This window comes from Asparagus officinalis, chromosome 2 (assembly GCF_001876935.1).
Source record: "Asparagus officinalis chromosome 2, Aspof.V1, whole genome shotgun sequence".
In the NCBI taxonomy this organism is placed as follows: Eukaryota; Viridiplantae; Streptophyta; class Magnoliopsida; order Asparagales; family Asparagaceae; genus Asparagus; species Asparagus officinalis.
The window spans coordinates 28,147,214-28,209,243 of NC_033795.1; the positions used below are offsets into that span (position 1 = coordinate 28,147,214).

Here is a 62,030-nt window from a genome sequence, read left to right on the forward strand (position 1 = left end):
GAAAAAGAAAAAGGGCGATTTTAATATTTACACAAAGTTATGACATAGTACTTTTTATTTTAACTTCCATGAAGAATGTTCCTTTGATTAGAACAAAGTTGTTCAATATATTCTTCAAGGGGTATTCATTCGGTATTTCTTTGATAAATATAACTTATGTTAGTGTTAATTAAAGTAATTCATGGACGTTACGAATTTCATTTGAAATGAAAACCGCTCTGATTCTTTTGAAGGATATCTCTAAATTTTCTAATAGTTCTCCATATATAAATCTTTATAATTTTTTACCCTATAAATATTATTTAAATTTTCTAATAGTTCTCCATATATAAATCTTTATAATTTTTTACCCTATAAATATTATTACCATTAGAGATTAATATTTATAAATTATAATCAAATATTATTACCATTAGAGATTAATATTTATAAATTATAATCAATTAATGTTAAGCTATTATATTATAATATTTTATTAGTTTTTTGCGATTTTGTCGCCTATCAATTAATGATACTTACATATTTTTGTTGCTCTAACATATTGGTAAAATTATATACAGTTACTTTAATTTATACAATAACATATAATTTTTAATCTATCATATATTTTTAAAATTTTTATTCTTTAACTAGATATTTGTAATCTGTTATTATTATTAATTTTTTACTAGTATCAACTTGACTATTTTTAGATTTTGAAAATGAAAAGTAAACCTTAAATTATACGTTACATTTATATATCTTAATGAAAGAATATCACACAATTACTCTTTTCTTTACCAAGTTCTAAATTTTCAGGTTTTTTGTGTAATTTTAAACTTTTGAGAGTATTTTGTCTAATTTTTAAAACTTTTTGCTTTTTATGTAATACTTCATGTAATAAACTGATACTACGAAGCTGTTTCATATATTTTATTAATCTTATTTAAATTGTTGAGCTATAAATAGTTCATGGGATATTAGGATAAGATATAAGTATGATTATGATAGATTATAATTTAAATTACATATTTAAAATAGTACAGGGTAATTTTGACTATGGAAATCATTTCCTGAACTCGTGCTTTTAAAGGAGTATAATTTTTATTTTCCTTAATTTTTTTATAATTTTGAGAACGACTTTTATCTTTTTAATTTGTTTGGTGGATTTTTTAAATATCTCATCCACGTTATGTATATTTGTAGGTCTACGTTGTTCCCGGGATGGACCTTTGGGGTAGATATTATTTATCTCATTAATTTATTTAGTTTTTGCATATACGCCCTTCATTTTGTAGATATTTATAAATTTGGCATTTAATAATTTTATTTAGATTTACATTTTAATTTAAAATGTATTATTATCTTCATACTATGTATATCCAATTAAGATTCATCAATTTATCAACTTACTCTTATTTAATGGAATAATATTTGAATTTCATGGGTATTTTTGTTTACCGAAAGTTTTTTTCAAACTCATGCTTTTAAAGGGAGTATGATTTTTTTTGTAATACTTCATGTAATAAACTAATACTACGGAGCTATTTCATATATTTTAGTAATATTATCTTAATTGTTGAATTATAGATAGTTAATGGGGTATTAGGATAGGATATAAGTATGATTAGGATAGATTATAATTTAAATTAGATATTTAAAATAGTACAAAGTAATTTTGACTATGTAAATCTTTTCCCGAATTCGTGCTTTTAAAGGGAGTATGGTTTTTGTTTTCCTTAAATTTTTTATAAATTTGAGAATGATTTTTATCTCTTTAATTTTTGGTGGATTTTGTAAATATCTCATACACATTATGTACATTTGTAGGTCTACGTTATTCCCGGGTTCGACCTTTGGGGTAGACATTATTTGTCTCATTAATTTATTTGATTTTTACATATACGCCCTTCATTTTATAGACATCTGTAAATTTAGCATTTAATAGTTTTATTTAGATTTACATTTTAATTTAAAATGTATCTTTATCTTCATACTATGTATATCCAATAAAGATTTATCAATTTATCAACTTACTTTTACTTAATGGAATAATATTTGAATTCCAATGATATTTTTTTTACCGAAAGATTTTTCCGAACTCGTGCTTTTAAAGGAAGTCTGGTTTTTTAAAATTTTTGCTTGTTTTTTTTGTAATACTTCATGTAATAAACTGATACTACGGAGCTATTTCATATATTTTATTAATCTTATTTAAATTGTTGAGCTATTAATAGTTCATGAGGTATTAGGATATGATACAAGTATGATTAGGATAGATTATAATTTAAATTAAATATTTAAAATAGTACATGGTAATTTTGACCATGGAAATCTTTTTCCGAATTCGTGCTTTTAAAGTATGATTTTTGTTTTCCTTAAATTTTTTTTATAATTTTGAGAATGACTTTTGTCTCTTTAATTTGTTTGGTGGATTTTGTAAATATCACATCCACATTATGCACATTTGTAGATCTACGTTGTTCTCGGGTTTGACCTTTGGGGTAGACATTATTTGTCTATTAATTTATTTGGTTTTTGCATATACACCCTTTATTTTATAGACATTTGTAAATTTGACATTTAATAATTTTATTTAGATTTATATTTTAATTTAAACTGTATCATTATCTTCATACTATGTATATCCAATAAGGATTCATTAATATATTAACTTACTATTACATAATAGAATAATATTTGAATTCTAAGGGTATTTTTATCTACCGAAAGATTTTCTCGAACTCGTGCTTTTAAAGAGAGTACTAGATTTTATGCACGTGCAATGCACGTGGTTAAATACTGTGATTAGGTATTTTGGTTTATTTTCTTACTACAATTTATTCATCGGTTAATATTTGATAATAATTTTTGCTCACTTTGATTAAGTATTTCTGGTTTATTTTTTACTAAAATTTATTCTTCGATTATACTTTGATTATTTATTTATTTTATGTTTGTTTGAATAGACTATATCCAGTTTAAATTTTTATGTTGATCAGGAGATAAATATAATCTAAAACCAATTTAAAATTTTATTTCATTTGGATCGGCATGACACCGAGCTTGACCTGAGGAAGTATAGTGTTATGAAAGTGAAAACACTTGAAAAAAATAACATTATAAAAGGAAGATGAACAATAAAGCCAACGAGCCAAATTGATTGATTTAAAATGGGCTAAAATGACAGAAAATATTTAATGAAAAAATCATAAACTGAAGATTAATGCTAACTCTAGTACACTTTTATATGATAAAAACATTCACATATGCATATGAAAGCACTAAAATAGTTTATGAAAATCCCTTCTAAAGATTCCTAATTTTACTAAAAAAAATAAAACTATTCTATAACAATTCACAAAACATTATCTTTTGTTACTTTTATTTTATTTTTTATTGACTCGAAATCAATCATTCTTCATATTCACCTTTTTCCTAGCCAATTCTAGAGTAGTAGTGTTTTCATCGTCTACATCGATTTTGATATGATACTGGAGCATGTTATATTTCCTTGGGCTCATTCATCTTTTATCTTCTCGTCTAAATTCACAAAGAAGTTGAGTATATTTTTTATATTCAACACAAACTTCTGACAATACAGCCTTTGATTTTTTTCCTATTTCAATAAGAAAAAAATACTAATTTCATATATATAATTTTTTTTATGTTTTTAATTTATTACTTAAATAAGGTTAGGAGCTACATCTTTTTTCTCTACAATAAATTCTTCTGTTGTGCATCCAATATGAATTTATGCTGTGTCATAATGTTACATTTGCTTTGTATGTGTCATTTTCAATGAGGATCTGAACTAAATACATTAAATTTTTCATTGTCAATTTTCTTTAGATTATAATATTAATATTTAATTTTGATATATTTATTTCATGAAGAAGAGATATCACTTAACCTTGGTATTAAATCATTGGCGATTCTACAACATTTATCATCTGGATACTTATTATTAACATCTTTATCCACTTTCTTATTGTAGCCTTTGCAAACATAGAATCACTTCTCAACTCTATTATAAATGGTAGTTATCGTTGCCTTAAAGGTACGATAGCGTGTCTGTATATTGGTAAATTATTCTTAGGTATAATTCTATGAATTTTAGAGTAGGTTTTCTAAGATCATACATCTTTCAAATGTTATAATGGTTGTATATATTAGTAATTTGAATTTCTGTTGCATTTATAAAGAGCATTAATGAAGATGCTTTTGTCTTGGCAGCTTACTCTAAAAGAGCGCTGCATATTAGTTATAAAATGTAATATATTTTTTATGGTGTTATATGGATGTTTGCTTGGTTTACTTACTATTCTCTTATATCTTCAGTAAGTTGTATCTTTAGATTGATATATATTATTGACGCAATTTACGATGACATGCATATCTCCTTTATAAATTTAAGACAAATATAATGTGAATTTTATATTTAGTGGCATTTAATAAGAATTTTACTAATAAAATATACTACATTCATACTTAGAGATCATGAATTCTAATAGTGCTATTACATCATTATCTTTGAAGAATTGATCCTTCGTTAGTAGTCAAACCCCTAAATAAAGTCACACATAATGGAATAATATTTGAATTCCAACAGTATTTTTGTCTACAGAAAGATTTTTTCGAACTCGTAATTTTAAAGAGAGTATATATATATATATATATATATATATATATATATATATATATATATATGAAATTAATGGGTATCCTTGTCATAGGAGGAGATTTCCCTACTTGTCGCCTATGTAGCATAATACTCATCATACTCATAAAGTATGCACAAATTCCCACCAACTCACACACTCTCCCCTACTTTATGAGGATGGTGGGGATTGTATCACATAGGCGTCAAGGAGGAAATCCCTTCCTATGATAAGTATACTCATTAATCTATCTATATATTTGTGTGTGTGTGAGAGAGAGAGAGAGAGATATTTGCAGTACTATTAACTTTTTATTTGACGAATCTATCTACGAACATTATTGATGAAAGTAGTTTTTAGTCATAAAGAGGATTAAGGCAATTCCCGAATACCTAACCACCCCATAACTTTTCACCGGTCTTTTCATGCTTTATTATTGATGTCGTAGTGATCGACATAAGAATTAATCCCCCAACTTTTTTGCCCCTCGCCCTTATCCCGAAGAGGACAATAGCTCTTAGCGAGTTACAATGTAGCAAAGATTCAAATGAATTTTGGGTTAGCTGCATCCGTAGCCCTTAAATCATGGGTACCGGCAAAAATGCACTCTAAATATCAATATTTGTAAAACTACCTCCCGAAATTATTAATTTTTGAAAAACTGCCCTTAATGTAATTAATCATCAACTTTGATAAGCTAATTATTTGTAATAGGAATGTAAAATTATCAAGAAAATAGTTAAAAATTTGGAGCTCAAAATTGACTAACCACGACCAATTCGGTAAGCAAAAAATTGTCGAGATTGCCAAACGGACAAAGCCTAAAAATTGGCTAACCACGACCAATTGCGGCTATTACATACTTGGCCCCATTCTATATGTCTATGTGTACTTGTTTGGCATATTCCGACCCTTCGGCTCAATAACAAGCGAGCAAAGCCCAAAAATATAGTATTTTACTTCCATCGGTGGGGGGAAAAGGGATCTTACTTTCGACTATAATAAAACATATAAATATCTCAGCTTTTAACAGCTAAAACTTCTCACGAAGAAGAACGAAAGTATAAAAAGACCCTTTTGTTATAACGACACGTCAAAAGAATGTTACACTCGGATATGTTTAAAAACATTATCATGCTGATCTAAGAAAACTCGTTAATTAGCTGGAGACATGGAGTTCTGCACTTTATTAAAGTCATAATTTTTAATTCAGTGCCGTGAAATCTTAATCGAGGCTGTGCAAGAAGGAATCCCGAATTCGACCCCTCGTCTCAGCCACTTACGGAGACCACGTGGGCTCACGTGTAATACTAACAACCTCAAACTCTGAAATCAGGGCCCGTTTGGTTGGTTTCCTAAAAATCAAGAAAAGGAAATCGGTACAAGGAAATCAATAAAATAATATTTTTACCCATTTCCATCCCTAAAACTCACCCACAACATCTAATAAAATATTATTTTTATCTTCCAACTCATCTCATTTCATCTCCTTTCTTACATTTAAAAATAAACCAAACACAAGAAATGTGTCACATCATCCAACTCATCACAACTCATCTTATCCCATTTTTAAAAATCACACACATCATCCAATAATATTGTGACAACTCATCTCATCTCATTAAACATTCCTTTCCATCCATTTCCTCAAAAAAAAAACAAGAAATTGGTTTCCTTAAGTACGTGTCACATCATCCAATAATATACCTCCAACTCATCTCATCTCATCTATTTTCCTATTTTTAAAAACGAACCAAACACAAACAACCTCAAAACATCATCCAATAATATACCTCCAATTCATTTCCTTATTTTTTTAACCAACCAAACAACCTCAAAACAATTTTTTTTTTTAAAATCACTCACATCATCCAATAATAAGTTGACAACTCATCTCATCTTATCTCCTATTCTACAATTTCTTTCTTTTTTAAACCAACCAAACAACCTCAAAACAAATATTATAGGAAATAGGTTTCCTATTCTTTGATTTCCCAAAAAAAAATGGCCAAACGAACAGCCCCTCAGTCGCCTATGGCTACACGAGAGCTTCGGAGGAAGGGATTAGAATTTATTCCAAGTTTTTGATACCACTGGCTGAGTAACCTTAGGGCTTGTTTGGATTGAGGGGAATGAGGGTGAAGGGAAGTTAGGGGAACCATTCATCTCCATTCATCTTGTTTGGGAACACCTAGGAGGTGAAGTTAATTCATCCTAGTTCCCCTTGGTTCACGCCCTAATAGTATAAAATTTGTTACCCCCCAAATTGAGGTGTAACCAAGGGGAAGGGAACTCCCTTCCCTTCCCTTTCCTTCCCTTCTCTCAGTTTCCCTTAACTTCCCTTCACCCCCTACAAATCCAAACATGCCCTTAGAGTTTACGGCCTCCTCCGTCCTAAGCCAGATAGAACCAACCTATGGAGGGCAAAATGGACCCAAAACCAATTGCCCATCCATACCCAACCGCCAAATGAACCATCCAAACCCACTCATTTAGTTAAATTGATCATAAATAGGCGGGTATAGTTTTTATTAAAGATAAATAGGTCATTAATGAGCGAGTTATTACCCACTCATTTACCCGTTTAGATGGATATTATTTTAAAAACACCATCAACGCTTCAACAATTACAAAACTTATTTTTAAAAGTTAAAAATTATAGAAAACACTTAAAATGACTAAAATCCCTTAAAATTTTGAGATTTGCAAAAAACACCCTTAAAGTTTAAAATATTATAAACGCCCTCAAGAGTTAAAAATTATAAAAAAAACTATTAAAATTTTTTAATCTCACAAATGACACATGAAATTTAAAAATTACCAACACCCCCCTGAAATTTTATAATTTGCAAAAAGTACCCTTAAAAGTTGTAGAAAATGAGAAAAACACCCTCAAGACTTCAAAATTACCAAATAATCTTAGAGTTTTCTAAACTTGCAAATGACATATGAAATCTAAAAAATTTAAATAGTCCCCTATAAATTTAAAATTTGTAATTAACACCCTCAAAGTTTTAAATTTTTAGAAAAACACCCTCCATAGTTTAGAATTACAAAACTATCCTAAAATTTCAAAACCTACAAATGACACATGAAATCAAAAAATTACTAGCAGCCCGCTATAAATTTATAATTTATAAAAAACACCCTCAAATTTTAAAAATTGCAAAAAGCAACCTCAAGAGTTCAAGAATGTGGGACTACTTAATTAAGCCAGAAGTCTTATTTGCAAAGTTAAAGGGGGTTATCTGCAACACCCTCAAATTGAGGGGTGTTTTCTGAGACAAAGGTGAGGAGGGGTTTCCGTCCATTGATTAATGTGGGGAATGATTTCAAAAGGATAGAGTTCATGGGAGTTTATCAACAGAACCTTAGAGCTCGTGGGCATTTTGTGAAATTTCTTTCGTCAATGAAAGTAGCTTTATTCATTCACTGTGAAGATTTTAGCACAAACACAAGTACATGCAATACCCGAGGCGGTGCAGGATCATCAGATTTAACAAGGGCTGGATATCCTGAGACTGGCCCGCTATGCTCAAGATTTGATGAAAACCATCCCGACCCATCTGTTCTTCTCTTATGTTTTATACATAGTATATTAGTATATATTATTCTTTGCACAGACCACTTAATTTAGTCCCACATTCTTTGCACAGACTACTTATTTTAGTTTGCAAAAACCCCCCTGAAAATTTGCAGAAAACCCCCTGAAAGTTTACAAAACCCCCCCTGAAAGTTTGCAGAAACCCCCCAGAAAGTTTATAGAAACCCCCCAGAAAGTTTATAGAAAACCCCCTGAAAGTTTACAAAACACCCCCTGAAAGTTTGCATGAAAGTTTGTAAAAAACCCCCTGAAAGTTTACAGAAAACCCCCTAAAAGTTTACAAAACCCCCCCTAAAAGTTTGCAAAACCCCCCCTAAAAGTTTGCCAAAGTCCCTTGAAAGTTTACAAGTAGATCACTAAAACTTACATATATATATAGAAGCATCATAATCATAACTAAATGGGTTATTGGGTCACCCATGAACCACCCATTTAGTAAATGGGTGGTTGAGAACTGACCCATTTAGCAAATACTAAATGGGTCATAAATGGTCAAGTGGTCATAAATGTGCCCACCCATTTATGACCCAACCAAAACCACTCATTTGACATCCCTACACTAACCATAGTGCACGCGCAAATACACCGACGACCAAATCTGCTAACGTGAATAGCCCTAGTTATGTAATATATTCAATAATTGAAAATTGTGATTAAACACTGTGTAGAGGGTTCTTCCTCATAAAATTTAGGCTGCGTTTGGGAACTAAGATTTAGATTTGGAATGTTGATTTAAAATCAAAGGATTTTAAATCTAGGATTTGAAATCCATGATTTGATAGAATCTTTTGTTTGGATGTCTTTACAAAATGCAATGATTTGAAATCAAAGATTTGAAATATAGTGTTTGGATACATTTTATTATACATGAACCTGCATTTCAGAGTTAATGAGGACCATCCCGTGAACAATTTATGACATATACACATAGTTAACACATCTGAGTACCATGCTACTTAGCCCAAGCCTTTTTAAAAGGAAGAAATACATTTCATGCACAAATAAAACTTTAAGAAGCGATTCAAAACCAAAATTGATCACATCGAAAGCAATTATAAATACTCATGCAAACATCTCAGCCTTCATGAGTCGATACAAGAGAATACAAACAATAGTAATAACGTCCAAAATATTCATTAATATAATAGCATTTTTTCATGGTTTTATCCACTACCACTTTGACCTTCAATCTCCAAAATAACAAGAGTACTACTTTAAAAATTAGCCATGATAAAAGACTTGACAACACAAAAGAGTATAGTGAACAATCCACATAAGAATCTCTAGGCTACACAATAAGTCTTCATTTAAAACACAATGTACTATAGGTGGTAGATAACCATGATTTTCTACAACAAGTTAAATTAGCACATCATAAACTACTAAAAGAAACCATAACAAGAATTGTCTATTTATCCTTCAAAGTCTTCTCCTCCTTTTTCTCCTATGCTTCCAACTCATGTCACGGAGAATTTATTGGATCCTACATTAATTTTTTTAGCATCAATTAGTTTATGAAACAAAATACACTCTAAAATAAAAATAATATCTACTACAAAGGCAAATCACAACTATAAGTGTGCATCCTAACATAAATGACAAAATAATGGGAGTTAATTATGCCTAAAAAAGAAAAAGAAATCTAAAAGAGAACTTACTCGAATGGGTTCAAAGATTTGGGGGTTCTTGTCCTCCAACTAGAAACTACTCCTTAAGAATAAAGAGAACAAAATCTCTTTTTTCATCATCAGGAAGTGACTTCAACAAATAAAACTTTTCCAGGTATCCATTATCTTCTCAAATGCATTGAACACTTGAATGTGACTTAAGTTGTGTATTTTTGAGACCATTTGATGAATCACCTCTCCGGTTGGTGGCTTTATTACTACTTCCTTCTTTCTCTTATTAAAATACTCACTCACAGAAGCTGCCATCACTGCAAGTGAATTTTATCCCCCTTCTTTTGTTTCTTTGCACTTGTCTCACCACTAGTTGATGCTCTAGGAAGATGTTTCCTTGAAGAGCTTCCACCTTCGTTTGTTTCTGATTGTGCCTCACATTCCTCATGTTGTTTGTCCTATTTTTTACTTATAGCTAAAATATACAAAATCATAGTGATAATTTCTTTAATCGTGACAATTTCTTTAATCGTGACATTTCTTAATGCTACTAATCCCCCTCTAGTACATAGAACATCACATAACGTCTTAAACGCTTGAGGATTCAGTCTTAGCTGTTCAACACAGTTATTTGCATTGCAAATAAGAGTTTGAATCCAAGACTTTCTAAGGTATGTCCTTTCATCCTCTCCTTCGTGTGTTCTTGAACTCTCCTTTAACATGTGCTTTGTATAGTACTAAGCACCAATAACAGCAACTATAAAACTGACCACTACTATAATAATTTCTTCCTCCTCCTCACTCCTCTCAAATTCTTCCCTTGTACGTTTATGTTGGATCCTTGAATCCCTTCCATCATTTATCATTTTTACTTGTACGTTTATGTTGGATCCTTGAATCCCTTCCATCATTTATCATTTTTAACCTATCACATTAAAAGTTGAACATGCAAGCAGATTACAATCCCTTCCATCATTTATCATTTTTAACCTATCACATTAAAAGTTGAACATGCAAGCAGATTACACATACATCCTGAATGTATATTTAGCAGGATGCAAAGTTATGGAGTTCTAAGAAAAAAAACTCAAGACATAGAAATGAGAGGTTAGCTCCCATATCTAAGAGCAAAACTTTTATTATTTGCGAAATAATGTAGTTGTTATATATAAGTTTTCATTCAATAAGCAGAAACAAACCCAAGTTAGACTATCAATGAAAAGGTTCTACTATAGGCCTCAATTTCATCACTGCTTATAGACAAATATTTTTTTAGGTACTTAGGAATCAAATGATCGCCTGAAATATAACAATGTAAGCCTAACTTAAGTACTTAATCCCCAACCCTACTAGAACACAATGAACATAGACATAAATTTTAGTTACAAATGAATTTGTTTATCCCACAACATATGGCTAAGTGGCTTTGTGTTATAATCCTATGAACATGAAATGAAGATAAACTGCAAGGCATGCTTTGTATAACTACGTGTACGAATCCATAAACAAGGAAAAAAATATTCTATGAAAGTAGATTCAGAATCTGAAAAAAATCCTTGATCGAACCATTAGAGACAAAAAACTAAAAAGATGTATATATTGGTGTTATGGTGATGTTTGTAACTATGTATAAAAGTTAGAACATGCTTCAAAGGTCAAAACTCCAATATCATACTCATTGTAGATTAAATTAATAAAATAATATGGTAGTGTACAATATAATTACTACCAAACAATCCAAGTATAAACTCATGACATCCCTCATGCCATGAAGAGGTAAACACCAAAGAGCCTTGTCAGGGGATTGACAAATACCAAAGACAATTCTGAAACTTCCGCAATAAGACTAAGGACTGATATAGTAAGAACTACTTTCTCTGGCTCTAATATCACAAAATGCAGCAGCTAGTAGTCGGTAATATAGTTTAACTAGAGAAGAGGATACATAAAACTAGAGGTCTTATATCATTAGCCAAGAGGAGAAGTTACTTGCGATGAAATATCATTTAATTATACAACCACAATAACTAAAGGATGACCAACCAATAGAACAGATAAATAGATGTACTTTATGACATATGTAAATGCAGTAAGAGACCATGATAAGTTATGCATGTACTTTGTTAATTCATCTAAAAGTAAATTAAAATCACAATAAAATAAAAAGAAAAAAATTCTAAATAAAATAAAAAAATTTGTACCTTTGAGATTAGACAAGCACTCTTTGCTCGAATTAGCTAAGAATCCATCAAAATCACCAAACCCTAATGCATTCATAATAAAATCATTAAAAAAATTAGAAATAATCAGTTAAAAATATTGTTAAAAGAACATAAATGACCATGAACGATCTAAACCCTAGATCAGATCTAGGGTTTCGACAAGGCCGGCCCTGATATTCTTAATTTTTCACGGGGCCCTAATCAAGCTTTCAAATAAGGGGCCTCTATATACAATATTTCATATACAAAAAATTTTATAAGATAGCAAAATATTTTTTATTAAAATGAGACAATAAGCACATAATCGTATTAATATTAAAATAAAAAAACTTCTTGATGTTTTATAAATAACACAATTCATACTACATTAAATAGGATCGCATTGCATTTTGAGCTGCAAAATTATCAATTAAAATGTTCCAATCAAGCTTCTCCAATAAATTTTTTTCGATAGATATCATAGCCAATCCATTCAATCTCTCTTGTGACATTGTTGAGCATAGATAAGATTTGATGAGCTTCAACTTTGAAAAGCTTCTCTTGGCCGATGCAACTGTAACTGGTATTGTCAATAATACTCTATAAGCAATCCAAGCATTTGAAAAACAACAATTTAGCCTTTCCATAAAACTCAATACTTCAATTGCTTTTTTTTGTTCCTCTTGGTAATGCTTCTCTTAAGATTTGGAGTTCTGAAAATAATTCTGTCCCATTAATATCAAAATTTTTGTCATGCTTTACGAGATCTTCAAGGTTAAGACATGAACACTTCAAACTATCATTATCTGCAGACTTCAACCTCTCCAAATTAAAGAAGAAATCAAAAGATTCATCATACTGTTAAAACCGTTCAAATCTACTCTTGAGTGAAGAAAGAGCTTGATCAACGATATATATTAAGTAATTGACTCTAAAAGATTCTTCAGCTGTCATTGCCATCTCTTTATTAGCATTTTCATCAAAATGTTTCTTTCTACAAATGATGCGACGTTCACGAAAAATGGGTTCAACTTTCATTCTAACTGCAATTTATCTAGCCTCAATCATAGCTGCTTCAAATCCATTTTCTCTGTAGCTTTCAAAAAAAGAAATGAGCCCTCTTAAAAGGTCTATAGCAACATCAATCTGCATATCCTCTGATTGCATGATTTTACTTATTTTGTTAATAGCATTCAAAATATCAAACCAAATAACCATACCAAGTAAGAACTCAAAATCCTCAATTTCATATGTTGCTAAGCACTCAGCATCACTTTTTGTCTTGGGATCTTCACTAGAACTTGCTAAGTAAGTCAAAGCATCTCTTATATCTAGAGCTTGGAATCTTATTGCTTTAACACTTTCAACTTGACCTTCCCAACGAGTTTGTGATGGTGGCTTAAGTGTAAAACCTTTAACATTATCTGTAAGAACTTTCCACCGCTTTGTAGAAGATGCAAACAATGAATATATGCGCTGCACCACTCCGAAAAAAGATGAAGCTTGCGAACAAGAGTTTACCATATCACAAAGTGCAAGGTTAAGACTATGACAACCACAAGGTGTGTAGAATGCTTTATGATTTATCTCTAATAATCTTCTTTGTACACCTTTATGTTTTTCTTTCATATTAGAACCATTATCATACCCTTGTCCTCTTACATCACCAATATCAAGTTTAAGCTCTTGCAAAATATTTATAAGTTCTTCAAAAAGTTCTCGTCCTGATGTATCATCCATCTTTAAAAATCCTAAAAAGAACTCCTCCATCTTTATTGGGCTTGTTGAAATATTCACGCATCTTCATATAAGTGACATTTGCTCTTCATGGCTTGCATCCGGAGTACAATCAAGAATAACAGAAAAGTACTTTGCTTCTTTAATCTTTTAGATGATTAAACTTTTGATCTCATCTGCTATTCGAAGAATAAATTAATTTTGAATTTTATGACTAAGATAATGATAATGACTTTCTTTCTCCTGAACTCAACGAACATGCTCTTTCATCATTGGATCAAATTCGGCAATCATTTCTATTATACTTAAAAAATTTCCATTATTTTCTCCATAAAGCTTCTCATTATCTCCACGAAATGCCAAACTATTTTTAGCAAGTGTTTTCACAACAACAACTACTCTCAATAGTACTTTTCTCCAATGTTCTCATTCTTTGTTGATTTGTTCTTCAACACTTTTATCGATTGTCGCATTTTGTCGTAATCTGATCTCTAATTCAATCCAACTCTTTATGTTAACAATGTGTTCACTACTTGTTTCATGACTTTTAAGTCCGGCACTGAGATTTCTCCAGTCTCTAACTCTATCATTTGCCAATTGAATTTTGTTTGCATCATATTTGAACAACTTACAACAAAAACAAAAAATCTTATCCAAAGAATTTGAATAGATTAGCCATTTTCTATCATGATGTTCACCGTTGGATAAGTTACGAATATAATGTGTTGAGGAGAAATGTCTGCCTTTCGAATCTTTCGAAAAATCAAGATTATCATTTCTTTTGGGACCTCTTTCAACTAGTAAGTCTCTCAATCTTTGATCAATATTTTTCCAATTTCCTGGGTCATTTATGTTTGAAGGCCTTCTTTCAAGGTTTTCTTCTTGTACCAAATCTTCATGTTCATTTACATTTCCTTCATGTTCTTTTACATTGCTAGGTTCTTCACATTCTTCAATGGAATTTCTATTCTCATTCAAATTTTCATTAACCAAATCCTCGCTTTCTTGATTTTCAGGTTGCTCATTTTTAACATTCACCGAATCTTGAACTAAATTAGAATATGTATTTCTACTACCAGTAATAAAATTTTCAAGTGCTCACGCTTGTGATCGATTGAATTCTTTAATTTTTTGTTTCTTTATCCGCTTATCATGTCCAGACATATACTTTCGAGGAGTCATGATATCCAAATTTAATTCTGAATCTACTACAATCTAATAAATATCGAGAAAAATAAATTAATCAAGAATTCCTATCAAAAAGCATGTTAGGGACTAAAAATATATCATTTTTAAATTGAAATTTAAAATTAAACAATAAAATCTGTATAGGTAAAAGATCTTACAATTTCTTCCAAGTTTGAACTTTGAAGATGATTTCTTTCTTGACAATCCGCCAAATCCCGTTTGATTCTGCCCTAATTCACAAAACCCTAATCAGATTCACAAAGCCCTAATTCCTAAACCCTAATTCCACAAAGTCATAATTCCTAAACCCTAGTGAGAACTGAGAAATTACAGAGAAAGTGAGAAACCCTAACCTTGGTCAATGGCGGTGGCCGGCGGGCGAGAGGGAGGAGGACAAGCCGGCGTGCGATTGGAAGAAGAGAGGTCAGAGAGAGAGAGACCTAGGGTTTTCTCTTTTTTTGTGAGAGTAGTTGATACGGGTGTATCTTCTCTTCGAAACTTAGCGATCCTTATGGGAACTTGAGGATAGATGATTCTCATAATAGCATGAGAATAGGGGTGTAAAACAGTACAGTGGAACGCAGGTGGAAGCGTGGAACAAGACAACGAGCAGCAGATTCGAAGAATCTAGTTTTCAGCTCGTAAGTCGACTTATACATGTACATGAGTCGACTCATCAGGTTGAGTCGACTCATGACTGTCATAAGTCGACTCACGAAATCAAGCCCTATTAGCAAAAGTCTCTGACCAGTCGACTCATCAGTTATGAGTCGACTCATATGAGGTCATGAGTCGACTCATCTCAGTCATGAGTCGACTCATCGACAGTTTCCTGGTTCGTTTGGGTTTCTGTTTACACGAATTCCTGTTGGGGTTTGGTCTGGTTATTTACCAAATTGTCATCCACGTTTGTACACCTATACAAAGGGTTGTTTAGGGTTTCTAAACATCATCTTAGAGCAGAGAAAAATTCTAATAATTATATTAGGATTTAGAGAGGATTGAGAGGTTGTTCTCGATTCTAGTAAGATTGTGAGGGAGAGATTTGTAACAATTGATTCTTCATAATCAATAGAAGATATTTTCCTTTGCCATACTGAATTGTTCTTGTGTTTTAGTTGTCTTCTTCTTAACCCACATTTTGGTAATTCCGCGACCAAAGGGTGCTCGCACGACAACTCGTATCAAGTTGGTATCAAATCGATCAGATCCTGAGGAGGGGGCATCCTGTGTATGGTCCTTACTCGATCCCAATACAAGAAGCTTGACGATGTCTTTATTTCATTGGAAGAGGTCCAGAAGATAAGGAGGGAGAAGATGTCTGAAGCAGATAACTCAGCAAGACTTGACGCTATGGAGAAGCAGATAGAGACGATCGGGACTACTCTTACTCAGCTCGTGGGTCTGATCAATGGAGGGGACAAAAAGGAGGAGTTTTTTTCGAAGGGTAAGAAGAAACTTGTTGAGTCCGATGAAGAACGCGAGAAATCAGATTCGGAAGAAGAGACCGAGGTTGTTAAGTCTGCTTCACATGCAGGGGGTAAGAATTCTTATCAGAACCTGAAGATTGACTTTAATGTGGAGATTCCTGTTTATGATGGGAGTGTTAACGTCGAGAGGCTTGATGACTGGATCGAGCAGATGGAGACGTATTTTACTCTTTATGGCTATTCGTCAAAAGAGAAGATTGTGTTCGCGACTTTGAAGCTTTCAGGGCATGCGTTGACGTGATGAAAATCCTACTGCAAGCATGAGAAGAAGGCGGTGTCGTGGAATAAGTTCAAGGAGTTACTGAGGAAGCAGTTATACCCAGTAGGATTCTTTGAAGAGCGTTGGTACAAGTGGTACGGCTTGCGTCAAAGGGTCAATCAAACCGTTCAAGAATACACCACGGAGTTCCAACAGCAGGCGATGGTCCTCAACATTGCGACAGAAGGATATTTCGTGTTTATGAAGTATATGGCGGGATTGAGCGATTACATCCGAAAGGAGATGAAGCTATTCACGGTGGAATCAATTGCAGAGGCGAGCATAAAGGCTATTGTCATTGAAGGCAAGCAAAAGAAGAGCAACGAGGCTAAGGGAGACTCCAAACAGACGGGTGTAGACGGTAAAAAATACCTCTATGGGTCTACAGGAAATTTGCCTACGAGAAGAGCTCGCACGCCCAGTTCTCTGGCACGGACCTAAACCGCGTAGACGTCGACTGTACTCAAGTCCAGGTTCGCCTAACGGTCGACTCGCCAGCATGAGTCAGGGTCGATCAGGATGGCGGAAATTCGCTCGTCGCTCAACTCGCCTGCCCGAGTTCGGAGTCGAATCCGCCAGCAAGCCCCAAAACCGTCAGTACAGCTGGGTATCCACTACCCCACGTGCTGAAATGGGCCTTCCCATCTCCCTCGACCCGAAGGGAGAGAGCACAGTACCCCAGGACCGTCAAACGGCCGCTCGCAGTGCGCACAGCGCGAAGGGACTGGACAGGTGTCGAGTCAACCTGAGCATTCATAAATGCGACTCACCTCGGCTGTCTGAGTCTGGAGCTGGAGCCGGCTGGCTAGACCCACTCGAGTACTGTACACCTACTTCACCGCCTCTCCTGACCGGAAAGGAGAAAGCGTCGTGCTCAAAGCACGCCGGGCGGTTACGCACAGTACAAGTGATCGGACAGACACTTCATCGATCTGCGGACTCATAAATGCGGTTCATTAATGCTGGTCAAATCCACTCGGATAGCAGTCGTTCGTTGCCTCACATACAAGAATGTGCCTTCCCATCGTAGGTGACAGGACATAAAGCACAATCCCTGGAATGACCATTCGTGGTATCGAGGAACAGCGAGACGTCTCTGAAGAGGATGTGGTCACATCCCACAATTCAAGGAGAAGTCAAGCTGTCCTTCTTTCATTTAAAAACCCCTTCCAGCACGATGGAAGAGAGGTCGCAAAACTTGGAGAAAAAAGAGTTGAGACCAAGCTGTTAGCAAATCCTTGCATTACAGCACTGCTGCCTAGTTCCGAGCTCCGATCGCCGACGAACCAAGCAGACCCGAACTCCATTGCCCCGAGCTTCTACTGCGAACTGAAGCTCTCCAGCAACCTCATTCAAACGGTCCAAGGGAAGCAGACTCGACCCGAGCATCGAGCGAAGCGTCCTATAGCCACCTAAAGTCCCCACACAAAACAAAGAGGGCCTTCCCTCTGCTTCTGTTGTAAACATTTGATTTGTTAGTTTGTAATAAGCTTTCTTATAAATACAAACGAAACTCCTTTCTTCGGAAGAATCAAATTTTCACCCTACAGAAGATGGCGACCACAGTGGGAGCAGCTGTTTCATCGAGTGAAATGGTGGTGGCTCAGTTTGATGAGGTTACTATCGGGACGACAGTAGAGTCCCTCGAAATCGAGTTCGACCAGGCCAAGTACGAAGAATACTTGTCCTCCTCCTCCTCGGGTGGCAATGCGTCCCGCAAACGCCACAGAGCTGTGCGCCGAGGCCGACCTCAGACGGTCAAAGCCTCCGCACCCGAGGGTTCCAACCGAGTCTCATCGGAGGAGCCCACTCCCTCGCGATCGATCAAGGCCAAGCCAGAGATCGAGCGCAAGAGGCAAGGGTCTGCCAGATGGATCGCCAAGCGGTCCACACAGACACCTACCTCGGAGGAAGCGCCGGTTCACTCCGGCACAAACCGCAATGCCACAACCCACGGTGACGTTCTCCCCGCTGGGAGAACTAACCAACAGCGACGGCAAACACCCGTCAGACAGGGGGTCCAAACCTCCATTTCTCATAATGGCCTGAACCATCACACAGGCCCGAGAAACACTAGACGGGAAGGCAAGCTGCCCGACCTCAGAAGGCCCTCCAAATCAGGAGCGTCAACCGAGGACAGCAGAGCCATCCGCTCAGGAGGACTTCGCTTCTCAGGTCATATCCCTGATGCGAACAAACCACACCGAGCATACGAGCTTACCCAAGTAGGCGAATCCTCGAAGGCTGGCGAGCCTCGCCATAATCATTTGGCGGATAAACGTAAAGGAAAGGAAATAGGCGGTTCCTCCCGAACCCGCTCTTCTAAACATGGGGTCGAAACTCGCCCACGTACTGGAGTTCGCTCAAACGCGAAGACTCGCCAGTCAAGGCGAGATCGCCTGACTCCAACACCAAGGCGTTCCACCCAACACGCGCCAGAGAGAGCGCCCAAAAATCTCTCGTCAGCTCACCAGAGCGACTCTTCTGAGGCCCGGGGTTGTCACCAACCACCCGTAGAAGACCTCAGAGAATTCTTGACTCGCAAACGCACTATTCACGAGGCGAATCCTCAGTGTCATTGCGAGAGACTCATCCACACGGTCCTCGCCGACTGCCAATGCGTTGGAACGGCGAAACCTTCGGTATTTGAGAGGCTTTCTCAACAGGCCTCTCGACCGAGGCCCTCCCGTCGAAGGCGCCGTCACCAGAAAAGACGCGCTGCTGACGACCTGGAACTCTCATCCGCCACAGTCAACATGACGGATAAAGGGAAGGCGGTACTCTCCGACTCGCCAGACTCGGACTCCGTCTTAAGACCTAACACCCGGTCTGCCCGACGCCGGCAGGAAGGCATATTCCAGCGAACCCGTAGTCGCCGGGGGGTAAGTATTGGGTTTGACTATTCCACCCTAATACCTCCCTCCTGCGGCGAAGATGAGGTTCATTCGGCGGCGGCCACATCCCAGACCTCGCGCTCAAGTCAAGACGCGCAGGCGAGGGCGCACATGACCGATACCAACCACGAGCAGACAATGGCTCAAAAGTTGGAGGCACAGCAGGCGACCATCGACTCTCTAAGAGAGATGATGGAGCAACTGCTGAGCAAGAAGAAGAAGAAGAGAACCCAACGTCCCTTGCCCCGGCAGACTAGGGATAAAGAATGGGTACCACCTCACCGTCCAGCGGCTGAGACGGAGGATGATCGACAATCCGATTACTCCTCCAAAACATCGATAGGAACGTCGCACACCGCGGATAGCACCCGTGACAAAAGATTCGACGAGTTCCAGGACCAACTGAACGCGCTGAAGCTTCAGCAAAACATGAACAAGCTGGGGGTGGTACGTCCCTACCCTATCGAATGGGACACGGTCCCATACCCAGTGAAGTTCAAGCCAATCAGTTTGGTGCAGTTCGATGGCAAGGGGTCACCCTCGCAACATATCTATTACTTCATGGCGCAGACCGGATTCCTCACCGGGAACGACGCCATTCTCACCCGACTATTCATAGGTACCCTCAAGGGGGTGGCCTTTGAGTGGTTCCGCAAACTGGAGCCCGGCTCCATCAAGGCATGGGCCGACGTCGAAAAGCTCTTCCTCGCCCGCTTCTTCGACGACGACACGGAAGTGTCAATGGCCACTCTCCTCGCTGAGAAGCAGCGTAAGTCGGAGTCAGTTAACGACTTCGTAAAGAGATTTCGAAATCGATCAGTCCACTGTCGGGACCAAGTTTCCGAGGCGACACTGATTGAGATGTGCCGCAACAATCTGTCAATCCACATCCTGTCCAAAATAGGGGCAGTTGAAACCCGGACTTGGAAGGAACTTGTTCGCCAAGGCGAGCAAGTTGAAAATATGATCAAGAGGCTGGAGGCCGAAGAGCCACAGTCCAAAAAGGGAGCAGCAGAACCAGCGGCGCCAAAGAACCCTCCTCGATCGAAGGGAAAAGAGGCTATGGCCGTAGACTCTGCCGCGGCGCCAAAGTTCGTTCAAAAGCCGAAACCCAGGCAATTTGAACCACGCCCCCAGCGGCAATATGATTTCAAAGAAGACCAGGTAGTGGCGACTCTCGACACTCTACTCAAGAGTGGGCGAATTAAGTTACCAGAAGCCGCGAAGCCTGAGGAGGCGGACAAAACCGGTGACCCAAGTTACTGTGCATATCACAGATTCCTTGGGCATCACACAACCAAGTGCTACGTCCTCAAGGACAAACTCCAGGCCCTCTACGACGCGGGGGTCTTGAAGAAAGAGAAGGTCCAAAAGCAAGTGACGGCGAACATGGTCACTTTGAGCTTTGGGACGGGTCTCCCGGAGGTTCAAGCTCCGGCGGGGATAATTCCTATCCCCAAGGCGGTTTTGAAGATCACTAACGACGATCCTCACAACCAGCGGGAGAAGGGTTTGGTTCCACAAACTCTGCCATCAGGGCAAGTGATGTGGGTCCATCCGGACCTCCTCGACGACGAGCAATGGACCGCACAGCCTTCCAAGGAGGCTAAGAGGAAATATTGCAACGTTGTCACCGCCATCCTGGATACAGACGACGCGGCGATGACTGCCTTAACCGACTCTGAAGAAGACACCAACGTCTTCGCCACGAGAGCCGGAAAGGAGTTTGCGAAGCAATATCCCGCGAGGGCGGAAAACCCAGCAGGACTTCCCGCGAGGCCGGCTGCAGCAGTCCCTCCCAATCCAGAGGAGCCAAGTTCAAGCCGCCAGCCTTACCGGTTCAACGTGCTCGCGCAATTGAAAAGCATACCCGCGCGAATCACCGTGTACGACCTCCTCCGGTTGTCTAGGCCTACCCGGGAAGCCCTACAAGAGGCGTTGGCTGACGCAGAGGCGTTCTCGACCCATTTCTCAAAAGAAACGGAGATCGAACAGGGCTGTACAACTTGCTGCCAAGTCTCAGAGAGACAGATCCCCTGCATCACTTTCACCCCCGAGGACATGCTCATCAAGAACACGTCCCATGACCGGCCGCTGTACTTCACAGGATACGTCGGCTCGGCGAAAGTGGATCGGATCCAGGTTGACCCGGGGTCCGCACTGAGCATCGTGCCCCTGAAGCTAATCAAACATTTGGGGATACCGTCGAAGCGCCTAGCCTCGACCTCGACTACCATCTTCGGCTTCAACGCCACAGGGACTCGGCCACTCGGCAAAATCCGCCTGAAATGTCGGATAGGCGACATGAAGACGGAGGTGACGTGCTACGTTATCGATGCTGAACCCTCCTACAACATACTCCTGGGGCGTCCGTGGATTCATGGCAACCGGATCGTTCCATCCACGCTACACCAGTGTTTGAAGTACGTGGACGACTACGAGCGGGTAAGAACGGTAGTGGCCGACAAACACCCCTTTAAGGGCGTCGAGAACTACTTCGCGGATTCTCTGCTATACCAGGACCCCGACCAGCCACCGGTGGAAGAACTGGAAAGTGGCAATGAGGCGGATAGCGAACCTGAATACGGTGACAGCTTAATTCTGAACGACTTTGAGTCGATTGTAATTGGTTATGAGAGTCACCATGTAACTAACGCCGTTCAGGCAGAGAAGCTTATCATGAATGAGAAATCCGACCTTGCTTATTTGTCGTCTTGCTCCTCGTCCGAAGACGACGCACCTAATAACTCATGGTCGACACTCTACAGTGAGTCTTCTCTACACTTGCCGGTATGTTCGTCATACATCTTCAAGACGCGGCCGATCGAGCCATCGCGAGCTGTATTCGTCGTGCCAGCACGGAAGAGGTATCGAAAAGACACGACGAGACATGGGATCGCCATGTTAACGCCCAGTGGAACAGTCGTTTCGAACAGCGCGAACCACCAACTGAAGACGAAGTCCTCCAGGTGAACATGGGTACTGAGGCGAATCCCAAACCCATATTCATCAGCGGCAGCCTGCCTCCTCAAGAAAAAGAGGATCTCATCGCCCTCATACGGGAATACATTGACGTCTTCGCCTGGAATTACGAGGATATGCCTGGTCTGGATCCGCGGGTCGCCACGCATCGCCTCAACATCAGCCCTGACGCCAAGCCAGTCAAACAACAGCAGAGGCGGTTTCGCCCCCAAATCATGGAGGCGATCGAATCTGAAGTAAAAAAGCTGATCGAATCCGGCTTCATCAGAGAGGAGCAACACCCCGACTGGGTGGCGAATATTGTTCCAGTCTTGAAGAAGAACGGCAAGATCCGCATCTGCATCGACTTTAGGAACCTCAACGCCGCATGCCCTAAAGACGAATTCCCTCTGCCCATCACGGATGTCATCATTGACAATACGTGCGGATTCGAGAGGATGTCCTTCATGGACGGCTTCTCGGGGTACAACCAAATCAAAATGCACCCCGAAGACGAGAAACACACTGCATTCAGAACTCCCATGGGGGTGTATTGCTATACCGTCATGCCTTTCGGGCTCAAGAACGCCGGCGCAACCTACCAACGCGCCATGAGCATGATCTTTCGAGATCATCTGCGAAAGACGGTCGAATGCTATGTGGACGACTTGGTCGTGAAGAGCCGCCATAAGGAGGATCACCTCCAAGACTTGAAGGCTATGTTCGAACTCATGAGGACTCATCAGCTCAAGATGAATCCTACCAAGTCATTCTTGGGAATGTCTAGCGGTAAATTCCTCGGTTTCGTCGTCACGACGAAAGGGATCCGAATTGATCCAGACAAGGTGCGGGCTATTCAAGAGCTCCAACCGCCCCGAAATCTTAAAGAACTGAGAGGCCTTCAAGGACGACTGGCTTATATCCGAAGATTCATCTCGAATCTCTCGGGCAAGTGCCAACCCTTCTCTAAGCTGATGAAGAAAGGTACCTCCTTCGTCTGGGATGAGCCATGCCAAAAGGCTTTTGAGGAGATCAAAGCTTATCTCTCAAATCCGCCTGTCCTTGCGGCGCCAATCTCAGGAAGGCCATTCCTCATATACATACGGGCTATGGAACATTCTCTGGGTGCCCTCTTGGCTCAGAACGATGATGCAGGCCACGAGCAGGGCATCTACTACCTGAGCAGAACCTTGCAGGGCGCCGAGCAACGGTACCCAATGGTCGAGAAGGAATGCCTAGCCTTGGTGTTCGCTATCCAAAAGATGCGGCACTACTTGGTTGGCCAAACCATCCATGTCATCTCCCGGATGAATCCCATTCGGGTCTTCATGACACAACCCGCAGCGTTAAACTGGCGCCTGGCCAGGTGGGCACTTCTGCTCTCTCAATACGACATTCATTTCATGCCGCAGAAATCGGTCAAGGGACAAGCCATCTGCGATCTCATGGCTAGTCACCCGCTGGGGGAGAAGACCGATCTATTCGAAGATCTGCCGGATGAACCTCCCGAAGCCAATATGACTTCGTCGCCGGAGGTGTGGCAGATGTTCTTCGACGGTGCGTCCCGCGCAGGCGCGAGCGGCTCTATTTCTGCAGGAGTGGGAGTGGCCCTCACCTCCCCGCATGGTCACGTGTTTCCCCGGGCCTTTTCCTTGACGGAACCATGTACCAACAACGTAGCCGAGTACAACGCGTTGCTCATAGGGCTCGAGTTAGCCAAAGAGCTCGGGATAAAGCATCTGGAGGCTTATGGCGATTCACAACTCATTGTCAAACAAATGACTGGCGAATATGAAGTCAGGAATGAAGATCTTATCCCTCTCCACCGAGCGGCCGTCAGACTAGTGGAGTCATTCGAGAGCTTCCGCATTGAGCACGTGCTCCGTTCAAAGAACACCCATGCGGATGCTCTCGCATCCTTGGCAGCTAACTTAGCCCAGCCTCCTGGAACGACCCAAAAGGTCGCTGTCGCCAGCCGAAAACTCTTTCGACCCAGAGACGTCCCAGAGGCAAACGCCACTCATCAAGCCTCGGGTCAGCGCTGTCGCCAGCCGAAAGCTCTTTCGACCCAGAGACGTCCCAGAGGCAAACGCCACTCATCAAGTCTCGGATCAGCCAGACCAGGAAGACTGGCGTCTCCCGATCATCGATTATGTCCTATACGGCATGTTGCCTGAGGATTCGAAGGGACGAGAGTCAAAACATTGTATCGCAGGTCATACGACGGCTTGCTACTTCGCTGTCTTTCAAAAGCGGAGGCGCAAGAAGCCGTACGCGAAGCACATGACGGCGTGTGCGGAGCTCATCAGCCCGGACCCAAACTTTGGGACCGCTTACGAAGGATGGGCTACTTCTGGCCTGGGATGGTTACTGATGCAGTCGCTTATGCAAAGCGATGTTACGAATGCCAGATCCACGCCAACTACATACACCAGCCTCCTGAGGATCTACATCCGACGAGGACGTCTTGGCCCTTCGAGGCATGGGGGATGGGCATAGTTGGGCCGATTTCTCCACCATCGGCGAAAGGCCATCGCTTCATCCTCGCGATCACCGACTATTTCTCTAAATGGGCAGAAGCCATCCCCTTGAGAGAAGTCAAGACTAGCGACGTGATCAAATTCATCAAGCACCATGTCATCTACCGATACGGCGTACCCCGGCGTATCATTCATGACAATGGCACGCAATTCGTTAGCCACGCCTTCACCAGGTTCTGCGACAAATTCCGAATACAGAACCTCTCGTCCACGGCCTACAACCCTTCAGCGAATGGTCTGGCCGAAGCTTTCAACAAGACGATCATCAAGATCCTGACCAAGTTGACTTCCACTAGCAAGCGCGACTGGAATGAAAAGCTAGGCGAGAGCCTGTGGACATATCGCACGATGGTTCGTACACCGACTGGCACCACGCCTTACTCGTTGGTATACGGCTGTGAAGCTGTATTGCCATTAGAAATTCAGATTCCATCCCTGCGCGTCGCCCTAGCGACAGGGATGACGACTGAGGAAAATCACCAACTTCGACTCGCAGAGCTCGAAGCACTGGACGACAAGCGACTGGAAGCTCAGCAGCACATTGAGTTTTACCAAGCTCGGATGGCCAAGAGTTTCGACAAGAAAGTCAAGCGCCGAGCCTTCAAAGAAGGAGAGCTCGTCCTATCCGTCCGTAGACCAATGATCCTCACTTCCAAGAAGAAGGGGAAATTCCAGTCCAAATGGGAAGGACCATTCGTGGTAGAGACAGTCTACTCAAACGGTGCCTATCGCCTCGTCAAACCGAACGGTGATAAGATCATGATGCCCATCAACGGCAAGTACCTGAAGAAGTACTACCCATAGTGCTCCTTCACAAACTCCCAAGAGTGCATGAGTCTAAACTGGCCCTCAAAACCTCCAACTAGTACACGAGGCTAAACTGTTCCTACTTTGCCCGCTCTGGCGAAAGCCTCTTGTGGGATTCAATTCGCCTGTCTCCCCTAATGAGAAGGCGGATCCACTAGAGTCGTTCATATCACGACATATACATTCAATTCGCCTGTCTCCCCTAATGAGAAGGCGGATCCACTAGAGTCGTTCATATCACGACATATACATTCAATTCGCCTGTCTCCCCTAATGAGAAGGCGGATCCACTAGAGTCGTTCATATCACGACATATACATTCAATTCGCCTGTCTCCCCTAATGAGAAGGCGGATCCACTAGAGTCGTTCATATCACGACATATACATTCAATTCGCCTGTCTCCCCTAATGAGAAGGCGGATCCACTAGAGTCGTTCATATCACGACATATACATTCAATTCGCCTGTCTCCCCTAATGAGAAGGCGGATCCACTAGAGTCGTTCATATCACGACATATACATTCAATGCGCCTATCTCCTCTAATGAGAAGGCGGATCCACTAGAGTCGTTCATATCACGACATATACATTCAATGCGCCTATCTCCTCTAATGAGAAGGCGGATCCACTAGAGTCGTTCATATCACGACACTTCAAATCGCATCTGGGGGTAATCTCCGGCAATGAGCCTCTGATGGTGCGGTCATTCGTAGGCACTCTTCGCGGAGCCGCCTTCGATTGGTATCGCCGCCTCAAGCCAGGTAGTGTAAACAGCTGGGACGATATGAAGACCATGTTCCTCACCAATTTCTTCGACGACGACACCGAGATATCTATCGGATCATTGCTCGATGAGAAGCAGAAGGACGGGGAGTTAGTCGACACCTTCGTCAAAAGGTTCCGGAACAAGGCGATGAACTAAGTAAACATGCGATGATCATTTTTATTCCACTTGGATTTCTCCAAAATGGGCACAATATAAGCATCATCTATAATTTCCCATAAATCAAAATGTTTAGATCTAACAAATAGTTTAAATCTAACACACCATTGGGCATAGGGGAAATTGTCTAATCTAGGAGCAACACTAGAATCATAGCCTAAACAAGATGCATCATTCATATTCATAATTTGTAAAAATATGCAAGCAAGATGCAAATGCAATCAAAACAAGATTAGCACAAAAAGATAACTTGGATCTTTAACTCAAGGCGATTAGACCTTAAATCAAAGAGCACCAAGCTCTGATACCAATTGTTAGACCCTAGAGGGGGGGTGATTAGGGTCTTATGCTAATCTAATCCGATTAAATGCCAATTAAAACTTATTAACAAGTTATCCTAGCAAGTATGAAATACAACAATGTATATGAGCTAGGATAAGTAATATGAACAACAAAGAGATATATCCTATATGATGAATATGTATATATGCAAGGATATATAAACAACACAAGGGTAAAATAAACAATCTACACAAGTGATAGGGTAATATGATGAGCAATACACAAAGGCGATATAAGATATGAAAACAAGAATAAGAACGCCAATGCAATCACAAACACACGATATGATCACGGAGTTCGGACCTTCCGTCCTACGTCTCCGCTCCCCACTCCCGGGGAGAATTCCACTATCACAACCGGGTTTTCTACGTTCACCCGAACAACGTTTACACCTCACAGTATCGGTTTTCAACGCTCACCGATCAACGTCACTCCTCACAATCGGTTTTCTAGTTCACCGAAAACTTTCACACCACACTCGGTTTCTAGCTCACCGAAAACCTAACAATCTCACAATGTAACAAATATAAATTGTTCTCTAATATGGATGAGAACACAATAAAAGCTCACACTCAATGCTACAACTCTCACAACCCTAATATATTATGAATGCAAATACAATAAGCTCAAAGTGGGTGTGTGTAACAATGAGTGAAATCAAATCTAAACTCAATATAAAACTAGCAAACTAGCTTTAATAGAATTGATAAATAACAAATGAAAGCTAGAGTAGAGTTTAGAAAACTTCTCAATGGAAGACAAGATGGAGAGATGGAGATTGGAGCCCAAACAAGAAGATGATCTCCTCCACTTGTGAAAACTTCTTCACAAACAAATCAAACACTAAACAAGTTTAAACCCTTGTTAAACTATTTTAAAACATTCTCTTGTTAGTTGAAAGAAAACAACAAAGGGGTATTTATACCCACTCCAAAACTCAGCCAAAAACTCAAAACAGAAAGACCAAAAGGCCCAAAACAGAAGTTCTGCAACGGCCAGAAAAATAGCCGTTGGGAGATCCGACAACGATTCGGTCGACCGAAAAAATGATTCGGTCGACCGACCCGAAAATCCGGTCGACCGCGAACAACCTTGAAAATCCAGAAAACAAGCGGAGCCATCATCGGTCGACCGGCGCGGTCGACCGATATAGAAATCGAAATTTTGGTCGACCGTACCGGTCGACCGACGACTCTCTGGAAAACTACTGAGAAATGATCATTTGACCGGTCGACCGTACCGGTCGACCGAAAACTGACATCCCAGAAAAACAAAGCTGATTTTAAAACACTGTTTAAAAATATCAAATAAATTCCAAAAAATGTAAAACTTTGGGGAATGATTGTAGACATGATAATAAACATGCTACAATGACTGGTTATCAAAAAAGACTTCCCAAATAAAAAATATCATCATTTTACAAACTAGTCCAAAACATGAAAATATGAGATACTTGAATTTTGATGTTTTGACATAAACCAACTTTTAAAACTTTGTGAAATGTTTTTGTAGACTTAGTAAAACATGTATAAACTGATATTGAAGTCTATAAACTAAGAATACAATATTTTCACAAAATTGCATATTCTATGCAATGTTTTCAAAAACATAATAGAAAATATGAAATATAGAATTTCATATATATAACCATAAAAACTCAAAACATATGTATGTATATATATAACTATATATATGCATAGAAACCAAAACTTATATATATATATATGACTATATATATATACGAAGAAACCAATAAATGTGTGTGTATAGATAATTGAGCTTAGAGTATATAACACACATAATATAAACTCCTAAACTAAAATTACCACCCAAGGATTAGATCTTGATCCTTCAATAAGCTCTTCTAGGTAATCTCGGCGGATGAAGCTTTAACTTGGATCTTGAACTTTGAATAGCAAGGCTTCACCGACATTCCGCAACATCCCTTTGGATATGATCGTTGAAGCTGCTATTCCATCCATCCTCACACCACGTTGTTTGTCTACAATAAATAAGAAAAACACAAATACTAGAACAAACAACATTACTCCGGTAATTGTTTGTTAAACATCATCAAAACAAGAAGGCCAACATGTACTCCTTCAAAGATGACGAGGTGCCCGGCATCTTCAAGTACCTGTTGGAGAACAACAAAATCCAGCTGCCGGCGATCGTGGATCAAGAGGGAGCTAGCAAAGTGACGGATCCGAAGTATTGCGCATACCATAGAGCGGTCCATCACCCTACGAAGTCATGCTTCCACCTCAAGGATAAGATCCAGGCATTAATTGATGTGGGCGTCATAACCCTGAAGCCTGCCAAGAATGTGGGAGCAAATGCAGTATCAATCAGCTTTGGATCGGTGCCCACAACATGGTTCGAGCCGAAACGCGTCACCAAAGTGGGAATGAAGACGGTGAATGATGACCCACATGGACAGCGCCAAAAGGGACTTGTGCCACACACAGCCCCGAACGGCGAAATCCTCTGGGTTCATCCGGATCTCATTAGAGATGAGCAGTGGGCGACCTCCCTCTGGGTTCACCCCGACCTGATTGAAGATGAACAATGGGCCGGATCGTCGTTTAAGAAGAAATCAAAAGGGAAAGGGAAGTCTTGCTGCGGAGTCTCTGCTATCCCAGGAGAAGATGACGAAAGAATCCTAACTTTCCCGCTTTCCGAAGAAGAACAAGAAGTCTTCGCCACTAGAAGCGGAAATGAGTATCACTACAATTATCCACCACCTAGTGAGCAGGGGGTGAATAAACGGGGACCAGCCAAAACTCTCACGGAGATGGGGGTGATCACGAGTCCTACACCGGGTGAAGATGCTCGACGACAGCCGGCGGATAAACAAAAACCCCAGGAAGTACAGAATCCGAAGCAGTCTCGTTTCAGTCGTCCGATTGGAAGGGATAAACCGGAGAGTTCGAAAACTCCGCGTGTTTTCGATATCATGGCTCAATTAGCCAATATTCCAGTGTCAATAACGTTATATGAGTTGCTGCGGTTGTCTAAGGAGACTAGGGAAGCCTTACGAGAAGCCTTGGCTGATTCTGAAGCATTCCTCACTTGGGTCAAGCCGGCACCTGAAGAGCTAGAACTGTCAATTCAACACTGCAACATAGCGGCTAAGAACCTTCCCTGCATCACCTTCACCAAAGAGGATATGCAGACGAAGAATTCGAACCACGATCGGCCCCTATATTTCATCGGATACATTGGCTCCAGCGAAGTCAACCGAATCCAAGTGGATCCGGGTTCCGCTGTGAGCATTATGCCGCTTCGCCTTATGCATGGCCTTGGCATTCCAGTCAGCAAATTGGCGTCCACAGGCACGGTCATTTACGGATTCAACACCAGCGGGTCAAGGCCTTTGGGAAAGATTCGGATAAAGTGCCAAATGGGTGATCTGAAGACGGAGGTCACGTGTTACGTGATTGATGCTGAGACATCATATAACTTACTACTGGGTCGGCCTTGGATCCATAGTAATATTATAGTTCCCTCCACCCTACATCAGTGTCTGAAATAAGTCGACACCGATGGAAGGGTCAGGACGGTGGTCGCGGATAAACAACCATTTAAAGGGTTTAAGAATTATTTCACTGATTCTCTCCTTTATGATAACGAATCCGATACGGAACCATCGGTCCAGGGCACGGACAGCGGAGAAGAAGCTGATTCCGAAGCCGGATTCGATTACAATGGTGGTTTTGTTTTAATTAACATTGTACCATTTGTAATCAATCTTGACGATGATCAATCGTCAGACGGCAGTTGTAACTGGCAACTTGCCAATAATGAAATAAATGACGATTTAGAGTACTCCCTGTCTCTTGATGATGTGATAAAAGAGTTGTATGATAATCCTGATTTGTATATGCCGCTTCGGTCGTCCTATGTAACAAAGGAACGCCTCCAGCATTCTTTCGGAACAACCATGGTCATCTCGAACAAGATAGGAGGTGCAAAAGAAGTAATTTACGGTAAAGGAAAAAGCTCTCCATTACCAGATCATTTCCTAAGTGAAGATGAAGATGATGATAAACCTGGTCGACATCTATCTAAGTATAGTCCGGAAGCGCGCAAACTTATGGAAAAACAGGAATATGATTTCACACTCGGAGAAGGCTTATACTTTGATCGAGGTTCCCGTATCCCAGCTAAAGCAGCATATGTGCCAAAAGGAAAACCAGATGATTATTACCGTCACAAAAGAGGCTTAGGCTATGTTTCCTCGTCTGATGATGAATGTGGTTGGCAAATTATCGATCAAATTGCTAACAAAACTAAGAACGGATACTCTTCTGATTCTTCAGCTGGGAATTCCGACACAAGTCTAGGGGAGGCATTCAAAACCACGACGATCAAATGCCAACATGGGAAGACCCGTGGGTTCATCACCTGAACATGCAGTATGGTGATAGGTTTGAACAGAGGGAGCCCCCCACTGAAGATAAAATAGTTCAAATCAACATGGGTGACGAAGCCAACCCAAAGCCGATATTCATCAGCGATAGTCTTCCCCCAAATGAGAAGGAGGAATTAATTGCTCTCATCAGGGAATATATCGACGTCTTCGCGTGGAACTACAAAGATATGCCAGGGCTCGACCCCAATGTAGCAATGCACCGCCTCGATATCAAGCCGGATGCCAAACCTGTCAAACAACAGCAAAGACGGTTTCGTCCGCAGATCATGGAAGCTATTGAGGCAGAGGTTAAGAAGTTGATAGACTCAGGATTTATCCGAGAGGAGCATCATCCGGACTGGTTATCCAATATCGTTCCAGTCACGAAGAAGAACGGTAAAATCAGGATTTGCATTGACTTTAGGGACCTGAATACGGCATGTCCAAAAGACGACTTTCCTCTCCCAATCACGGATGTCATTATCGACAATACATGCGGATTTGAGAGAATGTCTTTCCGGTCTCTTTGGCTTCCTTATGGGCTCGCTCCTTTTCCTCCACTGAATTGGCAGTCAGCTGCTGGCGAGGTTCAATGTTCTCCAACTCTTTGACCGCCTGCTCACGAGTCTTCTCTTGAATAGCCAATGAGGCCCGCGCCTTGGCTATGACCTGCTTCAGAGCCTCTACCTCCGAAGACCTTTTGCTACACCGTGATGCCTTTCGGTCTAAAGAATGCAGGCGCCACGTACCAACGAGCAATGACTAAAATTTTCCAAGAACATCTCAGGAAGACAGACGAATGCTACATTGATGATTTGGTTGTAAAAAGCCGCAACAAAGAGGATCACATCAAGGATTTGAAGACGATGTTCGATCTCATGCGGAGTCATCAATTGAAGATGAACCCCACTAAATCCTTCCTTGGGATGTCCAGCGGAAAATTCCTTGGATTCGTCATCACCACTAAAGGTATACATATCGATCCTGATAAGGTGAAAGCAATACATGAACTGCAACCTCCTAGAAATCTAAGAGAGCTCAGAGGATTACAAGGGCGGTTAGCTTACATCCGGCGGTTCATCTCAAATCTTTCTGGGAAGTGCCAACCATTCTCTAAGCTAAATAAGAAAGGGGTGTTATTTATTTGGGATGACGCCTGCCAAAAAGCATTCGAAGATATCAAAACATATCTGACGAACCCTCCTGTTCTCGTTGACCAAAATCAGGTAGACCGTTCTTGATTTATCTCAAGGCGATGAACCACTCGATAAGTGCCTTACTAGCACAAGACGATGATAATGGTCACGAACAGGCAGTTTATTACCTAAGTCGGACCTTGATAGGCGCCGAGTCTCGATATCCGATGATTGAGAAAGAATGCCTCGCATTGGTATTCGCAATGCAAAAGATGCGGCATTACTTGGTTGGGCAGACGATTTAAGTCATTTCCAACGTTAATCCAGTACGGGTATTTATGATGCAACCGGCCTCTATGAATTGGCGGTTAGCAAAGTGGGCCCTTCTCTTGTCCCAATATGATTTGCACTTCAAGCAACAGAAGTCGATCAAAGGACAAGCGATTTGCGATCTTTTGACGGCAAACCCGACAACGGATACGGCGGAAGTATATGATGACTTGCCGGATGAAACCCATGAGGTTAACACTACGTCTCACCAACAAGTATGGCAATTATACTTTGATGGTGCTTCAAGAGCAGTTAATAGGGCAGTCACCCCGGGGTGTCCCAAAGTCTCCTCTGGAGTTGGAGTGGTCTTAATTTCCCCGCGAAAGCATGTGATGCCTCGGGCTTATTCATTGACTAATCCATGTTCCAATAACGTAGCCGAGTACAACGCGCTTCTCATTGGACTCAGTTTCGCCAAAGAGCTGGGGGTCGAATATCTCGAAGCTTTTGGGGATTCTCAACTGATAGTCAACCAATTCCGTGGAGAGTATGAGGTCAGGAACCAAGACTTGATTCTGTACCACCAGGAGGCCATCAAAATGGCAGATTCTTTTGAAGAATTCTATATTGAATACATCCCCCGTCTCCAGAACGCTTATGCGGATGCACTGGCAGCACTAGCGGTATCACTTGCGCAGCCTCCCGAAACTGAGCTGTTAGTCACAGTGAGAACGCATCAACTCTGCATACCCATATACGGCATGGATATTGAAGAGGAAGATGATAGAGACATAAATGCCAAGGAGGTGAATTCAACTCAAATTAGGTCTGAGTCCCGAGACTGGCGTTTTCCCATCATTGACTACGTCCAGTATGGTATTTTGCCAGAGGATGTAAAAGAAAGAGAATCAATCCGCCGAAGAGCACCAAGATTCTTCTATAATGCCGATACCCATACGTTATACCGTAGAGGGTACAATGGTTTATTACTCCGATGCCTTTCGAACAAAGAAGCAGAAGAAGTTCTTAAGGAAGCACACGAAGGAGAATGTGGTGCGCATCAGCCTGGCCCTAAACTTTATGATCGCATCAGGAGAATGGGATATTTTTGGCCAACGATGGTTCGTGATGCAATCGAATACGCCCGAGAGGGTCATGCTTGTCAAGTACATACCCGAGAGTGTCACGCTTGTCAAATACATGCAAATTATATGCATCAACCGCCAGAGCAGTTGCACACGTCAACCACGTCTTGGTCGTTCGAGACATGGGGTATGGACATTGTTGGTCCTATTTTCCCCCCTTCAGTCAAAGGTGATCGATTCATCCTCGCAATCACAGATTACTTCTCAAAGTGGGCTGAAGCAATTCCGCTTAGAGAAGTGAAGACGAACAACGTCATCAAGCATCATGTCATATACCGACACGGCGTGCCAAGACGGATCATTCATGACAACGGTCCACAGTTCATAAGCAATGCCTTCGTCAGATTCTGCGACAAGTTCAAAATCGAAGATGTTTCGTCGACAGCTTACTACCCCGCTGCGAACGGATTAGCTGAAGCGTTTAACAAGACGATCATTAAGATTTTGTCAAAGCTTGTGAAGACCAATAAACGAGACTGGGACGATAAACTCGGTGAAGCACTCTGGGCTTATCGCACCACTATACGCACACCTACAGGGGCCACCCCATATTCGTTGGTATATGGATGTGAAGCTGTGCTACCATTGGAGATTCAAATCCCATCCTTTCGGATCGCTCTCGCAACCGAGATGACGATAGAAGAACAACATCAAAAACGTCTTGAAGAACTCGAGAGGTTGGACGAAAAACGCTTGGAAGCTCAACAGCAAATTGAGTTTTATCAAGCCGGAATATCTAGGGCTTTTAACAAAAGAGTCCGACAGAGAAGCTTCAAAGAAGGAGATCTGGTCCTCGCTGCTCGCCGACCGATAATCCTAACCTCCAAGAAGAAAGGTAAATTCGAACCCAAATGGGAAGGACCTTTTGTGATAGACACAGTCTATTCAAACGGTGCGTATCGCCTGATCACTCAAGAGGGCGACAGGCAATTAATGCCAATAAATAAGAAGTTCCTGAAAAAGTATTATCCCTAGTACATTCAGGATAACCCATTTACCGGGAAGTTCCTTGAAGAATATTACACTTAATATTTTAGAGGATAACCCAAAATCTTTTTCACCACCAAAATTCCTCACTGATCAATTTTAATTGACAGTGAGTCCACCAAAAATGTCTTTCTGGCCATCTTGACTCTTTCCATGGACAAGAGGTTCACTTTCAGTTCAGAGTCCCCTTTCGATAAACGAAAGAACTCCCCTCTTTTCCTCTTGGGTTAAGCCTTCTCATGGTTATAACCTAAGTTGAAATTTCATTTCGATAAACGAAAAAACTCATCTTTAGATAACCAATCCTATAAAAGGTAGGTTTATCTAGATTTTTCACATTCTCGGAGTGGAGATCCCACTTCTAGTTTCTTTTGCGCTGGAAATAGAATATGAAATTCTTCCTTTCCAGAATCAGGGAATAGAATATAAAATTCTTCCTTCCTTGTATTCGGGTTCGCCTTCACCCTAAAAAGAAGACCGGAAATAGAATATAAAATTCTTCCTTTCCCACACTGATCTTTTCCAAAATTTGTCAATATAGGATTCATCCTAGGAAGTTTATCCTGAATCCTAAGCAGGGATAAGTCTGCGCCTAACATGCGCTGCCGGTTTAGTCTTTTTCCGAAGAAAAAGACACCAGAGTTCGATTCTGGGGTATTCTATCCTGAAACCTAAACATGGATAAGTCTGTGCCTAATCCGCGCTGCCGGTTAGTTCTTAACCGTTAAAAAGAACACCCGTCCGCATATTCAACATTGTGGCAGGTTGTTATTAATAACACTAAAATCCATGCCTCACACGCATGGGGAATTCCATCTTGAATCCTAAGAAAGGATATGCCGACGCCTAACATGCGTCGCCGGTTTAGTCTTTCTCCGAAGGAAAAGACACCAGAGTTCGATTCTGGGGTATTTTGTCTCGAAGCCTAAGTAGGGATGAGTCAGCGTCTAATACACGTTGCCGGGTAGCCTATTCCCGTAACAATGGCGAAGTCTACGTATTCAAAATCGTAGCATCAAGTCTAGGGGAGTTCATTCCTTTAGCACAACGTCACATGCGGAACGGACTTAAAACAATCCGCATGTAAGCCCGAGTCAAACGGTAATCATTGAGAGCACGTCAAATCCGTTGAAGGCTGGGAGTTAGCCAAAAACCCTAAAGTCAACGCCTAACACGCGTCGCCGGGTAGTCTATTCCCGTGAGAAAGACGAAGTCTACGTATTCAATATCGTAGCACTAAAAGGGTTAACTCTTTTAGCTTAACGTCACATGCGGAACGGACTTGAACAATCCGCATGCTAGCCCGACTCAAACGGTAGTCGGTAAAGGCTAATCAAATCCGTTGAAGGCTGGGGGTTAGCCAAAAATCCTAAAGTCAACGCCTAACACGCGTCGCCGGGTAGCCTATTCCCGTAACAATGACGAAGTCTATGTATTCAACACCATAGCACAAAGTCTCAGAGAATTCACTCTCTTAGCACAACGTTATATGCGAAACAGACTTGAACAATCCACATGCTAGCCCGACTCAAACGGTAGTCGGTAAAGGCTCATCAAACCCGTTGATGGCTAAGAATTTGCCAAAAATTCTATAAATACGAGTCATAGATGTATCAACTCCATAGATTGGTTTCGTGACTCAAGCATCCGCCACGCTCCAATTCCTTAAGAGCTTAAACTGTGAAGACTCCAATAAACATATGAGTATAAACTGTGTCAGACGCCGGACAACGCGTCGCAATGAAGCTTGGACGTCGGACAACGCGTCACAAGGAAGCTCAAACGCCGGACAACGCGTTGTAAATGAAGATTCAATGCCGATGACCGATGGTCAGTTCTATGTTGAAACAACCAACTCGAGCTAAAAAGTTAGAAAAGCGAGAATCGACTTCGAATTCAAAATTCCAACAGACGGTCAGACAATAAATACAGCACCGGAACCCTTACAGACATTCGACAAAGCACCGAACAGCCTGGAGGACTGAAGGAATCAAGAATGGAAGCCACTCCAAATATCCCGAAGGATGGGACAATCATATCCAAAGTATTCCAGACTCTTCTATAAAAGAACGAGGCTGAAATACTTTGGAGGGGGTATCTGTGGGCGTATAAAACTGCCTATAGGTCCCTTAACACAGCTCGACGATGCCGATTCGACAAACCGACCATCGGACGACGTATCCAAACACGACTGTTAGTCCACAACGCCAAAGCCAAGCGATACGCGACGAAGCGGATTAACGAGGCTACGAAGCTAATGAACCGCACGCAAACGACGGAATAAATCCACTCGCGTGCGGAATCAAGCTAACGGGTTGAAGAGTCAACGAGTCATCCAACCAAGGGCGGACTCGGACGAATCACGATCGAATCAAGATCAGTTTCGGACTCGAACTCAGAAGCGGATTTACTGCCAAATCAGGAATCCGACTTACTGCCAAATCAGATCAACCAATCAGAGTCTCAATCAACCGAATCACGGACAAAACCGAAAAACGGACACAACTCAAAAACTCGGAAAACCCACACCTAAGGGGGCTCGGCTTAAGCCGAGCCACCCATAGGTGGCTCGGCCAAAGCCGAGCCACCCATGGGTGGCTCGGCCAAAACCGAGCCACTATAGGTGCCGACCAGATCTGTGCCGGGACAATTCAGAGTGCCTATAAATAGGGGCTTGCGTTCATTTGTTCAAGGCGTTGGAATTTTGAGGCGAAGCCCTGCTGGATTCAAGACTCAGATCTAAAAAAGATCCAAGCTTTTGGACCTTCGATGACTTGCTCTTCCAGATCTGGTGTGCTCGGCGTCGTCAACGCCAAATAAGGCAGAGTTCTGTGTGCATGTGGAATACGAACGTTATACTACCAGCAATCTAACCAGTACGACGTGATTACGCGGATCTCATACAAGCCTTACTAGATCCTATATGATACACCCAACCTTATCCAGCATAAAACCTTAATATGCTAAACTTATTATCACTCTTAGATAGACGACAAATTTAATTCTTTCATTCACTCACATACAATTAGTTTGAAAGATCCATTTGCATCTAGTGAGTAAAGGTACAAGAATATGAATGCGATCTCGAGTTTTACCCCCCCCCACGCTGATCAATAGCCTGTTTAAGGAATCTTTAGACCCTCAGCCAGCCAGTCGTACTGCGTAGATCCGACCGGATCTAGATCTCGCGGTGGTCCACGGATAAACCCCGGCGCAGGCAAACAACCCACGCAAGCGAGCGACCGCAAAACAGGAGCTCGTGATTTGTTCGACACAAAAGGAGAAAGTTGTAATTTTTCTTTTCTTTTATTTGATTTTCATTGTAACCGGATCTTACAAAAAGACCGGATCTTTGTAACTAAAAAAGCGGTTATTCAAGATAACAATGGAATCAGTGAAGAAAGCAACGATTTTCCCCGCGAACAGTCGTTTGACCCTCCGTCGAGCCATGTGAAAAGTTCTATTCATTCGAAACCGTTAAATTGATATGAGTGGATGAAGGGTCAAACAATGACGGGTTTACCCCAAACTTGATATGTTGGGGTTTTAGAATATGTAGATCAAGTTTAACGGAGCAGATTATCGATAATATAGCTCAATCATGTGATTTTAGGCTGTGTCCTTAGATAATTATCTAAGACGTCACCTTAGGAACACTTCTCCCATATATATATACTAGTTATTGTGCACGTGCAATGCACGTGGTTAAATATCAAAATTATTATTTTTCGTTTATTTTCTTACTATAAAATAAGTCAGATTCATTTTGAATTAAAATCTATAAACATGGTTTGTTACATTTTCCATAAATTTTATTTAAATATTTTATGAAATAGATGATTAATTTTGAAAATATCTTCGAGCCAGGAATAAATAACTAACAAGTTTGCAAGGGAAGATAGGGTAAAATAGTACATTTTTAAGAATAATTAATCTTTATTTAGTTTGTTTATAATGATAGGATCTCATTATTAACTAACTACAATGCTTAACACCTTATTTTTTTTGATGCTCAAGACAGGCAAAGAACCCATGTGAGTCCTTATCGTAATGAATGTTATACAGTTTAAGTACAAAGGAGATGGAGAATGGTGTAGTTTGTCAGGGGAAACTCCAGCAGCTTAATTTGATATGTGGATATATAATAGATGGAGATGGAGAATGGTGGTTTTGAAAATAGTGGGTGTGTGTGGGTAATTACTATGGTTTTTTTTTATGGTTTTCTTCGTTCATTTTCAAGATATCTGTAGTCCTGTGGAATATATATATATATATATATATATATATATATATATATATATATATATATATATATATATATATTATATAATTATAATAGTAATGAGAAAAATGAGTATGCTTGGTACGCAGCACAAATTTTGTGCTTGTCAGTGAGGTGTCTCATCTCATCCATCATTCAATTGGGGTTCATATTCAACCCATGTGAATATAGTCCCCGCATTTGAATGAGTGGAGGATAATATGGCCACTCACTTACCAAGCAAAAATTTGTGGCTTAATACCAAGCATACCCATATTTCTCTCTCTCTCTCTCTCTCTCTCTCTCTATATATATATATATATATATAATATATATATATATATATTATTATATATATATATATATATATATATATATATATGAGTATAAACCAAATGTCCAACAATAAATATATTTTAGCATGCAAAACTAATTATATTTAGAATAAGTATAATTAGTAAAAAAATCAATATATAATATAATTAATTATTTAAAATAATCTAATATAATCTAATAAGAAGAAAATAACAAAGACAAATACATGTAGAAGGAGATAAAAGCGCTACGAAAATTGTTGTAGTTTCTTGGCATATAAACATTGGTATGTGATGTTGCATGTGAGAGAAAAACAATTGTAAATAGAGTTCTATTTAAATAATAATAGTATAATTAAACTTTAAAACTAATTATGTAATGTCATGAACTACTTGAATTTTAGTTAGTGAGAGATCGCCACGTTGTGTCCTTATATCGCAACTGTTTATTTTAATTTTCCTTTTTTATAAATTTCAAAAGGATTTTGTCTCTTTAATTTGTTTGGTAGATTTTGCAAATACTTCGTCCACATTATGTACATTTGTAGGTCTGCGTTGTTTTGGGGTTCGACCTATGCAGCGGACATTATTTGACGTCCACATTATGTACATTTGTAGGTCTGCGTTGTTTTGGGGTTCGACCTATGCAGCGGACATTATTTGACTCACTAATTTGTTTGGTTTGTGCATATACGCCGGTTCGACCTATGCAGCGGACATTATTTGACTCACTAATTTGTTTGGTTTGTGCATATACGCCATTCATATTGTATATATTTATAAATTAATTTGGCATTTAATAAATTTATTTAGGTTTACATTTCAATTTAAACTATATCATTATCTTCATACTATGTATATCCAATAAGAATTCATCAATTTATCAACTTACTCTTACTTAATGGATTAATTTGAATTTCAATGGTCTTTTTGTCTACCAAAAGATTTTCCCAAACTCGTGCTTTTAAAGAAAGTATGATTGATTTGACCTAATATTTGTTATGTGAAGAGTGGGAGAGGGGGGACCTAGGAAGGAGATTATACACGGAGTGAAATGAAACAGATGGACGTTGGATGTGTTTGTGATAATTTGTTGGATGTATCAAGAGGAGCTCACTTGTCAAAAGTGTTAATGCACGAAAAGAAACTTTCCAAACTGCTGATTTTCTTCTTTATGAAATGTTTCCATCAGAAGAAGATCAAATTTTCACTCCTTATAGAATATCTAAGTTTTGTGGGGATCACTTAAGGTAGAATTAGAGAAGTGTGAACTATTTTCTATCTTGGTATGTGTATCTTTGGCACTATAACCTATTAAAGTTCGAATAAAACGTTTTATCTATGCCTTTATATAAGTGCCCATAAACACCAAGTTATTGTTAACAATTTGATTATATAACGATTAATTTATTAATTTAATTAGAGTTACATAATTAACTATTTCAATTTTTATTTAAAACCACTCTAGATGAGATATAAATGTTATATGTAGCTAACAAGCACTAAAAAAATGTTTAATTATAATCTTATACTATTAAAAATCTAATGTTTAATATAATTTTGTACTATTATAATCTAATCGGAGTTGCATTATTACATAAATATTAATTTCTATAGTATATTAAAACATCATACACTTGATAATCTAATACTATTATAATAATTGATTTATTTATTTAATAATCTTAAGAATAACTATACTATAGTATAAACACTTAATTAATATGATTTAATAAGATTGGGAGTTATGATCATAGAGTAAATTGGTTAATTTCATGAAAGGTGAAGGATATTTTTGAGAAATGAAAGTTTTTCTAGTGCTCCCTCTTTTAAAGGGAGAATGATATATTAGACTGAATCATACAGATCCGATTTATTGTCAACCCGACCCGCTTTGGAGCCGTATCCTTATCCCCGCAAATCGCGGGTAATGACAGGGGCATTTCGGGAAACGTAAATTCCCGCGTCTTCTATAAATTTAACACGAGAAAAAGGAGGGGGCCCTATGGCGGCAGTCACTCTCGCTCAACACTGACAAAAGTTCTAGGGTTTCTCCCAAAATTTTTGTTCGCGATTCTGAAACAGTGAAACCCCAGGGCTTTTGGTTCGGGATTCAGGTAAGATAGTGCCGATTCACTTCTTAGTTTTCTAATTTGAGGGAATTGTGTTGAATCTGAATTGGATTGTCGAGATATAATGATCAAAATGCCATTTTTCTGGATTTTTTTGTTGGCTTTTTTGTTCACTTTGATTTCCCTCTTCATTGAGTTGGAAAAGCCTCGAATTTCTGTAAGTGGTTTTGGCCCATGAGAATCCGACCCGGTTGTTGGGAATATCTCACGTTGTGGGATTTCTCTTCTCCTCTATAACACAACAATCTCCATCGGAGTCCCATAAAAAGGAATCACTCTCTCGATCCTTCAATTTCGGGGATTGGCTCGGAGTTTTTTGAGGATCGTGTCGTTTTTTTGTTGTTTTGGTACACAATTTCTTCTTTTGACGTTGTGTTGAAGCCCTAAAGCTAGGGGTTTTGGTTCGAGTAGTTTGTGTCGATTCATTGCGTACTTTTTTAATTCTAGCTTTCTTTTTTCTGTTTTGTGGTTGGGAATTCAAGGGAGTTGCGTTAATTCTGAAACCAAAATGTCATTTTGATGGAGTTTTTATGCATTGTTGGCATTTTATTAGTTTCTACTGAGTTTGTTTTGTGCTTTTTGCACTCTTATTCCTCTCCATGTTGAATTGGAATACTCTAGAATTTAGGGGATTTTTTAATTTATCTCTGATTATTGTTTCAAATTTTCCTTTTGTTGGAAATTTAAGAGGATTTTTGTTGATTGTGTACCGGATTAATGGAATTCCTGAAACAAAATTTCGTTTCACTGGAGTTTTTATGCAGTATTCGGGTGTTTTATTCATGCATTGAGTTGGAAAACCTAGAATTTGGGGATTTGTTGAGGTTTCAGATCTGTCTTAGTTGTTTTTACGAAAGAAAAAAAGTCCTATTTCTTTTCACTTTTTAATTGGGAATCCTTCTATTTCCACATTTATGTATTTAATTTTCTCAACCTATCCCTTGAGTGCTCTTTTGCAGATAGAATATCTACTTTATTTTGATTTTGGTTTTTTTAACTTTAAAATAAAGCTTCTTTGCTTGGGAGGTTCTTGGAGGGTTTTTAGTATTTATACTTTCTTTTTGTTTCTTTGGCATGTTACTTTTCCTCAGCACTTTCCTTTGCTGTTCCTTCTCATCTTTTTCTTTTTGTAATTTTTGACTAGTCTGCATACAGACACATGCTTGAACGACAAGCATTCAATCTCCTCATGTTCTATTTGCTGAAGTTTTTAAGAACCCACTGACTTCTACTCTCCATTAGCAGCAGAAGTCAGCACTTTTAGTCCTCAGCAGTTCTTTGTAACTCTATAATATTATAAATATTCTCTCTAATTTAGGACTTTGTGATTGTTGTGGGAGTTTATTTTGAGACAACATGGTAATCATGATAAACTTCGGTACTTTTTGCTTTTCAATTGTTCATAATCAAATGAGAATTTGATCGAACTGTCTATTATTGTACTTTCTTTTGTGTGGCATGACAATCAAATTGCATTAGGTTTATTTGAATAAATTTAAGGGGTAAATTCTCCAAATCTAATAGATGAAAATTTATTTTCAGATTATCCTTCGATGCAAGTGCAGAGTCATGATAGACTAGCATTTCATATTCACTTGTCATTGTTCTCAACAAATTTAAATTCATTAGGACTGATAGCTTACATGTCATTGAAGGATTAAACCGTGAATTTGTGCAAAATGTCTGAGTAACATTCCCTTGTGTGGTACTTCTTCACATACTTTGTGATGACTGTGATGGCACATTTTGAGATTATCTGATGGATCGTCTCTTAGTGTTGTGTGCGTTTATATGGGATGCTGTGGCATCTTTTGAAATGTGCACTTTTCATTTTCCCCCTTATTGGTGATTGATGTTTCTTGATTATGATTCTTATTTCTTTGGTTTATGTTGAAGTATCAAGTTTTGGGGATAATTCATATCAAACTGCAATATTTTTTTATACTTTCACCGAGAAGATTTAGTACTTGGTAATACATTATAGTTAAGTAATATCTAGTACAAAGTTATTTAATCACCTTTAGTTTTCGGTCCAGATGTTGGCTCTCAGATTAATCTGCTTTGGAAACATTCCCTCGAAGGTTTTCTCAAGCACACACGTTAAGTACAGACATCTCTTAGTTTTGCTACCCCAAAACATTCAATATTGTGCTTTGTTCATTCTTTTCTAGTCGGCACTGTGTGTTCATGCTGACTGAGCTCTTGTACTCTTTTTGTGCAAAAATCATGTATGTAGTGTCACTGCACTTATTCTCTTGGCGAGTTCATCATGATTGAAAGTATTTCTGGTTTTCCTACCAACTTCAGGTTGTATCATCTTTCATCAGAAGTTGCAGGTTTGGTGCTTGTCTTGTGAAACCTTGCCCGATAGTTTTGGCATTCAGCAAGGTTACAGGCTTTCACTATTCTCGCACTATACCAGTTATGTCTGGTGAAATCCCCATGAGTGTTGCAGATGGTAACACATTTCATGAGCCTCAAAGAACCTTTCAAGTTGTAGTTGCTGCCACGAGGGAAATGGGCATAGGCAAAGATGGTAAATTGCCCTGGAGGCTGCCATCTGATCTCAAATTTTTCAAGGAGATCACAATGAGTACGTCAGATCCCTTGAAAAAGAATGCCGTGATAATGGGTAGAAAAACTTGGGAAAGTATTCCCACACAGCACAGACCTTTGCCTGGCCGCCTGAATGTTGTTCTAACTCGTTCGGGAAGTTTCGATATCGCGACAGCAGAGAATGTTGTTATCTGCGGGAGCGTAAATTCTGCCTTAGACCTGCTAGCTGCATCCCCTTATTGCTTCTCAACCGAGAAAGTGTTTGTTATAGGAGGTGGGCAGGTGTTAAGGTGAGTTCATGGCTGACTCCTGTAATAATTATTGACAACATTGTCTTTGGTATCAAGTGTTTGCAATTCTTGTTTACAGGGAAGCTCTGAATGCACCTGGATGTGAAGCCATTCATTTCACTGACATAGAAACAAGTATTGATTGTGACACTTTCATCCCTCCAATTGACTTGACTGTTTTTCAGCCATGGTATTCATCGTTCCCAGTGAAAGAGAACAACCTTAGGTATTCTTTCAGGACATATGTGCGCGTGCGGAGTTCTGCTACTGACCTTAGTTCTCTGCAAAATGGGGAAACAACCACTACTAATTTAAAGATGGATAAGTTTGAAATTGAGCAGTTTTCATTTCTTCCGAAAATGATATTTGAAAGACATGAAGAATACATGTATCTCAGACTTGTTCAAGATATCATAGCAAATGGTGCTGAAAAGAATGATAGGACTGGGACTGGGACACTCTCAAAGTTTGGCTGTCAGGTTTGTGCTGGTCTGGTGAAAGTTTCTTCATTGTTGTGTATCTTTTTAACTTAACAAAATATCATTTTATTTTTTATGCTTATGCCATTCAGATGCGGTTCAATTTGAGAAGATCTTTTCCATTGCTCACAACTAAGGTAATACCTATTAGCTGAACCTGGATCTATACTTAGTGAATACAAATTGATTACATATTAATAGGTATGTATATCAGCACAAGACAATTTATTTCTTCTGGATTTGTTTCATTCAGGAGTTCTGTATGGCACCACCTTTCCAGGTGGCTGGACGTTAGTTTGCATTAGACATTAGTAATATGATAATAACTTAGTCAAGATCAAAACAATCCCCACAGTTAGTAACTTAGTAATAATCTCTGAGATATTGGAGAAACCTCTTATGCATTGAACATGTGAAAGAGTAAAAGCAGCCCATTAATTCAAAAAATTCCTTTAAAACTATTCAGTTTAGGTGATTACTTACTGTGAGGTCCAAATTGCCTCCTTTAACTGGGTGCAAATAAGTGTATCTAATTAAGGTACATGACTTAGATTGATACACCTTTAAATTTACCTATGAAAGAGTTTGTTTTTATGTGAATCTATGGCTTCCAATCCACAGTCTGATATCTCTGAACTTATACCATCAGACTTGGCTTGCTTTCTGTGGTAATGTTTGGTTTGACTGAAAAGGTTTCCCCCCTTGCTTATGTGGCATTGCCTATAGCCTCTTCTTTTGTTCCTGCTTTCTCTTAGTAGCTGTGAGTATTAACTTACTGTTGGGTTCAACAGAAAGTATTTTGGCGAGGAGTTGTTGAAGAACTATTGTGGTTCATCAGTGGTTCCACAAATGCAAAGGTAACTTCATTACTATTAAAGGGTACGTTCTGTATTCTACTTGGTACTATTTCATATTATCATTTAAAGCCTTAAGTGGAATTTCTCTATTTCTCGAATGTTTTATTTGTACAAAGTTCTTATGAATTTGGTTGTTTTTTAATGCACACTAGATAAGAGGTATGTCTATAATACATGTGAAAAAATTATATTCTTAAAAACATAGTTTGAAAAAAAAACAATATTAACTAATCTAAAAAAAAACATCATTTTATTGGAGCGATAAATATAGGACAACTCCAGCACAATGTTATTTCCATATAATTTTTGGTTTATTTATTGAATTAAATATTAACATGTTATTACCAAAAAAATAACATGATATACTTTTAAATTTAAGTAGTGAGTTGAAAATTCGTTTTGTTGCTATAGTCTTGTATCTTTATTTTCTCTTTTCTATACCATTTTAGTTGTCATTCATTTGAATGCAAAAAAGATCTACTCGAGAGTCAATTTTATATTAATCTTCTCTAATTGACCTTGGACATTACAATGTTAATTAATTTTTTAATTTAAGATTTAATATTTGAAATAAAATATGAATCAATTTTCTATTACTCTTCTGCAATTGTCCTCGACCATTGCAATGTTAATTATAATTTTTAATTTAAGATTTAATATTAATAGAAGTATTTGAGTGTTTCAAATTTATCATCTGTATTTTTGTTTTTGCTATCTCTCATATCAAATGTCTTATTTATAATTTGATTGTAAATTTCGATTGTTTATAGAGTTGTGGTTGGTTATGAGATAATTTATTTGAGACCAACTTGCACCTAAATGAACCATAATATTCTCCCAAAACAATACTATGGATAAGGTTCTTTATTAAGTAGTATAGATAACTTGTTAAAAATAACAGTAAATTAAGTTCTGCTCTTGGCTTTTAGTTCCACATGTCGAGCTATTCTGCTGTGAGCATGATGTTTTATTGGTTTGGTTCCTATATGTTTCATCTCTATGCCCCAATTTCAATCCCCAAGTCCCTTTGTTCCATAAACCAGTTAGTGGATTCCATGCCACTGACTCATCTTAACAGATATGTTTGTACTTTGCCACATTCTGTGTTCTTTTGGTTGAAGAGGAAGATTGTAAGAGGCTTTCAGCTTAGTCTAGCAAAATTTGTTTCTGCTATGATTCTTAATATACTGCACATTAGTCAAGTAATACTCAAACTGTTATTAAAGATTACAAAGAACATTTTCACTATTTTAAAAGAAATTTGCCATGCACTGTATTTGTTTCAGGGAACTGCTATGAATTTCCATTAAGTACTCACTTATGTTTCATCTTGAGCATGCAAATAGTTTAGCCTCTTGACCACTAGTTTGCCCTCACCCTTCCTCAAATTTTCATAAAACTGGCGCAGAACCTACCATATACCCTGATCTTCTTCTTGGGAGTGACTTGTAATGAATACAATCTAATATAGTTTTCTGCAAAATGACGATAGTTTCTTAAAATTACGAACATATTAAGTTTCAGGTACAAAGTTTAAAGGGAAACTCATTCAGTTATATGTTGTCATTAAGATGCATATGGGCAGAAGGGATGCAATGACAAGTGATCCAAATAATACACACAAATAAGCCTCAAAGAGGATATACACAAAGGGATTACAAAGGAAGAAATTGAATTTGGATATGTAGTTTCAGAGTTGTATCTGAGATTAGAACTGGAATTAGTTGACTTTTATTGGAAGAATATAATAGGCAAGTCAAAGTATTAGGTAGGATCAGAGGATAACTGAGGCATATCATGGATAAACATTAATAATGAAGGAAATTGACATAGAAAACTTAATAAGAAAGCATATGGAAGTCTGTTAAGAAAGCTCTGTGTTCTTCTTGCCCATTTATTTTCTACAGTTGTTTCTGCTATTTTTTCTGAAGTGATCAGTTGCATACGTTTGCATGCAGACACTTGAATGATATTGTTTCATGTTTCAGTTGCACACCAATGCGTAGGGGAAATATCTTTTGTAATCCAGCCAATATATTCTTTCTGTTGTATTCTAGATGTTGCATATGTTTGAGTCCTATTTTTGAGGTCTTTTTTTTTTTGTTTTGCTTCTATTGAATAGGTTTTACAGGAAAAGGGTATACATATTTGGGATGGAAATGCATCAAGAGGATATCTTGACAGGTCTGCTTCACGACCAACAACCTTCTTCTCTTTTCCTTAGTGCAGCCTTCTATGTGTGTTTAGGTAGCAAATTGACTCACTCATATTTCCTCTTCCAGTATTGGTTTAACTCTTAGAGAAGAAGGAGATTTAGGGCCAATATACGGGTTTCAGTGGAGGCACTTCGGTGCTGAGTAAGTTACTATAAAATTTACTTGTTAACAATGAAAGTTGAATATCGTACGGTTATCAATCTTATCACACCCAGAAGTTCTGAAGCATGATCACATATTCTCAGATACATTAACATGCATGCTGACTACTCTGGGAAAGGATTTGATCAGCTGCTGGATGTAATTGATAAAATAAAGAATAATCCAGATGATCGGCGCATAGTTCTTTCAGCTTGGAATCCTTCAGATCTTAAACAAATGGCTCTTCCTCCTTGTCATATGTTTGCACAGGTCAGTAATAATTCAGGCACTGATTCTTTATGGAGATCCGACGACTACTAAGTACTCTATCCATTGTAAGCCTTAAAGTTGGTTTTCTTGATTATGCATCTGGCTTCAGTTTCATAAGCCTTGATGGGGGCTGGATATTAAGTGATGGTGATGTTTAAACATTCTGCTAATAAGTTCTCTGTTCTTTTCCCTTGATTTGTTTCTTTCCCCCCAGCAGCCCCATCTAAATTATGCTTCATCTTTCTAGGTCTATAAAGTCGAAACTTCCTCTGGATCAATACTACTTGAAGCCAGATTTTGATTTTATTTCTTCTATATCTGACTTCTGTTTACGTCTTATGAGCTAGAAGCTCTGACATGCAAAAATGCTTGTGAGGAGTTGCTGCTTTTTTTCTTTTTGAAAAAAGTCAGTGATTTCATAGTCCGTTCTTTTGTTGAAAGATCAACTGCTCCTGGTGTTTTGAATAACTTCGATTGAATTCTACATGTTGCTTTTTTGTTTTTCTTTGTTAGAATGGCCACCCATCCAAATCTATAATTAGTAGAAAGTCTATATAGATTTGCTTTACATTTTGTTTATAGTTCAAGCAGAACTTGAATTTCTCTTAATAAAGCTTAGATATAGAGCATCAGCATGAATGGATCAAAGTTGTATTCAAGCATATTAAAACTTCTTGTGGAAATTGAATTAAAAGACCAATGTTTCGTTCCTCTTAATATAAAGTCACTTTATTTGTCTTTTGGACAATTATTTGTGCTTTTTGATAGTCATTACAGTTTCTGTAATTTTGCCTTAGTGTTGGTATTTAGATTATGTGGGAATTTTTGCAAGCATAAACTAAATGCATCTCTATTGGTTTAGCAAGAATGATGATGGGTTCTATACAGAGTATGGCCTATCTAATGAGACAGAGAATAACAAAATCCATGTACTCTCTAAACAATGACTTGTTCCAACATTTCAACCAAAATAATATTATATTAATGGTTGGAAACTTATTCCATACGTGGATGATCTTTCGGTACTAGTGTCCTAGTAGCTCCAGCATCGGCTTATGACCCAATAAGCAAAAAATTCATCCCTGCTAGAAAACAGATATATTGTTTCGGACAGTGAATAAAAGAAAGATTCATATGGAAAGGGGGATCTTTAGATGCCAATACAAAAAATCCTTGAGCTATTTTCTACCTGCAAAAAATTGATAATCTGTGACAGTAATGATAGAGATTGTGGTTCCAAGAGAGCTTTTCAGTGGATAATTAAACTTTAATATCAATACAAGTCAGAAGATTAAGTGATGAACAAACCGAATGGTGGGAAGATCGTTTACCAAGGTAAATGTTTTATGAGACTATTTAAAATTTCTGTGAGACATAAAAGGTGGCTTCCTGACCATATTCCTATAACCTTTAACAACCATCATTGTGAAGTTGGAAGGTTCATGAAATAGTTGAAATCTACGTGAATGGATGATGAAGATTGTATTATTGCATGAGATCTTGATCACGCAGTTGTTAGATTAACAAAGAAAACTAATAAAATTGCATATATATATATATATATATATATATATATGTGTGTGTGTTAAGGGAAGGCAAACACAAATCATCAGAAGTAGATCTTTTAGAAGTCTTTCGTTTTATCCAAGTGTATGAAAAATTTAGTACGTTTAAATTTGACATTCAGATCATGACATGTGGAGGGCGACTATAAAACCGGGACACGAAATACCCATATAAGCTATATAGCTTATCTGGTACACTGGTTTTCGTTTAAAGTAAAAAAGATAGTATAACACCTTTGGTAGTATGAAAAAAATCTTGATTATTTCTAGTGTCGGTGTTCACTTTTAATTTTTTGAAGCATTTATCTCTACATTTTGGTTTGGTCAAGGGTTTATGCTCTTGTTATAGTTTTTTTTGTGTTTTCTTTCATCTACAAATTGAATTCATCATCGTTTAAGTTGGATCAGGCTTTACCTGGAGAAAAAGTGTGTTCATTACCTTTTTTGAACTTTTGTTTTTTGCTTGGTGAACAATTTGCATTGCCTGATTGTTAAATTTTAAAGTTCAGCTGTCCTTTGATTTCATTGGATATTAATCCTTCTGACTTGTAATTTACTTCTTCCCACAGTTCTATGTGGAGAATGGGGAGTTATCGTGCCAAATGTACCAGCGATCTGCAGACATGGGTCTTGGGGTGCCGTTTAATATCGCATCTTATTCTCTTTTGACATGCATGATTGCTCAAGTTTGTGGTACATTTCTACCAGTCTGGCCTTCTCTTTTTTCTTCTTAAACATATTAATATTTTCCCATGAGTATTAGCTAATGTCTTTTATGCTTATCTCCTATCTAAATTCTTTTAAATTTGTTGACATATTAATATAGTTAGGGAGTTATTTGTAAGATGTGTTTGTAGGGGCCTATATAAGCCCATATTATCTCAGTAATAAACTAGGATTTTTCATTCAATTTGGTATCAGAGCCAAACCCATAGCCGCAGCCTCCCCTTTCTCCCTGCCCCACGTCCGCCTCAACACACCAACCCGCCGCCTAGCCTTCCATGTCGTGCCCATCTAACGCCTCCGCTCAAGACCCGCGTAGGCCACCGAACGCCAATCCGCCCATCTCACCAGAATCCACGACCAGCCCCCTGCTTGCTCGCTTACCTCACTCTAGCTCAAATCACGGCCCCCGACCCCTGCCCTTCACCGTGGGCTCAAAGCCCGCAAAGCTCACATGGACCCCGCTATGCTCAAACCGTCGACCCCCTCCTCGCTCGCGCTCAAAGCCACCCTAACCAGTGGGCAGATCCGCGCTCAAAGCCCCCCCGACCCCCTGGCTGTCACCCCGAACCCACTTGCTGTCACTCTGCGAACCGCCCTGTTGCTCATCTAGCCAACTGGCCACCCAGCCGAAGCGCCCCTACTGCCTCCTCCTGTCGAACCTAGAGTTTGACATGGATTCTCTCGATATTTCAGTCCTATAACTGATGAGAGGAAGAGTGTATATCTCACGATGATGAGATATATCATTTTCGATTCTTGTTTCCTTTGAGAAACAAGAATTTTTGTTGAGATCTTACTCTTTTGTACAGCAGAAGTGCTGCCGAAAATTTTCACTGCGCACAACAAGGGTTTGAAGAAAAGGTGAACATGTGTTGGATCTGAAGCCTGATCGATGGAGGAGATCATCAAGAAGTTGAACCCCGCGAAGGTGTCAACTTTGATGAAGTTGATGAAGTTGTCAGCTGATGAGAGCGCGACAGGACCATCGAAGAAGTTGGAGCTTCCGATCATCGATTTGAAGCTTGATGGACCGGGTACTTACCTGAGCTGGTTACGACGGGTGAGATACACATTTGTAGGGAGAAACCTGGAGGGTTACTTGACAGGAGAGAAGACAGAACCGGATGAGGGCTCGGAGGGAAGAGATGAGTGGAAGTCGACTCATATGTTGGTGTACATCTGGCTCCTCAACTCATTGGTCCAGTCGATCGCCGCCACAGTGGATGGCATTAAGAAGGTGAAGGACGTCTGAGAGAAGTTGAGGAGGACCTATGATGGAGTGGGGAATAACCTGAGGGTGTTCCAGATCAAGGGAGAGATCGACGCCACAGCTCAAGGAGAAAGGACTGTACAAGAGTATGCCACAGAGCTGAAGCGTCTGTGACTAGATTATGATCATTTCTCATCTCGGGCTGCAAGGACCCGGAGTGTAAAGAGAGGTCTTTTTACAAGAGAGGACTATGGTGTTCCTCAAGGGGCTGACATCGGAGTTTGCTCAGAGGACTGTATTGCTACTAGCTCAGCCAAAGATTCCCACACTTGAGAAGACAGTCTCGGTCATGATTCAGGAGGAGACTCGCATTAGGCTGCAGGCAGGGACATGTAGACTTCCTGTGGTGAAGTCAACACTGGTGGCCTCTAACAACACTGGATCCAAGGGGGAAACTCGACAGTGCTACAACTGCTGTGAAGTGGGTCATCTAAGGTATGTTTGCACCAAGCCACCTAAGGAAGGAGATTCTGGTGGACGTGGACAGTTCAGAGGTCATGGTCGTGGGGGTAGACGAGGTGAAAGAGGAGCAGACAACCGGGCGAATCTGATAGTAACAGAGGGAGAAGAAGCTGAGGTGGTCTTTACTGAGGAAGATCATGCGCTTCTAGAGATACTCAGGAGAAAGCAGAGAGTAGCAGGAGATGGAGACAGGAGGAGTGGGATTGAGGAGGCATCCATTTCGTTCTTCGCCAGAGGAAACACTGCTACTTATGCTCATCCGACCAAATGTACTGATGACATACATGCTCTTGCTTCTATGTCTCCCGATAGATCATCAGAATGGATAGTTGACTCTGGTACGTCTCGACATATGACAGGTAATGCTAGTGAGTTTTCATCATATGTTCTCCTAGCATCGGCTGATAGTATCCAAACAGTTGATGATACATTTCTGCCAGTGGTTGGTAAGGGTACTGTCAATTGTACAGGTTCTGTAACTTTGTTCAATGTTTTGCATGCTCCTTCATTTTCAGTAAATCTTTTGTCCATTAGTGCTATTATCCTCTAACTATTGTTTCTTTTAACATTCCCAAGGTGATCTATAAGGAGAAAGTGACAGGACAGAGACTTGAGATTGGCACATGGCGTAGTGGACTGTGGTACCTGGATTGTGAAGGGCTGGACTCAGCATTAGTATCTATGGTAGAGAGAGAGCAGGAGTAGGATCTGAGATGAGTGTTGAGAGTATGTTGCTTCATCACCAGCGTTTGGGACACTCATCCTTTAGTGTTTTGAGTAGGTTGTATCCATCTCTATTTGAGAAAACAAATAAGCAGAACATTGTGTGCGATGCATGCGAGTTTGGAAAACTTACTAGAAGTTCTTATGTAAGTTCTGGTCATAGGAGTTCTCGTGCATTTGACCTGATACATTTAGATGTTTGGGGATCTTGTTCCACAAGTTCTATGAATGGATATAAGTATTTTGTTACCTTTATTGATTGTTTCTCTCGCGTTACTTGGTTATACTTGATGAAAAATAAGAGTGAAGTGTTTGGTTGCTTCCAAAACTTTCATAGGTATGCTCAGACTCAATACGATGAAAAATAAGAGTGAAGTGTTTGGTTGCTTCCAAAACTTTCATAGGTATGCTCAGACTCAATACGGTGCTGTGGTGAATGTATTGAAATCTGATAATGGGACAGAGTATATTAGCAAAGCGTTTGGGGAATACTTGTCAGCTCCGGGAATACATCACCAGACTACATGTCCATACACACCAGCTTAGAATTGGGTAACGGAAAGGAAGAACAGACATCTTTTAGAGGTTGCTAGAAGTATGATCATCTCCATGAATGTCCAAGAAACATTGTGGGGGCAAGCAGTGTTGACCGCAACAGCACTGATCAACAGAATATCCTCGAGAGTGCTGGATTGGAAGTCTCCGTGTGAGACGTTGAAGGGAGATAATAGTGGGCTTCTTCCACTCAAGATATTTGTTTGTGTGTGTTTTGTGAAGGACAACAAGCCATCCGTCGGGAAGCTTGCCCCTAGAGCGGTGAAGTGCATTTTTGTGGGATATTTTGTTACTCAGAAGGGATATGTTTGCTGGAGCCCTGTGGAGAAGAGGTTGTTTATGAGTATGAATGTGCACTTTCGAGAACTCGAGTCATATTACATCCGGAAAGTAACTTCATCTGTTGGTAACTTGTCCGATACTGGAAGTATGAGGCGATGGGGAGAATGGTGAGAGGTCGGTGAATATGGAGAAATCAATTTCTGTATCGATTCCTTGGGAAGGGGAATTTGTTGAGGAGGAGCAGGAGAATGAAGAAGAGGAGAATGAAACAAGAGGTGTTTGGCCCACGGCTTAGGGGGAGCTACTTATCTATAGTAGGAAGGAAAAGCAAATTACGGGAACAGTACCTACAGTGCCACTGGTGCTAAGTCTCTTGCCAACGCCTGCCCCGACTCCTGAGACACCTACACCACTACCAGATTCCTCTCAAGGTGATATCATTCCTCTCCTTACTCCTACACCAATATCAGTACGGAGGACTACTCGTAGTAACGTGGGAAATCCTTTCGATAGATATGGTTGGGATCTTACCCAGTTTGTATCATATTCTAACATCCACCCTACACATGGAGCATTCATTACATCATTGGATTCTGTTACTGTATCTAATAACTGGCAGGTTGCTAAGAAGGACCCAAAGTGGAAAGCGGCTATGCACGAGGAGCTAGAGGCTCTTGAGAAGAACCACACTTGGGAATGAATAAAACTACCAGGAGGAAAGAGAGCAGTTGGATGCAAGAGGTATACATTGTGAAGCATACTCCAGATGGACAAGTTGACTGTTACAAGGCTCGTCTGGTGGCTAAAGGGTACAGTCAGACATATGTCATCGACTATGATGAGACCTTTGCACCAGTGATGAAGATGAGCACTGTTAGGACCTTAATCTCTCTGGCAGTAAATGGTGGATAGAAGCTACACCAACTAGATGTGAAGAATACATTTCTTCATGGAGATCTAGTAGAAGAGGTATACATGGAAATATCATCAGGATTCGACACAAATCAGATAGTGGGTAAGGTCTGCAGATTGAAAAAGTCTATCTATGGGCTGAAACAGTCTCCTCGTGCTTAGTTCGATAGATTCAGGAGGGCTATGATAGGTATGGGGTACTAACAGATTAACGCCGATCATATCGTGTTCTTTCGACGAAGTGAAAGCCACATTACCATGTTTGCGGTATACGTGGATGATATGATTATTACAGGGGATGATGATAAGGAGATTGCCCAACTCAAAGTGAGACTGAGTAAGGAATTCGAGATGAAAGATTTTGGCTTGTTTCGATACTTTCTTAGAATAGAGATAGCTCGAGGAGCGGAGGGGATTGTCCTATCCCAAAGGAAGTATGCACTAGATCTTCTCAAGGAGACAGGGATGTTAGGGTGCAAACCTGCAACTACACCGATTGACCAGAAGTTCAATCTGGGTGTTGAGGCTGGAGAACCAGTTGATCGTGATAGATACCAGAGATTGGTGGACAGGTTGATCTATCTGAGTCACACACGTCCTGATATTTCTTTTGCAGTGAGCGTGGTGAGTCGCTACATGCATGATCCAAGGAAGGGTCATATGGACGCAGTGTACCAGATTCTGAGGTGTTTAAAGAGTGCCACCGGAAAAGGGCTAATATTCAGGAAGAATGAATATATGAGCATTGAGGGTTATTGTGACTCCGATTGGGCTAGCTGTGCTGATGACAGGAGGTCCACCTCAGGATATTGTATCTTTATAGGAGGCAACTTGGTCTCGTGGAAGAGCAAGAAGCATTCAGTGGTGGCGAGATCAACAGCTGAAACAGAGTATAGAGCTATGGCCTTGGGAGTTACGGAGTTATTGTGGTTGAAGAGTATTCTGGTGGAGCTGAAGCTGGATCAAGGAGCAAAGATGAAGCTGTGGTGTGATAACAAGTCAGCCATCAGTATCGCCAATAACGTAGTGCAGCATGATAGAACCAAACACATCGATATCGATAGGTTCTTCATCAAAGAGAAGTTGGACAGTGGATTACTGAAGCTAAGTCATGTTTCAACTAAGGATCAGACAGCAGATTGTTTGACTAAGAGACTTAGCTCAGTAGATATGATTAAATGATGTGACAAGATGGACTTAGTGGATATCTTTCGACAATCTTGAGGAGGAATGTTGACATATTAATATAGTTAGGGAGTTATTTGTAAGATGTGTTTGTAGGGGTCTATATAAGCCCATATTATCTCATTAATAAACTAGGATTTTTCATTCAACTAAATTGATATCGACATGTTAATATGTTGAGTTTAGTTAAATGTGCACCTCAGGTTAGTAGTGATCACAAATTTGGTTCTTAGAATATAAATCATACTCAAGGGCTTGAGATGTTAGGGCTGAAGTAAATTCATGCAGTTTATGGTGATGATTTGATCATAACTGCTCAAGAGTCTTTAGACAGTGTAAATGGGCAACAGTTATACTCATGCCTTGTGCTTATGTATGTATTAAGTTATAAGGTTGTGCCTCATCTACTTGTGCATGTTGAATGTTAAATCTTCCCTCTTCGTAATTTTTACTGACCACTTCCAAACTGAACCATATGTATAAGACCGTTAAGTTCTTTCTTGAATATCTGCGATGCAATCATGCATGAGATACTGTCAAATACCCGTTACCTTGAATGCTTGGATGTAGAGAGGTTGAACCAGCAATATATGTTACTGGTTTTAGGGGTGAAATAGAGAGGTTGAACCAAATCTTGTTATGTTCTAGCTATACAAAGCAATAGCCATAAATAGGCTGCAGTTTACACATCAAAGCTGCATTTTTTGGATCGTCTTCAACAATTTAGATTCAAGGAGTCTTTCAGGGGTTACCAGGGCTGTAACAGGATTTTAAAGCTATTAATAATTGCATGCAGCCTCGAGACAAGAATAAACGAAGACACCATTATGGGAGTATGCAAGAAGATTGGATTTCATCAAGGTGTCAGTTTGTCTTGTTTTCACTTCTAGCTCTGTGTTTTTCAAAGTTATAGAAAGCGCTAGGCGGCGTAGGTGTTGGACCCGGGGCCTAGAGCTTAGGTGCCTAGGCAGGGCTTTGGTATTTTCCTTTTCTTTTTAATTTTTTAATTACAATCAATGTTATCGAAAGCACTAGGCAACATTTGGTGCCAAACTGGTGCCAAACTGGTGCCTAGTGCCTATGTGCTGGGCCTTGGAGGCTTTCCTTATTTTTGTTTAAGCGGTGTCAGAGGAGGTTTTGGAGGTTTTGCTGAAGGTTGGAGGAGTTGTTAGAGGTGTTCGTAGTTGGTGGAGGAGGCCGGTGGAGTTTGGAGAAGGGTAGAGGACATGGAGGTAGCAACATGGAAATCACGACCAACACCTAGCAGTGCAATGGGTGTAAGTGGTCTCCGCTTCCCTAGGCGCTCTTAAGACCTAGGCTGGTGGAGCCTGGGCGGCCTAGGTACCGCCTAGGCCTAGGCGGGAGCCTTTTTAAAACATTGATGTTTTTATTCTCTTTTTAAGTCATAACTAGCAATTCCTTTTGTGGTCTGCGTCGCAAAAATATTCAGTTAATTAAGCCTAATCAAGACCAAGCAGTTATAATCTGTGTATTCTTGAATTACTTAGTAATTTAATTTGAGAATGAATTTTTTTTGTCGAGCTCAGTACCTGAATTTTTTGTCGAGCCCAGTACCTGAATTTGAGAATGAATTACTGAGTAATTTAATTTGAGAATGAATTTTTTTTGTCGAGCTCAGTACCTGAAGCGAGTTTATTATATCTTAATTTTCCTATTCTTATTTTCTTTTATGCTTCTAATTAACAACAGCAACCATTCTTCAATTTCTCATTTCCTATTTCTGTGCACAGATCTTGTTCCTGGTGATTTTGTCCATGTTATAGGAGATGCTCACGTCTATAGAACCCATGTTAGGCCTTTGCAAGAGCAGCTGCAGAAGCAGCCCAAACCATTTCCAGTAAGCAGTATATCCAATTATCCATATAGTTCTTTCATATATATAATTTCAAGCTTTTAAAAAAATGCTGTAGAAAAAGTTTCTCATTTCACGTCTCATCTTTTCTCCATCTTCTAAATGTTGACAGATATTGAAAATTAATCCTGAGAAGAAGGATATTGACTCATTCGAGGCATCTGACTTTAAACTTGTTGGATATGACCCCCACTTGAAGATAGACATGAAAATGGCTGTGTAGGGCCATAAACTCTGCACACTTGGAAGAAAGCTGTCTTGCTGTTTTTTCCTTGGTGATGAGAATATAATTTATAGAGGTAAGTTCCATGGAATCTTCAAACTTGACTCTTGAAATTGCAATTCTTGCTAGTGGTAAAAATAGTGTATCAAGCATCGGTATTGTACATTAGGTGAATAATCTGTGAAAGAGATTAACTCCATGTTGCTTACAACAACAGTAGCAGCAACAACAGCAAAAATAAAACAACAAAAAAAAAGTAATTTTGATTGTTTTGTTATGATCCTATGTCAGAAGATCTTTCTTTACAGTTGTCTTCTTTAAATTTTGAATCTGGTGCAGCTACGATCTGCTTGTGAGAAGAGCTTGGATAAATAAAAAACCAAGAGATCTCTCCTCAAACCGGTTAACTTAATACTACTAGAGTTCAAGAGTTGTTCCCTAATTGAAGGCAAATTTGGGTTGTCTTTTATGCCTACCTGTGACCTCTTTGGAGTTATCAAACCATCAACTTGATGGAATGGTTATAGTACTTTGTATTATTTTTTTTCCTTTTTTTTGGGGGGGTTTAGTTGTGGCTGCTTCTGGGATTTAACGTTGAAACATGAGTACCAAACCTATCTATAATTATTTATGTAGTTAATATTGTGCAAGTTTTCAAGAATCTATATCAGGTTGCTTGTTGGTGGTGGCCTTTGTTTTGCTTATGACTTGGAAGAATTTACAAGAGTGTTCATGAATGAAGGCCGGGCTTGGCAAGGAGCAAGGAGCAAGGAGCAGAGTGGTCTGCTCGTCATCTGTTTGGTTGTTGATCTCCAATCGTTCACTCTTGGTTTTCATTACCCCGAATGCATAGTTATTATAGTTCATTTAGTCTCATAGTTGACTAAATGGAGGCTCACCGGATGCTTATTAGATATTCAATCTTCAACAAATTGTTTTCATGGATGAGTTTTTTCTAGGTCTCTAGTAAATGGTATGAGAGTTAATCTTATGCTTCCAGTTGTAAGTGAAACTGATGAACATTGGTGGTCTACATTGCAATGCTCGGTTGGAACTTGTCTTGTGCGAAGCCGAATGGTCGATGCTTGGATTGCACTATTTTACAACTACGGAATTGCACGATTCGAACCAGCACGTTCACATTCTTTCATAAGACGCGTAACAAAGATACAAATAGTAGTTCGTGAAGGCTTATGAAAGAAATGCTTAATGAGAGCTTGCCTCGCTTCATTTGTCAAAAATTCTGTTTGGGAATGTGGATTTAGACCCTGGATTTGGAATCAAGGATAGTTCAAATCCAAATCCCAAGTTTGGGCAGAATTTTAGGCACGAATTTTAAATCAGTTGATTTTGATCGGGTTGATTTCAAAGCCCAATAGCTAAGATTTCAAATTTTCGCCTAACCCCCTGTGATTTGGCATATATCCATTCCTTCAAATTACAATCGCGCGATTAGATTTCGTCTCTCAAAATTATTTTGTAGTCTCTCTCTCGCATAACCCTAGACCCGCTGCGATTCACCTGAATGCTGCCTCTTCGTCATCGGCACCTCGCCTGAGGCTTCCTCGTAGTAGTTGGCACCTCGCCTGAGGCCTCTTCGTCGACAGCCTTCTTATCCTCCCGCCCAACTCTCTCTCAATTCTAAACCTATTAAGCTCAGTTGTTGCAGAGCTTGAAAAAGGCAGCCATGGCAGGATGGGGAAGAAAGGAGCCTGAAGATCAAGATTTACATTTTTTTCCTTGCTCCCTATTGTAAATTCAATTCCATTTAGCGTCCAAATTTGACGTTTTTGACTTGATTAAGGGTTTAACAGCAACGATTGATATAAAAATGTTGGTTTTGTTCAAAGTAATAAGATCTGATGAAATACATGAACAACAATAACAAAGAGTATTGAGTTCAAAAAATGTTTTTTTTAGATATTGGTACCTTAAATCTTTGATTGTTTGACCAAAGTCCCTCAAATTATTGAAGTTGTCAATAAGTCCCCTCCATTTATAACAGCTACTGCAATTTGATCCCTATGTTAGTTTTTAAACTAAATTTGCAAAACCATGATTGGGTTATTCCTTCGTTTTTCCTTGTCGAGCATACCCATATATATATATATATGAGAGGGAGAATAAGCTGAAACCACAAGGGAGCAAATTCAACGGAGTTGCTTAGTTCTATCAAAGCCTATCAAAATGCAACATCCGTTTCATGACATCCCGGTTTCATGCAGAACACGGGAAACGTGGCTCTATCAAGTCAAATGCAGAACATCCGTTTCATGACATCCCGGTTTCACGTGGAACGTTTCATGTAGAACACGAGCACGAAAACATTACAAAAGGTTACCAAAATGAATCAACAAGTGCTCTCGTTACTGTAGTCATCACGCGCGCGCACGTGGAGAAAGGATGTTGCCAAGCATGTCTCGCATAATCTCCCTTGATAGAAATGCTTCTGTCCTTCTTGACTGTGTTTGCAATAGCTTGTTCAACCGCTAGTCTCCCTAAGCTTGACGCATTGCATCATAAAACCCATGAAGTCCCTTGGCACACTTGAGTATGAACTCAGCTTCTCGAGGACCTGAGATAGGACCCGCTACACACATCATAAATTAAAAAAAAAAAATCTTTTTTTTTTGAAAAATAAATAAACAAATGAAATCAGGTCTGAATCTGAAAAAGATTTGCGACCAAACCCCGATTTCTGTGTGTAAAAATTGGTTTACCTGAACAAATATCTTCCCAACTTCCAGTTCATGCAAGCGTGATTCACTCTGCAAATTTTAACCTTTCATAATCTTTCAAATATCTAAAACCTGGAAATTCGAATGTTAGTGCCCTAAAGATTGCTGTCAAATGGAGTAGCCTTCTGCACGTTTATCTCCCGTTGCTACCCTTATAATTTGTTGTAAGTGATGCACGCGATCATTCAAATAACTGACCGTGGCTGGATCAGTAGTTAGTCTTTCAAGAAATCTAGCACTAAGCTTTCCACCAAATTCCTAGAACTGAAACAGCCAAAAAAAAAAAAAAAACTAATTTTCAATATAAACCTTGGTAAACCTTACCGCACTTGCAGATAGCACGAACATAAACTACAGGCAATATGCAAAATGGTTTCATAACGCAAAGCAGTTTGGGAAAAGGGCGCAAGGCTCAAAGTTGTCAAAATATACCAAAGATTTTACCCAAAAGCTTTTAGCGCGTTCTGACTTCCCCTGCTTCTGCCAAGATTACGTGTTTTGACCCACACTGAAAAAGAGGAAAAGATGCGAGCTATACTACACGATCAACAGTCAACTTCCTATGTTTGATTGCTTTGGGAGGGTCGGGAACTGATAACTGGCACATCCTCGTACATGCAACACACACACAAGGGAGCATCAGCACTCTACGATTTGTTTGGTACTTTCTTTGTACTCGTCTCGCCAATCTAGCACTAAGCTTTCCACCAAATTCCTAGAACTGAAACAGCCAAAAAAAAAAAAAAAATCTAATTTTCAATATAAACCTTGGTAAACCTTACCGCACTTGCAGATAGCACGAACATAAACTACAGGCAATA

At 39.5% G+C, this 62,030-nt stretch overlaps 1 protein-coding gene across 8 annotated transcripts; it reads left to right on the top strand.

Annotated features, from left to right (window-relative positions):
• Nucleotides 41,759-59,574, top strand: LOC109830591 (putative bifunctional dihydrofolate reductase-thymidylate synthase). 8 transcript variants are annotated; one of them, XR_002244344.1, is made up of 13 exons: nucleotides 41,759-41,871; nucleotides 43,923-43,985; nucleotides 44,194-44,732; nucleotides 44,812-45,211; nucleotides 45,304-45,348; nucleotides 46,003-46,068; nucleotides 48,191-48,252; nucleotides 48,351-48,425; nucleotides 48,530-48,695; nucleotides 50,830-50,953; nucleotides 58,127-58,233; nucleotides 58,361-58,547; nucleotides 59,123-59,574. XR_002244344.1 is itself a non-coding variant. In XM_020397895.1 (12 exons), the coding sequence occupies exons 2-12, from the start codon at nucleotides 43,923-43,925 to the stop codon at nucleotides 58,469-58,471; spliced, it is 1,758 nt and encodes a 585-aa protein (XP_020253484.1). In that variant the 5' UTR covers nucleotides 41,759-41,871; the 3' UTR covers nucleotides 58,472-58,748. The 8 variants fall into 8 exon arrangements, 1 of the variants encoding a protein (XP_020253484.1); XR_002244343.1 differs by having other exon boundaries at nucleotides 59,131-59,574; XR_002244342.1 differs by having other exon boundaries at nucleotides 59,143-59,574.

Coding starts and splice junctions, on each gene's coding strand:
- LOC109830591 (XM_020397895.1), top strand. CDS start 43,923: ATGTTGGCTCTCAGATTAATCTGCTTTGGAAACATTCCCTCGAAGGTT. Junction 48,696..50,829: donor CTTGTCATATGTTTGCACAG/GTCAGTAATAAT, acceptor TTCTTCCCACAG/TTCTATGTGGAGAATGGGGA. Junction 50,954..58,126: donor CATGATTGCTCAAGTTTGTG/GTACATTTCTAC, acceptor TTCTGTGCACAG/ATCTTGTTCCTGGTGATTTT.